Source organism: Lactuca saligna, chromosome 4, assembly GCF_052625555.1.
Source record: "Lactuca saligna cultivar CGN05327 chromosome 4, ASM5262555v1, whole genome shotgun sequence".
Taxonomy (NCBI): domain Eukaryota; kingdom Viridiplantae; phylum Streptophyta; class Magnoliopsida; order Asterales; family Asteraceae; genus Lactuca; species Lactuca saligna.
Genome location: NC_136420.1, coordinates 69,112,359 through 69,184,447, shown reverse-complemented (window position 1 = coordinate 69,184,447; position 72,089 = coordinate 69,112,359). Strand labels below are relative to the sequence as shown.

General features: G+C 36.7%; 5 protein-coding genes across 5 annotated transcripts; 3 read left to right on the top strand and 2 right to left on the bottom strand.

Annotated features, from left to right (window-relative positions):
* Positions 1-50,328: 50,328 nt before the first annotated feature.
* LOC145042094 (3',5'-bisphosphate nucleotidase AHL-like) lies at positions 50,329-53,859 on the top strand. The gene is made up of 3 exons (XM_078990460.1): positions 50,329-50,807; positions 51,576-52,266; positions 53,198-53,859. The coding sequence occupies exons 1-3, from the start codon at positions 50,429-50,431 to the stop codon at positions 53,499-53,501; spliced, it is 1,374 nt and encodes a 457-aa protein (XP_078846586.1). The 5' UTR covers positions 50,329-50,428; the 3' UTR covers positions 53,502-53,859.
* A 113-nt stretch (positions 53,860-53,972) lies between these two features.
* On the bottom strand, positions 53,973-57,460 carry LOC145042095 (secretory carrier-associated membrane protein 3-like). Its single transcript, XM_078990461.1, has 13 exons — positions 57,210-57,460; positions 56,614-56,673; positions 56,405-56,509; positions 56,249-56,311; positions 56,063-56,096; positions 55,839-55,961; positions 55,484-55,546; positions 55,282-55,375; positions 54,912-54,957; positions 54,698-54,765; positions 54,538-54,586; positions 54,401-54,466; positions 53,973-54,280 (listed from the first exon to the last, which is right to left on the bottom strand). The coding sequence occupies exons 1-13, from the start codon at positions 57,267-57,269 to the stop codon at positions 54,218-54,220; spliced, it is 894 nt and encodes a 297-aa protein (XP_078846587.1). The 5' UTR covers positions 57,270-57,460; the 3' UTR covers positions 53,973-54,217.
* A 1,114-nt stretch (positions 57,461-58,574) lies between these two features.
* LOC145042091 (4-hydroxy-tetrahydrodipicolinate synthase, chloroplastic-like) lies at positions 58,575-60,964 on the top strand. Its single transcript, XM_078990457.1, has 4 exons — positions 58,575-58,921; positions 59,491-59,571; positions 59,820-60,054; positions 60,150-60,964. The coding sequence occupies exons 1-4, from the start codon at positions 58,815-58,817 to the stop codon at positions 60,840-60,842; spliced, it is 1,116 nt and encodes a 371-aa protein (XP_078846583.1). The 5' UTR covers positions 58,575-58,814; the 3' UTR covers positions 60,843-60,964.
* Positions 60,965-61,858: 894 nt separating this feature from the next.
* LOC145042092 (oxidoreductase, 2OG-Fe(II) oxygenase family protein) lies at positions 61,859-64,956 on the bottom strand. The gene is made up of 8 exons (XM_078990458.1): positions 64,649-64,956; positions 63,862-63,975; positions 63,615-63,772; positions 63,167-63,504; positions 62,927-63,065; positions 62,618-62,684; positions 62,415-62,536; positions 61,859-62,211 (listed from the first exon to the last, which is right to left on the bottom strand). Exons 2-8 carry the CDS (start codon positions 63,963-63,965, stop codon positions 62,072-62,074), a joined length of 1,068 nt encoding a protein of 355 aa, XP_078846584.1. The 5' UTR covers positions 63,966-63,975; positions 64,649-64,956; the 3' UTR covers positions 61,859-62,071.
* A 157-nt stretch (positions 64,957-65,113) lies between these two features.
* LOC145042093 (uncharacterized) lies at positions 65,114-69,612 on the top strand. Its single transcript, XM_078990459.1, has 5 exons — positions 65,114-65,444; positions 67,667-67,770; positions 68,518-68,631; positions 68,830-68,913; positions 69,381-69,612. Exons 1-5 carry the CDS (start codon positions 65,162-65,164, stop codon positions 69,435-69,437), a joined length of 642 nt encoding a protein of 213 aa, XP_078846585.1. The 5' UTR covers positions 65,114-65,161; the 3' UTR covers positions 69,438-69,612.
* The last annotated feature ends 2,477 nt before the right edge of the window (positions 69,613-72,089 follow it).

Here is a 72,089-nt window from a genome sequence, read left to right as displayed (position 1 = left end):
CCTGAATTCCCCTAGTGAAGATACCTCCTAACTCTGACAGCTGAGCAAATAGTTGGTCCATGTTGTGTTCCATCGCCATGAATAAACAGTTCTTCGCCACTTAGGGTTTGAATTCCCACAAACTGATGCTCATAATCAATCATAGTCCCATTATGGATCAACCAATCTATGCACACAATGATATTTGTCCCTTGCATATGAATAAGGACTAGGTCTATCAAATACTTCTCGCAGAACAACCCGAGAAAGCAATTCCAGTAATCTCTGCCACAATCTTTGTCGCTTGACGTAGGTCCTAAAACTCTCGTGCCAGCTTCTGAACCTGGATGATAGGCATGAACTCAACTCTAAATATGGTAACAAAATTTTCCCAAGCCATAGCCTCCACGACCATTGTTCTAAGAGCATGGCTGACCTCCTCCAGCCTGTCACAAGACCTATCCCATAATAGACTAGTTGCAAACCAGAGTTTCGACCCCTCAGATCAGAAGCTCGTCCAATAAGCACTCTCAATGTCCACGATCCAATGCCTGCTGGAAATAGGGCTCTTCTTCCCGAAGAACTCGGGATCCCCACAAGAACAAAACTCATGAAAGGTGAGAGTACGGGCCCCAAGCTGACCGATGGAAAGATCCACATGAAAGGCCCCCAAATGCTCATCCACCAACTCCAGTATCCACTCCTTGATCAACTCGAACATGATAGGGGCCGCATCAAGGACAACTCACGAAATCTCAGATGTGATAAACTCACGAAGGTCAACATTACTAGCTCCATCGCTCCACCCCAAACCTGAACTAGAACCACAAATCACCAACACCATTCTGAAGAAGAAAACAACATAATTTGAAAACATACTCAAGGAATCTCTCATACTCTACGCTCCTTAGAATCCCCACGACTAACCTTTATTCGAGTACATATTTTATGTTTTCAGTAATACATGCCCAATACTACCTTCCACACCTATCTTTACTTTCCTCCAGATTCATCCCATATTTTCTAAGCCACTTCTCTATAACTGCTCACACATGGCTATACAACGTACACAATCAGACTAAGGTACTTCCTAGGCTCTCCTAGGATTCTCTCTCTCCATATGCTCCACGAAAGTCTTTGTTGACACTGATAATCATCTAATTAATGCAGGTCGTATATAATCGCAATAAAATAGATGTTCGAATAAATAGCTCTACCATAAGGCCTTCATCAAACAAGAACATGCAATAAGGTTGAATCAAACTTTCTAGGGCTATCTAGTCTTAACTATATACCACCTTAGTGCATTCATCAGATAATTTCCAATATCAACACAAACTCAAAGGCACCCTATAACATTACAGACATACAAAGGCATTTCTCCTATCAAGCGTACTATCATCCATCCTAAGCAGATCCTTATCCCTATATGAGCATCAAGTCCCTATGATAACATACTAAAACATAATAATCATGTATGAGTATTTTGGAAATCACTTACTTGAGCTCGCTAATTACATGCATCACACCCTTTTAATATAAAAACCTTTCTAAAAACTATTTCTTTTAAAAGATTTTACTATTCCTCGGTTTGAATCCAAACATACTATGAAGTGTGTATGAATCCCTCAAACCAATGCTCTAATACCAATTTATAATGTCCCAAAAATACTACGTAAAAATTTCATTTTCAACCACCAAAACCCATTCAATCATTTGTTCAAAAGACAATCATAGTATAATGTATTCTGAACATCAAAGTCAAAACCATACATCAATAACGTGGATGTAAAACTCCAAGGGATGCAGTGAGATCAAGTTGGGCCCTTTCCTTTGGGACCGAAGTACCTGAAATGCTAAACATAGAACCGCAAGCATAAAGGTTAGTGAATTCCTTAAAATACCACATAAACATATAAGCCCTTCCCACAAACATAACAAGCCCTACCCAATTAGTATAACAGCCCCCACCCGGCTCATATATTGGGCCCCAACCATCATACACAACGGGCCCACTCAATTCACATAATGGGCCCATGCAACAAACAAAATAGGACCCACCCAACATACATGCAAGAGTCGCAGAGAGAACTATCATGCTACATAGTATAGTGAGAAAACTCACCTCGATCTGAAGACAAGATAACCCACACACTCGAGCTGATGATACCAAGTCTCCTCACTCTAACATACATATAATAAACCCTGATTAGCAATTAAGGTAATAACTAAATTAAAAGAGTCTTTTGTTCAAAATTAATTATCCTTTGGGCAAAAGACCATTTTCCCTTCCAAGACTAAGTCCCAACACAGTTGTAACATCCCAAAAATCTAAGGTAAAAATTTCATTTTTATGATAGTTAAAACACTAATGTAACTTATCCAAACATTTAAAAAAACATTCCAAAATAAAACAATTATTATAGTTCATCCCCAAGGTATCATGTTGCAGAAAACACAGGTGTATGCGCGACGATCAAGCCGGGCCCTTCCCTTTCGAACCGGAAGTAGGTGAAACCATAAAGCATAGTTGTAAGCACCAAGCTTAGTGAGTTCCCCAAATACCACATACCATACATATCAAACAAGCCATACATAACATAACTATCCAATAAATCGATAAGAGTGTTATGTCCCATCCATAGTCTTGTCATTATGCCACGAGCCGCCATGTGGCAGGATCTATCCCTTAGTATTCCATGCAATCATCACAAAGACAACTAGCATAAAACTTTACCATTACTAACCAAATAACTACTAGAGTTCAGACTCTGGTCTTGCATATAGATTGCCAAGGGCCACCCCTTGGTCTTCCTATAATACACAAACCAAATGGGCCAACATTAGTGACTTCTACACATAGAATAGTAAGGAGACTCACCTCGATATGCTTGTAGATAATCACTATAGCAACAAAGAATTCTACCAGCTTCGACTCACTTCCAATCACCTACAAGAAGATGCTTGAGTCAATACCCGATCACAGGTCATGGTCATTTGCAACAATGACCAGCTTACATGAAATGATGATTAGGGTTTCACATAAAATGACGATTAGGGTTTCACATAAAATGAAGATTAGGGTTAAGTAAAACACTTAACCCATTAAGGACTTAATCACTTAAGTGTATAACTGATTAGGGTTTGACTTAGTCGATCTCGGGTGAAATAATAATCCAATTGACAACCCAAAATACACACTCAGTCATTGTCCAATTAGAGCTCTCAGGTTCTACGGTTTTACACATAAAATGATAACTAGGTTTAGTGTTCCACACTTAACCCCTTAAGGACTTTATCTATTATTCCAATATTGCTTTAAGTTAATTGTAGAGAATTATTAAGTATTATTTTAAATTTAACTAATAATTTTAATGTGGGTCCCGACCAACTCCAAGCTAGGGTTTTCTTAACATTAGGCTTTCCAACTCCTTAAGTTAGATGATTAGCGAATTAATTAAATGTGTGTGTGTGTGTGTATATATATTAATAAATCAGGCACCACCCACCGCCACCTCGGGCAGTGGTGGTCGACGGCGATCCATGGCGGCAGGAGGCAGCAACCACCATTCTTATGGTGGGAGTTATTAGTTTTAGGTCCAAACACACACACACACACATCAAGCACACAACCACCCAAGGTAGTGGTTAGTGGCAGCAGAACGACATCTTGAGGTGGCATCCACCGCCTCACGATGGTGGTGGTGGGTTTTTCTTCGGTTCTCCCACCAAGAAACGCTCCTACAGCTACATATCGTTAAAACACGTGCACACAAACAACATATCACATACACAACCACCTTTCACAGTGGTTGGTGGGGGTAGAAGAAGGTAGCATGGCGGCATCCACCATGGTTGGCTGCCATGGTGGTTATTCACGTTTTCGGCCACCTAAACACACCCACACCCATGACATAGATTGAAACAAGCACCTACATATCAGAAAACACACACCAAACGAAACAAAAACTTCACCATCGGAAGAGGAAGACGGTTTGAAGAAACGACGAGAAGGCAGTGGCGGCACAACTGTCGGCGCTAGTGGTGGCGATATAGTAGAAGAAAGAAATTGAGAAGAAGAAGTGAACTAGAACAACAATGACGACAATCACATCATCAATGATAGCTTCGTCTTCAACGAAAGTGGTGCAGCGGTGGTCTCCGATGGCTTATGGAGGCGACGTGGTTGACGACGACGTATGGAGATGAGAGGGGGTATAATGGTGGCGGCTAGAAGTTGAAAGGATAAGGTACCGGTGATCTTAAAGCTAGGGTTAAGGTTTAGGGGAGTCGCATGGAAGAAACAAGGGAGGAGGGGAAGGCACGAGTTTAAGTCCCGTGACTTTTCAAGTAACATTTTCATTTTGACGCTTTAGTCCCTCCCTCCTAGATCTATTTCAGCTTAGGCCCGTAGTTACAAAACAGCCCCCTGCTCTCCAAAAAGCTTTACATTACAAGTCCAAATGTTACAAGGTAATCTCCAATTTCCATAAATTATAACATTTAACTGCTTGTGGCTAGCACTGATAAACTAGTACATATTTAAGGCTAAAATATATAAAATATAAATTACATATCGCGGTTTTAGGGCTATTATTTATTTATTTATTTATTTATTTATTTATTTTTATTTATTTATTTATTTATTAAGTTTCAAACGGAATGTTACAATTATCCCCCACTTAATTTAGATTTCGTCCTCGAAATCAGCTCCCGCTTCTACTTCATGATGCACTCCCCCACAACAACCAAGATGAAGAAAAATCCACAAAATCAATCGGTCTCCGCTTGTCGGCCAATCGCCGACACTCTAATATTGCACCAAAATGGCATCACCGCAATGAAAAATGACTTATCTCATATTGAACCGAGCCACACTCTTACTTTGCTCTGATGTCCCAACTGAGCTATCCACTATCAACACTTGGGATCCTCTCCGATCAAACGATAACAAACAAGCAACCCCTCAAACTGAGCTTTTAACACCTTATACTTAACAAAAGGCTCAGATAATCCTTCGAGTAGAAGGTTCATCCCTACAACGGTTAGACTCAAACGAGAGTTGCGTAACATGTTTAAATCAATTACTCTGAGATTATTTAATCCAAACTAAAAGTGACTTAGCAATTTCGATCCACAAGCTACTCCACACACATGAATCCCCACTACTGCCTGAAGCATCATACTGCCTCCTATCTGCTTTCTCAAGGTAGCCAAGACCTCCCTGGTCCTAGCTTATCTGCCAACTATCTGGAATACCGGATTCCTGCCCGGTTTCTGAGCCAAAGAAAAACTTCACAGTCACCCCACGCAAGTTCCAAAAGAAAACTTTGACCGACAATAATTAACCAAACCATATTGACATTAAACTTGATGCTAAGCTAAATGCTACAAGACCAACTGTAGTCTTACCTCATACTCGGTCTCCCACGACCCACTATTTCCTGATTCCAAACATGTTGTGGCCCTCTCACATCTTTGCGAACAGACTCACCTTGCCCTATATCATCTGAAGAAATCCGTGAGCAAGTCAAAGATTTGCCACAATCTCATCGTTGAACAGGGACCCGTGAATGCTACGGGCCACCCCACAGTCTTACAAAACTTCTACACTAACTGCTAACTAGTGAATGCTATGGGTCACCCTGTAGTCTTACAACATTTCCACTTTACCATAATCTCAGCCTAATGCTTTACCCCTAATCTATCAACTCGAACACTCCTAAAGTCAAGCATACACTCGACCAAACACCCAAGCTAAACTCGGGTCATGACTGGAACCCCAACCTGGGTCCCCCAAAGCCTGCTATCAAACACCAAGAAGATGCAAACCCAACGTTGGGAAGTTTCCTGAACTCCCAACTCACACACTCCTTAATCTAGACAGCCACTTGGGCCGCCTTCCTCCTCAACGGGAATGCGAAACTCATCCTAGTTTCGCACCTGCTTCTGTTGTTGAATACCTGAACGATTCTCCCCCACTTTGGTTCGACTAAGCTCTTACAACACACAATATTGGAAGGATTCCCAATCCTTCTTACCCTCCAATGAATGATCTGCTAACAATCAACACTTACCAATGCTAGTGTTCCATCACTAACCATCCCTGAAAACCAACTTTCACACTTCTCGAATCCCCGCAACATTGCTAACCCCCAGACGCTTAAAATGATATCACACTCAGATCTTGAAGTCCATAGGACGGATATTCCAACCAAAACCTTAGTAATAGACCACTTCCCTCGGCACCCCAAAAGCCAATCCAAAAATCAATCCAAGCTCAAATTCTAAACCACCGAATCCTGGCGACACCGGATAACTAACCCGCTGATTCCTGACCACAAACATTTCACACAATGCCCCTGAACCGATCTCGACTACAAAACAAGATAACACCGAACACTCCAAACCTGATATAAAAGAAACAACCCTTCCCCAAACCACTAAGGATTCATGGCATGCAAATAGCGTATAACATTTCTTAAAGATATCACCCAAACATAAGTAGAGAAATAAACCAGAGGTACACTTATCCAAGAAAATGAAAGATTCCAAACAACAAAATACAATTAAAACCGAAAAGAAAGCAAAACATACATACCCGCAACATCTCCTGTTAGAGTCCTGGTCTCCCCAATCTAACACTGCAAAGCCCGACTCCTCTCTACTGGGGCTCTTGCCCTACCCTCTCATTCATCGGTGATCCTTAAAAAAGTCGAAGCAGACACACTCACTGCTCCTCCCGACAACATCGGACAGTCGGCCTTCTTGTGGCCTACCAGATCGTAGTGAAAACCCAATAGGCTTGCCTCCTGAGGACAATCCTTACTAACGTGACCAACCTTACCACACTTGTAGTAGCCCAAAACCCTGTAACAAAAATGTGACAACCTGGAACTTCTATCCTGTACAATTGGTCAATGAGATCAATATTAAACTCGATTTTATCACCTTTTAACATCGTTCAAGGGTTTGTTAAAGTCTTCTAAGCCTTATACAATCAAATTTTGGGTTCTAGGTCGAGTAATACCAAGTCATAGTACAACATTCGGGCCATACACTCTCTCGAGAGGAGTGTACGGCCGTACACATGGGTGTGTGGCCGCACACCCACCCCTCAACCGTAAACCCACCTCTACATATAGGAGGAGACCCCTTCATTCATTCTTTTCCCCTTTTGGCTGCACATTACTTTCTCTCTCTAGAATCTTCATATAAGGACCCTCCAAAGGCTTCAAAAACGTAAGTATTCCATCATCAAGCTTGTTATACTTGTAAGACTTCTTGATCTAAGCCTTCGATCATCAAGTTTCATCATGTTCTTCATCCTTTGAAGGTGTACGGCCGCACACCTTCATAAGGTGTCCGTACAAACCTTAAAGGCTCTCCAAAGTAAGATTTTGGCCTCCATCTGCTAGTTGGACTTGGTATTAGCCTTGAAGCATCTCAAAATCGACATTTTAGGCATAGATGAAGAGTGTACGGCTGCACACCCCTCTTTACGGCTGCACACACATCCTCATGACCATACACCCACTTTGATGCTCATACTTGGTCTCAAACTTGCAATACCACTCAGTATGGGCCCTAGAATACTCATTGGATGATTGTAGAACCTTGGAAACAACTCAAAAACACTCCCCATAATGAGTATACGGTCGTACTCTCATGTGTCGTACACCCATGGGCGTATACATCCCTCATTTTATCGTATATGGTTCCAACACTTAGTTCTAGTGTTTCCAGGCCCTTAGAGTGGTTCCATGTCATGTTTAGTCATGAAATACTCTAATCTAATATATATATATATATATATATATATATATATATATGTGTGTGTGTGTGTGTGTGTTAATAGGGTCCAGTTAAGTTCGAAACTTCAGTTGACACTCGGAATCCACACCGATCTTATGCTCGAATCCTATGTCAAACGATGAGTTCATACCCCTACGATTTTTTGAGTTTTCATGTTTTCATGGGGGAATACAAGTAAAAGTACAAGGAAACTTGCGCTCAAAATATATTATTTTGTTTAAGATAATTATATTTTCAATATACTTTTAACATAGAAAACAGTTTTTACCAAACGATTAAGAAATCAACTCGTAGAAATAGTTTTCAAAACTAGGGTAACATACTCATGAATCATGTAGTAAAATATACTATTTTATAAGGGATTCATGCAAATCATAAACATGATTTTTGGTATTATTACTTGTAAATTTGTTAATCTAATGTTGGAGACACGTCCTTGGTAACACTCCCCCAAAATCCGAGTGTAGGACTAGCACTTATGACCAGAATGTCTTGTAGGGAGAGTGTGACTGTTGTGTATAGATCTATACGGGACTGACTATCCCACACCTGAACTGCTAGCTACAGTTAGACAAGCATGCTTGGGGTGACAAATTCATAAAGGATACTGGCCCCGATATGAGCCATATCAAGTTAATGTATGGTTATAAAACTCGTAACATAAATAACAGAGATTTACTTTTGTAATAATGAATCAAGTGAGCTAACCTCAAAGTGATAACCGATTTGATTACTAAAGGGTATTAATAATACCTTCAGGAATTATTTCACCACATATTTATTAGTTTTATTTATGTAATAAGGTTAATATACTTCAAGTAACCAGGGTCTTCCAGGGAAACTACGTTAGTCAATATAAGTATGGTAGATACTTGTACACTTCATCTTAGAACGAATGACCAACAAACTACTTTTAGGGAAAATATAGGATTTTCTAGGGATAACTCAGCCTTTCATAAATGGATTGCTTAACAAGTAACTAACTAACTTTCATTATTAATTCCATGATTTCTTAGTTTATGCATCCTAATTATGAATGAGGAATACCTAATAGACTGTGGAATGTATCGTTTCTGCCTCATTCCCTGTTCCTTGTTTGGTTGTGGGTTAAGAACAGATCCACACAATTAACTGTCTATCTGGTATTGGTTTATACATAATTAGTATGAACCAAGAAAATTTTGGATTAATGTCTATGTCCATAACTATAATTGGTAAGACTTGACCCGACCCGGCATGGTCCATTTGGGTTGCATGGCATCATGCACTTGGATAGACTATAATAAGAGAAATAACACTTATGGTTGATTAATATATTATAAGTTCTAATATATTAATAATATTATTTAATTAGTATTGATCAAGAATTAATTAAGTGATCAAAAGAAGACTAATTAAATATATGGGTTGATTGTGTAAATCATCCATACTTGTATAGTAGGCTAATGCTCCATGGATTATCAAGTTGGGCTAAAACCCATATGATGCTCCATGGTGTATTTAAACCCATGGATCCAAGGAAATGGAAGGCCATGACAATTAGGGTTTACCCTAATTGTAATAACTATATAAGATCATATTCTTTGGGAAAAATCGGCCACTAAGTTAGGAAGAGACGGGCTAGCCGATTTTAGAAGTGTTTAAGTTTCTCTCAAGTTATTCCAAGTGTATTTGGTGTTGTGTGAGCCATTTGAGGTGTCACACTTGGGGCACTAGGCACTCAAGCTTCATGAGGACGTTCTACACCAAAGAGGTATGTATTCTATCTTATTATATTCATTGTTTTATATGCTAGATTAGGATAATACCTTGGATGTTCATATTTGCATGTATAATAGAGAAAACATAGATCCAAGGTATTTAGAGTTGCATGTACACTTAGGAGTGTTAGAATTATCAAAACCCAACAGTGGTATCAGAGCCTAGGCTTGTTTTCTTGTTATACTTGCAAAATTAGCTGAAAAATCGAGTTTTGATGCTGTCTGCCCAACAGACTCGCCGAGTCCAAGGAAAAATGCATCCAACTCGCTGAGTTGGTTCGTGCACTCGACGAGTTGGAACCCCAGACAGCATATATTCGATTTTTTTGGCTGGAATTGGACTAGGAACATTACCCTAATATGTTTTTGAACTTATAAACTTGTTTTTGATGTGGTAATGTTCATGCTAATCCAATATCTAAGATAATTGTCATAATTTCAAGATTTGTATTAGTTTGTATGTTCATGCTAATTTCTTGAAGATTTATGATTTAAATTATCTTGTTCTTAGATTAATAGAAAAGTTGTGTGAAATAGTTGATTTCAATCCATTTTAATCTAAGAGATGATTCCAAAGTGTGTTTTTGTAACTTGTCCTCAAGTTATATGAAAGGTCACATTTAAGAATCATAAAACTCATAATAGTTGGCAAAGGTTACAAAATGAAGAGTCTAGTTCTAATTAAATGGTTTTATGACTCCATAACTTGTCCTCAAGTTATGGAGGTTCAAGAATCTCTTCATTAAATAAATAAATAAAAGGAAAAAAAATGTAACCTTAATTAGTTCCATAAGTTACAATAAACAAAATTATTTTTTTTAATTAGTTTAAAGTCTTCCATAACTTGTCCTCAAGTTATGGAACTTGAAGAGTTTTTAATTAAAACTACTTTAAACTCTTAAGTTATGGAATTAATTAGTTTTGAATAGTTTCAAAACTTGCCCTCAAGTTTTGGAAATTGAAAAAGTTTTCTCTTATGAATACTTTAATTCCAAGTTAAGCCCTTAGAATTTTAAAAGTTAAAATTCAACCCTTATACTTTATAATATTATAAGTTAATAATATTTATATATATGTATAAGAATAAAGTTAGTCTTACCGTTAGTAGACCTCACTCACGAAGCTGGTCTATAAGGGGGTATAAGGTTACTGCCTATAAAATGACAGTTTAATGGGTGTCCACTCTCACCCATCGCTTCCTTGACTGGTGGAGGGTCGTTAGCCGAACGGGTAGGACAAAGACTATAATTTCTCCCTTCATTAAAAGTATTAATGATAAATACTAAGTAACTAAACACTTATAATTCCAAATCTTAGTTACTTAGGAAAATGTGAATAAGGTGCTAACCCATGAAATTACACTTAAAACTTTTCTTAAGTCGGTTGGTGGAGCGTGTGTGGTTTACCGGCACACTAGCTTGATTTAACAAGGTAGGCAATGGGTTTCTTAAAGTTTAATCATATGTCGGTGAAGCGTGTGTGGTTTACTGGCACATCGGTAGGGTGATAAACATTTAAGAGTACTAAGTAATTTCCATGGTTATTACACACCTTGTTTTGTGATCCTCGGCATCCCAGTCACAAAACCTGAAGAGAACACTCGAGATTGAAACATGCCATTGAAAAGTTCAATGAATCTCAAAAGATCTAGGAGTTTCAAATCCAATTAAAACTTAATAAATTATTTCGTTTTTCTATGGTGGAAATTGGTGAATCGTCATTCACCTACCTTCAAATATTTTATAGCTTGGATTACGGCATCCCTCTTCCGAGTTATAAAATAGTTTGTAGGGTCCTAGCCATAATATTTCATATTGGGTGTTATATTAAGGACTTTTAATCAACTAAATTTTAATATCTCCCAAAAGATGTCTGGTTTAGACATCTATGATCTTCCCAAATCTCTTAGAACTTCACTTTCTCCACCTCCTCCAATTATTCTCCCTAACCCACAAGTTCAAGGTCACTCAAGCCCTATTGGCCAGGCACGGTCTAGGTGTGATCACATCTTGGAGATGAAGTCACATATTGACAAGTCGGGAGAGTTGGGTGTCAAAGTCTTGAGAAAGTTGGTTGTTCAATCACTTTCTAAGTCACATAGCAAGTTCCTTGGGGACTCCTATGAAACAGACTATGACAAGACCCTTAATGATCTTATCTATTTGCTTGCTACTGCTGAATCAGCAATGATTTGGAAGGCTGGTAAAGCAAATTTGATTAGAAGATCAACTTCCAAAACTTTATGGACAGGGACAATAGTGACACAGGAAATCCAGAAAAGCATTCTCTTCCCAATGGAAAGGGATTGGACATAGTCAACTTGGTTGACAAAATGGTAAAGAGAAAGGCTAAGTCTGAGATAGTCCCATGTACTATTACCTAAGGGTCCATATGTTTCTATTGCCAAAGGAAGGGGCTTTGGTTACGAAGCTACCAAACTTACCTAAGAATGTTAAAGTCAATAAGTTTGACTCTACTTCAGGTAAAGTCCATTATCTAACTATGTTAAGCTCCAATTTGGAGATTCTTATTACATAATGTGACTGAGTCACATGGTGATGTTATAAGAATCAAAGAAAAAAAGAGAAAGCTTAAGGAAGTATATGCTGCTTCTGATTGCGAAGATGGACTTCGATCGCATCAGAATTTTGAAGCTGTTACTTAGGAGTTATGACACATTGCTTAGGAATATATAACAACAAGGTTTTCATATGAATTTTAAGGATAAGTTTTTCCGCAAAGTTTTAAAATAAAAGAAAATTTTTTAATTTTATTTATTTTAAGTATCCTTACAATGGCATTTGTGAAAGAAATTGTTGCTTATATGATTCCATTGATGGCAATAATGGAAAATGGTTTTAATTCTTTCATTTGTGGTAGTGTCTAAATTTACCAAATAAAGGAAATTTCTCATCACCCAAGTTTCAATTGGACTGAAACTTGGAATCATTCAAGTTGTATAGTATGATGAATGAGAACTTTCAAGCATTGGAAAATTAAGACTAATTACTTGTTCACATGGATGTGTGAGTCAAGTAAAGGACTAAGGGATCGAGTACACATTCATGTGCACTTGTCAAAGTCCACCACAAAATATGGATAATACAATTTGTCATGATTTACTAAGGTTTAGTAAATATGGTTATACTTACAGGCTGAAGTGTAATTCTGATACGTTGGAAAATTTCGATGTATGACAGAACGAATGAGAAGAATCAAATTAGGCAGAAGGATAAAAGTTTCTTAAATCTGAAAAGATGTGAGAGTACTTTAGTATCATGTTATATGATCATCTTAATGATTAAGAGACCTTATCACAGTTCATCCTCTAAATGCATTCTGATAGCTAAGAAGAGGAGTTATTTGAAGTGGTCAAATCAAGAAGATGATTCATACTACGTTCCAAAACAATTCTTAGAGTCATACTCCATGATTGTAACTTGAGTGACATATCTTAAAGAAGGTTTATTAACACTAGTCAAATGTAAGAGTAAAAGGTTATCTACTCTTGTACATTTGAAATTGGTAAGTTGTGATGTTTTGGATAAAACAAAGACCAACTAAGGCCAATTATGTGAAGTGTTTGTCTTGATTAGAATCCACACTATCTCTTGAATATCTGACAAGAAAGTCTTATATGTCAAAAGGACAGTGGGAGTCTTAAAGGTCTTGAAATTCTCAAGAACTAATCAGGAATAAAACCTGAGGTTCTTCACTAGCACACGACTTGAGGTTTATAACCTATCGTGTTGACGTATTCTATGCCCATTCCAGTTAAAGTTGGCTTTGCATATGAGTTCTTAAAGTTATCAATTGGATGCATAACAACTTGGAAGCAATGGCAGGCCATGTACTGTCAGGTGGCAAGAAGTTAAAGTTGCATAAGTTCAGTCCATATGTGTTTGGATTTGTCATTATCCTGTCTTATGACTATGGTTTTGACAATTCACATGGATAAGAACACATACACCATTAAATCTAAGTGTCATAAGGTTTCTCTCTGATTCATGAAAATGATGGTGAGGAAACACTTTCACTAAGTAGATTTTTTAAGTAGATGGTAATCTTTGCATTCTCAAAGTCGTTAGTAGTGTACACTAACATGGACTTATGAGAAATAGCAAAGGTCTAACCAATTGATACTATGATTTCAACATTCCTTTTCATAGTTCTGAAATTGTTTAGACACACCTGTGAGCTATCTAAGATAAGGTGTATGCTTTTGATAAAGTCTTATCAAAGAAATCTAGTATCAGAAATCTGAACTTTGGTAAGAAAGTCAATATAGTATTGATTTTTAGAAGTCCAGCTGATTTTTGAATACATGTCAAAGCTAGTGGGAGCATAAGTGTTATGCTAATAATCATCATGTTAGTAGGAGCATGATAATTATGATAAAAGTTGCAAGTTAGCAATGTTAATTATATAAAACAAAAGTTTCAATTGGGAAAGAGTTGTTTTGCTATAATTGAGGGAGAGGAAATTATACTTCATCTCAAATCTAAAGGCTTAGATTGAGGTTTTAATCATATTTAGTCAAGGATATATATATATATATATATATATATATATATATATATATATATATATATATATATATATATATATGAATTTCATGTTGGAATGGCTCAACATAAGGAAATTATGTATATGGGTCCATTATTTGCGTTCTAAAATTTGATTATGATTACAGCATCCCTTTTCATAATTTGAATTATGAGAACTTGGCAAATAGAAATGGAAATATTATAGAAAAAGACTGGTTTAGTCTTTATGTGAGACATCATGAATCGTGTCCCATATGCTTCGGATATAGGATCGATTACATGTGCTATATTCATCATTTCTAAAATTTTCCAAATGCCTGGGGCATTAAGAAGGGAAAAGGTCTAGAATTAGATATGACTAAAAGGATTAAGCAATTGTCGAGGACAATTTAAGGTTTACCAAAGATTGGTTGCTTAGGGACAGTTGGAAGTATAGTGTTAATTGTTGGAAGGACCATATTGACATATTCTGAAAGGAGGCAACTCTTGTTTAGAAGTGATAGTAAAAAAGGGAATGTGGAAATGATCCCATTGGTAGAAGTTGTTCAATAAGTCTGTATAAGATTAGGAAACTTAATGCAAAAAGGATGTTTCCAAGGAGTTGATCTCCTTTGGAATGCTCTGTAATGTTTGTTGTCAAATCTTTGTGACTTTGTGCATAATCATTACAAGAGAATCATTGCATATAAGTTGAGAATCTAACATATTTAGGTAAAATGGCATGAATTTGGAAAACTTGAATTTGCTATAAGAATTCAGAAGTGTGAAATTAGAATCATTGAAAGTTTGGTCAATTGGTTTATTTCACAAAGTAATGGTCATAGAAAAACATAGTATGCATACTTGGTGTATGGCATGACTAGTGTTTAGAAAACATAGTGTACATGCTTGGAGCATGGGACAACTATTGTTTTAAATTCAAAGATAAAGTTGATAGCTGAAACAGTATACAATGAATAATGTGCAATCATATGGTGATAAATAAAATGTGTTTTATTTATATTCATAAGTTCTGAGACCATATTAGATTCATTTATTCTTGTGTTTCACTTTGCATGTTTTGACTTCTATAATAACTAGGTTATTCTTCCGGAATGCTTAAGTTATTTAAACCATCCACACTCGGTCATATGTTGGAAGTAGATATGAATCAAGATTGTCATGGGTTGGCTTGTAGAGGTCCAAGTTGGTGGACAAAGTTGTGCTACAACACTCATGAGTGCTCATAAGTTCTGAGTATTGGATTCAACCTGCGCTTATGTGAATCACTTCATGGATTTTATCACGAGTGATCATGAGACGATAATATCTTATATTTTTCAAACCTAGAGACATGAGTTGTTACTATGAGTTGGTTATACATTGATTGCACGAAACCGCATTGGTAACTCGATGTTATAAAACATGTCTTTGTGTATGATTCAACAAGTAGCAGAACAAGCCATATGAGTGGAAGTTTATCCATTCCTTCTACCTTCAGGATAAAAGCGATATCTGTGGGCCCCTCGTGATTTAGCGATGACACATGTAAATGCTTGGCCAAGCCAGGACTGATTTGATTTGTTCAATCAGTCAGTTGTCATAAATCGGAAATCGGGAAACAACAAATGGACAGAGAGAATGATTTATAATCCATTTCTCAGTCCATATGATATCTAGAATGGAGGAATATATGATCCCTTATCTAATGGACAAGTCATTGAAAAAGATCAGAGATCATCGGCAAGGTCAGAGTTCGACGGAAGCTTTTGAGAGCTACGATTGCCAGTTGGTTCTTGAAGTCATGCGCAATAATAGTTTTAGACTTATCCAAGTGGGAGACTATTGGATTAATGTCTAAGCCCATAACTATAATTGGTAAAACTTGACCCGACCCAGCATGGTCCATTTGGGATGCATGGCATCATGCACTTGGATAGACTATAATGAGAGAAATAACACTTAAGGTTGATTAATATATTATAAGTTCGAATATATTAATAAGATTATTTAATTAGTATTGATCAAGAATTAATCTAGAATTAATTAAGTGATCAAAACAAGACTAATTAAATATATCGGTTGATTATGTAAATGATCCATACTTGTATAGTGGGCTAATGCTCCATGGATTATCAAGTTAGGATAAAACCCATATGATGCTCCATGGTGTATTTGAACCCATGGATCCAAGGAAATGGAAGGCCATGACAATTAGGGTTTACCCTAATTGTAACAACTATATAAGATCATATTCTTTGGGAAAAATTGGCCACTAAGTTAGGAAGAGAAGGGCTAGCCGATTTTAGAAGTGTTCAAGTTTCTCTCAAGTTATTCCAAGTGTATTTGGTGTTGTGTGAGCCATTCGAGGTGTCACACTTGGAGCACTAGGCACTCAAGCTTCATGAGGACATTCTACACCAAAGAGGTATGTATTCTATCTTGTTATATTCATTGTTTTGTATGCTAGATTAGGATAATACCTTGGATGTTCATATTTTCATGTATAATAGAGAAAACATAAATCCAAGGTATTTAGGGTTGCATATACACTTAGGAGTGTTAGAATGCTCAAAACCCAACAGAAATCATAGAGGAAATGGGTTTAATCATGCTCTTCATAAGAAATTGTGGGATTTTCTTGAGAAACACTTTTAACTGATATCAACAAGAACTGTTTTTCCTAAAAATGCTTATAAACTCACCAGCTTTATGCTGATACTCTTTCAAAACTTACTTGTATTCTCAGGGCTTTAGTAGACAGGTACACTCGCCATATTTTGAGAATACGGAGCACTTCGTAGACTCGTCTTTTAACTTTTGTTTCATTTTGGTGTAAATAAACTATGTTTCCAAGCTGATGTAAATATTCATATTATAATGTGATGGTTATGTTTACCTTGATTACTATGATGCAATTGTTGTGATACTATGCATGACGTCATCCACCCCCAGATGTTTCCGCCGTCTGTTCTGATGGTTCGGGGGTGTGACAGAAAAACTCTATCGTTCAGTTTCCCACATGTGATGCACTAACCCTGGCCCTGAGGGCCTCTCAAATGTTGATCATACGTCTTGGGATTCTTCCCGGGACCCTCCACTATATGCACCTGATTTGACCCCCTCTTCATGAGGTGCTCCAAATCGATCTCCTGCTCTAGTGCTCTAGAAATCATTTCATTCAGGGTCTCACACCCTGAAATACTCACAAACTCCCCGATGTTATCCCACAACATATCATGATATCTAACCTTCTTCATTTTCTCATCTGATGCGTACTGCGGTACCAATAAAGCCCTCTCCCAGAACTTGGCAGTGATCTCTGCCATGGCTGCACCTCAATCGTTGGAGCAAACTAAACTCGGAACCTGGTCGAGAAGTGATCCCATGACATAGCATCAACAACATCATCACCCAACTCACTACCAACCTTTTCCCACCAATCTTGTTCCCGGTCCTTCAACAGGTAGGAAGCATATCTGATCCTCGCCTCCTCAGGGCATAAACTCGTCCTGAACGCGCTAGCCATATCCACTAGCCACCTCCTACTAACTATGGGATCCCTCTCCCCATGGAACGCAGGAGCTCCGTATGCACGAAACTCATGGAAGGAAAGAGTTTGAGCTCTGATGATAGTCATAACCTTAGCATGGAACGCACCCATGCGCTCATCTAAAATCTCCGAAACTTTGCGAGAAATCTCTGATCAGATAAACTCCCTCATTTTCTCGTTGAGTGACTCAGTACCCACACATGAACCGGAACAAAAAAACAGAACTAGAACCAGAACCACCTCCCCGAGTGCTCATCTCCAAACTGAAATACAACATGCCAAAGATCAAAACATTAGCAAAAATTATCCTTTCATAAGCTTCTTAGATTCTACAGGACTCTCACCGATTCGAGTATAGATCCTGTGCTTTCAGTAGTACGAGCTGAGGATTTCCGTCCACACCTATCCATACCTTCCTTAACAATCATCACGATTCCTCTAAGTCACTTCCTCAACCAATGAATCAAAACTCACTAAACTGCACCACTAAACTCACTGAAGCCTCTCCTAGGCTATCCTAGGTTCCCGAAATCACCCAACCCTTAGCTGTTGAAGGACTCCCACCAATGTCAACTAGCTTCTTCATTAATATAGTCACATGCAAAAAAGATCAGATAATCCTTCAATTAAAGACTCAACCCTAGAATAGTTTGACTCAAACAAGAGCTGCACAATAGGTTCAAATCCATCAGTCTAAGATTATTTAACCTGTGCCGCATGTGACTCAGCGTATTCACTTAGCAGTCAATTCACCTCACTAAGATTCCCACAAAGCACACAGAAAGTAGCATTGAGGCAACGGAAAATCTAACCAACATACACTAATCAAGCCATTCTATCTGATAGGTTTTGAGCATTACAACTTCCCTATGGTGCACATAAAACCCTAATGCTTTGGATCTAAGTTTTCTCTAGCTATACATGCAATTTTCATTTTCCAAAGCATGAAGCCTAACTAGTATACAACATTGATAATTGAAACATAAAAAACAAGTAAGATGATTGCCTCTTTGTTGTAGCTTGTAGAACTTGACCTTTCAAGAGATTAGCACCTTAAATATGATGCCTCTAATGGAGTCACAAAACACCAAAATCAAATGGAGGATAATGAGAAAGAGAGAGAGAGAGAGAGAGAGAGAGAGAGAGAGAGAGAGAGAGAAAGATAGAGAGATAGATAGACAGACAGAGAGACAGAGAGAGGCTAGTAGCCACCAAAACGGCTAGGGTTCATCTTGGAACTCTTTGGGGGGGGGGGGGGGTTGGTGATGCTAAGGGTTACATTTATATTGTGGAATTCCTAGGGTTTCACTTGTAAACCCTAATTCACTTCCTTGGGCCTTTAGTGCAATAATCCATATGATAAGCCCTTTAAACAAACTCTTCATGGACTCATACATAAAATAAGTCCATCCTAATCAACATGGATCAATAACCCCAAACTATATGTATTACTGGTTTACTTAATTAGTCCCTGTTAATTTAATCAGTCTCTTTTGATCACTAAATTAATTCCAAATTAATTCTTGACCAATACCAATTAAATAATATGATTTCTCAATTAATATATTATTCTTATAATATATTAATAAATCACAAATAACCTCTTTCTTAAATATCCATCCTATCAAATTGCTCTGGTGAATGCAACCCAAAAGGACCATGCTACTATCGGGTCAAGTACATACCAATTATATTTATGGGCTTAGACACCTAATCCAACAGTCTCCCACTTAGATAAGTCTAATAACTATAACTACAAGTACAACTTTAAATACTGACTAGCAATCGTAGCTCTTAAAAGTCACTGTCAAATATGATCAATAACGCATCCTTTAGATAAGGGATCAAATTTTCCTCCATTCTACAAGATATCGTATGGACTGAGACATGGATTATAATCATTCTATTTGTCCATGTGTTGTTTCCCAACTTCTGATTTATAACAACTGGCAACAGACTACATTGAACACATCAACTTAGTCCAGGCTATGCCAAACACTTAGCGTGTAATCACTAAATCATCGAGGGGCCCACAGATATCGCTTTTATCCCACATTGGGTAAAAGGAATGATTAAACATCGACTCATATGCTTGCTCGATTTACTCATCAAATCACACACAACAATACGTTTTATAACAACAAGTTACTGGTGCGTTAATGAATCATCAATGTGCAACCGACTTGCAAACTACAACTCATATGTCTCTGTTTTGAAGAATATAAGATATTATCGTCTCACAATTACTTGTGATAAAATCCATGAAGTGATTCAGATGAGCGTGGGTTTAATATAATACGCAAATCTTATTACAGGAGTACTCATGAACACTGTAGCAAACTTGTGTTATGTCTAAACTCTTAGACAATCTACAATCGAATTAATGATAGTCTTACCTCATTACTTACTTCCAAAGTATGATTGACTGTGGTTGTTTGAAAAATCTTATTATTCGGGATTTCAAAACATGCAAAGTGAAACACAAGAATAATCCAATCCAATATGGTATCAACCATATTAATTACACATTATTCATTGTATAATGTTTCAATTAAACAACTTAATACTTGAATTAAAACAACAATTATCCCATGCTCCAAGCATGCATACTATGTTCGCCTATGGTCCTTACCTTGTGAAATAGATCAATTGAACACATTTCCAATGATGCTCATTTCACAATTCTATAATCCTTATTATAAGTGTAAGAATACCAGATTCTTGCCACTACTAGAATCTTTTCGAGTCTAAACTTACATGCAATGATCCTTTTGTAATGTCTAGGCACAAAAGTCACAGAGACTTGGCCAATAATATTACAAAATATTCCATTTGAGAATGTTACAAGACAATTCCCTAGAATTTTAGTCTCATGTTCAAAGAGCATTCCTTGAACACCCTTCTTGCATTAAATTTTCTAACTCACACAAAAATTCTTAATATCCAACTCCCATTATGGAAACATTTCCATAATTACCATATAACTATCCATTCTAAATAGAATCTTATCTGTTCAGAATCACATCAATATGTTCCATCTATTACTATACTTCCAACTATCCACAAGTAACCAATCTTCAGTAATCCTTATATTGTCCTTGACAGTTGTTTAACAATTTTAGTCATATCAAATTCTGGTCCTTTTTTCCTCTTAATGCCCTAGGCATATGCAAGCGATCATATACTCGAAGCATATAGGATACGATTTATAATTTCTTACATAAAGACATGATACTTGACCAGTCCTTTGCTATAATGTTTCCAAATACAGAATTTCCTTGTGTTAAAACATTTCAACATAACATTCATGTTTGTACATGTATAGATTTTATTAAAATCTCAATCTAAGCTTTTAGATTCAAAATGAAGTATTAGTTCCTCTCCCTTAAAACCTACTATAGCGAAACAAATTTTCAAACTCTGCAACCTTGCAAATTAAAACTTTGTTTCCTATAATTAGTATAGCTAACTCGCAACACTTAACGTAATAATTCTGCTCCCACTAGCATAATAATTACATTCTTTCTAGCATAACACTTATGCTCCCACTAGCTTTAACATGTAACTAAAAATTAGTTGGACTTCTAGAAAACAATACTTATTGACTTTCTTACCAAAGTTCAGATTTCTGATACAAGATGCTTCAATAAGAATTTATCTAGGCTTCTCAAACTTATACACCTTTCCTTAGACAGCTCATATGTGTGTCTAAACTATTTCATAACTTACAATAGCAAGTCCCGAATGTTCAGACTATTTTCCATTTCTCATAATTCGAACTATGAAGAGGGATGACGTAATCATAATCGGATTTGAGAATGCAATTAACACAACCGTTATCTTGTCAAATCTACTTAGTGAAAATGTTTCCTTACAGTCCTTTTATGAAGTGGAGAGAAACCTTTGCCACTTAGATTTTATGATAATGTATTCCTATCCATGTGAGTTTGTCATAACCATAATCACAAGACAAGGTTTGTGACAAATCCTAACTCATATATATTGAACTTGTTCAATCTTAATTTCTAGCACAATGGCCTACCATTGCTTCCAAGTTATTTAGTAGCTCACCCACACAGATCAATGTACTTTCACTGATCAATTTGCTATGCCTTATATGATCAAATAAGGACTCATAGAACTCGCATGCATAGTCAACTTAACTCGAATGGCACAAAAACAAGAATGTGTCAACACGATAGGTTACGAACCTCAATTCGCGTGCCAGCGATTAACAATATGTTTACTTTTGATTAGTTCTTGAAACTCTTCAAGATATTTAAGACTCCTACCTACCTCTTGACATATAAGACTCTCTTGTCAAGAAACATTCTTTGACAAACAAATATCCAAGAGTTAGTGCGAGCTCTTATCAAGAAAAATGCTTCATTTAATTGGTCTTAGCTGGTCTTTGTTTTAGCCAAAACATCACAACTACCAATTCGAAATGTGCATGAGTAAGAAAACATTTCTACTCTACATTTCATGATGTGTTATAAACCTACTTAGGATATGTCACTCAAGACACAATCTTGGAGTATAACTCTAAGACTTGATTTTGTAACGAAGTATGACTCACCTTCTTAATTTAACCATTTCAACAATTCACGATCCCTCTTCTTAGCCATACAAATGCACTAAGATGTCCTTAGAGGATAAATTGTGACATTGTTCCATAATCATAAGGATGATCATAAAACACGATACTCAAGTACTCTTCTTTCCTTTCAGATTGGAGAAAATTTTATCTTTATGCCTAATTGATTCTTTTTACTCGTTCTGCTATACTTTGAAACTTTTCAAGGTATTAGAATTGTACTTAACCTTGTAAGCATAACCATATTTACTGAAAACTTAGTAAATCATGATGAATAGACTTTATCGTCCTTTGTGGTGGATCTGACCAATGCACATCAATGTGTACTAGATCCTTTATTCCTTCACTCGACTCACATACATATGTGAACAAGGAATTTGTCCAAATTTTTTCAAGTACCAAGATTTTCATACATCATATAATTCAAATCACATGATTCCAAGTTTCTATCCAATTGAAACTTGGACGATGAGAATCTTTCCTTACTTAGAAAATTATGACACTACCACAATCGATATGACTAAGAATCAAACCATTTTCAACATTGCCAATAATAGAAACATACAAACAACAATTTTCACAAATGTCATTGCAAGGAAACATAAATAAGATCAAATCAAAAATTTTATTTATATATAAAATGAGAAAAACCTTATCCTTACAATGCAAATACAAATGAAACCATGTTACTAAATATTTCTAAGCAATCTATCATAACTCCTAAGTAGCAACAAAAAAATCTGATCATCGAACCATGCGATCGAAATCCCTCTCTTCGCGACCAGACTCAGCTCACTCTTTCTTTTAAGCTTCCTTTCTTTTCTTCGATCCTATAAAACATCAAAATGCAATTTTATCACATCATGTATTAAGAATCTATAAATAGGAACTTAATAGAGTTATATAGTGTACTTACCTGAAGTAGAACCATACAATTTGATTTTACCATCTCTTAGATCTCTCATGTAGTCAGGGCAGTTTCGCTTCTAACGTCCATTTAAATGGAAATAGAAACAAGTGGACTCTTTGGCATTCGCACATGAAACTATCTCAAAACTGGATTTTCTCTTATGTTTAAATCTTTTGACCATGGCCAATTCCTTTCCATTAGGAGAGGGAATCATTTCTGTGATATCTATGTCATTGCCTATGTCCATGGAAATTTGGGATGTAGATCTTCCAATAAAATTCGCTTAACCAGTGCGCCAAATCATTGTCGATTCAACAACAATTAGCAAATATGTAAGATCAATAAGGGCCACGTCGTGATCTATCAAATAGTAGTCTTTAAAAAACTAACCATATGACTCGGAAAGTGACTAAAGAACCAAGTCAACAGCCAACTTCCTCGGGAAGCGACACCCAACATTCCCAGCCTGTTAATATTCAACTTCATCTCCAAGACGCGAGCACATACAAAAATTCCATTTCGTGTTTACTGGCCAATAGGGCTTAAGTAACCTTGAACTTTTCAAGTCGACAAACATGTGTGTCAGTGAGAATTGTTTGAGGAGGTGGAGGAAGTGAAGAATGATGTCTTGTTCCTCGATCGAAACATGGAACATCATCTTCATGAGGAAAGCTTTTTACAAAAGGATAAGGTAGATCATAGTTGTCAGAACTAGACATCTACAAGGGGAGAAATTCAAGTTAGTTGATTCAATCCTTAATATAACACCCAAATGAAATATTAAGGCTAGGACCCGACACAATAATTCACAATTCAGAAGAGGGATGTCGTAATCCATATGCAAACTATTTATCGGTAGGTAAATGATGATTTACCAATTCCACCACGAAAACAAATTTTTTTAAATGAATTAGGTTTTAAATGAAACTCCCAGGTCTCTTGAGATTCATTGAACTTTTCAATGGTGTGTTTAATCTCGGTTATGCCCTTCAAGTTTGTGACTGGGATACCGAGCATCACAAACAAGGTGTGAATAACCATGCAAATTAGCATGGTACTCTTGAAGTCATTTATCACCTAATCAATGTGCTGGTTAACCACACACACTTCATTGATCTATGAAAAACTATGAGCTACCCATTGCCATCCTTCATTAGTCCCATATTAGTGTGTCGGTTAACCACACACGCTCCACTAACGACCAACAAGGTACAATGTGCAATTTCATGGATTAACACCAAATTCACATTTTTCCTAAATAACTAAGATTGAGAATTTATAAATCATTTAGTTACTTGGTATTTCATTATGCTTATAATGGAAGTTTGTGTCCTATCTCACCCGTTTGGATAACGACCATCCACTAGTCAAGGGTGTGGTGGGTAAGAGTGGATACCCAATGGTGGTCATTTTACAGGTCTCTTCCTTAAACATCACTTATAGACCAGCTTCGTGAATGAGGCCTACTAACAGTAAGACTAACTTTTAACTTATATATAATATATTAGACTTTTAATTATATATAGTATAAGGGTGTATTTTACACATTTAAAATACTTGGTGGTTTAATCTATTAATGAATTAGACTTTTAATTTAATTAAATTTAAACTATATGATTATTGATTTATTAATTTTCTCTTTTAATTAAACATTTAATTAATTTACAAAAAATACATAAAGGTGTAATTTGAACTAATCAAAAGCATCAAGGTTCTAAATATAAAAATTCAAGATTAAAACTATTTAATTAATTTTTAAGTTATGAAACCAATAGTTGCACCTTTTGAAACCTTTTTAATTACTAGGGTTCTGGAATATAATGTTTCATAACTAAAACTATTCAAATTCCAAAACTTGAGGGAAAGTTTTGAAACTCTTCAAAACCTTTTGAATTTTAGAATTTTAATGTTTCATATATCAGACCTTTTAAATTCCTAAACTTGAGGGCAAGTTTTGAAACTCTTCAAAACCTTTTGGATTCCAAAACTTGATGGCAAGTTTTGTAGCTCTTCAAGGTCATTTAGATTAAATTTTAAACAAGTAAAATAGTCACATATTTTTTTTATCATTTACCAATTTGATCTAATTCAACTCATATAGCAAGATAATTTCAAATCAAATAATACAAATAATTAGCTTATCATATCAACTAGCAATTATCTTAAAATTTTGACAATTATCTATTAATTTGGATGAAGATAATCATTAAATTATCATAATGTAACGCCTCGATTATAAGAGATTTATTTTTTGGCTATAGATTTTCATGATTCCAAGGTCTACTCGACTAGTTAGTTGCCCTGACTCGTCGAGTAGCAGCGGGTTGGTCCACGTGTTTAAGTGACCTACTCGCCGAGTCCAAGAAGGAACTCGACGAGTAGGAGCTGGAAGATGAAACTCTATTTTCCGTGGTTTTACACCCTATTTAAGGGATCATTTTCCTCCTTTGGCCTCCTTGCACTCCCTTGAGAGCTTAACAAACCCTAATTCGATTGTGTGCGCTCTATTTGTGTGTTTTAAGCTTTGGAAGAGGATTCTTGGTGAGAAGAGCTTGGAGAAACAAGTGACTAGAAGCAAGGAACGAGTAGGGATCGGAAATCTACCTCAGTTAGCATCTATTGAAGGTATCAAGTCATTATCTTGGCCTCTTTTCCTTCTAAATCTCATTTTGGTGAAGTTTAGGGCTTTTCTAGCATATTAGGAAGCTTTTCTTGTGTATGAGCTAAGATCTGAAGTTACAAATTCAGATCTGAGCTCTCTTGGGTCTCTAAGTCCATAAAACTTCTAGCTTTTGCAAGTATGAGACTCTCCTTAGGTGTAAAACTCCATTGCAAGCTTGGATTGTCATTTAGAGTCTTTAGAGCCTTGCATGCATGTAAAGTTTGCAACTTTACATGATAAACATGCCTTGGGGATTCAGATCTACAATATGGAACCTTATCATGGCTTAAAAAGCATCTGAATGGATGAAGGACGGAAGGGACTCGACGAGTTGCATGGTTAACTCGACCAGTCCAATGAAGATTGTTGTGGGCTCGGCGAGTCAGTAGAGTGACTCGACGAGTCAACTAGGGTTTTCCCAACCTTTGGACACACATGAACTTGGAGAGTTGTAGGGGAACTTGACGAGTTGGTCAAGGATTTTATGGCTGCAAACGTTAGGAACTCAACTAGTCACTCAAGTGACTAGGCGAGTTGATGAGTTAGGTAAGGAACTCGGTGAATGGTTGGTTGTACTCGACGAGTTAAGGTCAACATGAACTGTTGACCATGACCATTGACTTTAACTTTGACCAAGGATTGACTAGTTGACTTCTGGGTGCATTTTGGGAAATTAGAAGTTTATGGATATGGTTCTATGATGAATATAGGTGGTGGAGTTTGTGATAATGATCCGAGAGTTGAGCTTATCACTTCAGCGTGCTATTTGTGAGGTTAGTTATCCTTACTATACTCAAGGGTCTATGGCACCAAGGCCGACCCTTTGGATTGTTATTTTGATATGTTATGCTAGTATGATCTATTAGATCATTATCCTGGTAGATAGGATGGTATTATGAGTTACATAGTATGATCTGTTAGATCGGTTTGTTTGTCTATAGACTGTTATGTGATTATATGTTATATGTGCACATGTTGTTTGGCGGTTGAGGTTTACCTGCTTTGTGCGGAGACCAATGGACTTGGGCATTCCAACCTGTTGGTTGTGGGTCGTGAGTATTCCATCCCGAGGATGATTGGACTCATAAGTATGTGAGCATTCCAACCTGTTAGTTGTGGTCCTGGGGTATTCCATCCCAAAGATGATTGGACTCATAATATGTTGGCATTCCAACCTGATGGTTGAGGGCCTGGGGTATTCCAACCCAATGGTTGACTGGACCCATAGTATGATGTTTATGATTATATGTGTATTGTTGTGGGTATGGGTATTTTCGGGGAACTCCCTAAGCTTTCGGGCTTATAGTTTCGATTTATTGTTTCAGCTACATCAGGGGACCGCGGCAAGGCGAAGGCGTGATCGTATAACTCCTCTCTCTCTCTCTCTCTCTCTCTCTTTTTATGTTTCCGGGAAAACTCTGATATGTTACATTTTGAAAACAAACTTTGTAATGATAAATGGTTCTTGGTGTTTTGAAAAAGTTTAAATCTGGCATGATTTTTTTATGGGTGTTACAAGTTGGTATCAGAGCCCTAGTCTGAGTGAATTGGAGGAACACTCGTGTGACTCCAGTCTCAAATCAAGGAAAAGATTTTCAAAATGATTTTTCAAATGGTTTCAAAATAAGTAAAGGAGGATGCAGGCTGTACGATCAATCGCAGCCAGTAAGTAGACCCCAAAATACCATACAGTTATTTGATTATGTGATATATTAGAACAACATGCTAGTGCTACGCTTGGGATCTTCGAGAATTGCACGATAGAATTGTCTAATTACATGATGCCTGCTAGCCTAAGGTTTCCTCTATATGAAATTGACATCATTACTGTGGTTGTTTAGTATATTCATCACGGTTATACATAATTAAGATCTTATAGCCTAAGAATGTTTGATTTAGCCTTATGTTATGTTCTTGTTTGACTGGGGACTTAGGGTAGGATTGGATATTCGAAAGTCTACAGGGTCTAGCGTTATGTATGGATAGCATAAACTAGTGCTATAGGGTTGGTGGAATTTTCATGGATGAGTGGGTTGTGTGAGGCCGGTAGGTCAGTTGTGAGACAGTTAGCATTCCTCTAGGGGTGAGGTTGAGTGACCACCATGTGCATGTATAGTGTTAGGGTGTTGTGGTGATACTTGAGATAAATATGGGTAGGTGTGGAAGGTAGTATGGGCCCGTACTACTGAAAGCACAAGACCCATATGCGTAGAAAGGAAGTCACAACCCCTAGGGTTTAGTATGGAGTTGGTTCCTAGTTATTTATGCGGATTATCTGATATCTTCCTGTTATATTTTCAATATGGTGGTTACGAGGCATTTCGTGACAGGATCCGGATCAGGATCTGGACAGGGTGATCAGGAGACCCCAACAGCGCATGAGGTTATCAGCCAGGAGGGGCCAGTGTTGACAGAGGATCGAGTCAGCGAGATCATCCGCGAGGAGATGGTAGAGATTGTCCGGGTTCAAATTCCAGAGTTCGCTATGACGGAGTACTTTGATGACGGATACGCAACCCTTGCTGAGACGGCTGCCACTATAGCTACCACGACTATAACAGCAGCAGGGGGAGGAGTTGGCCGAGTATTCCAGTACCGGAACTTCGATAACACGAAGCCCCCAACTTCTGATGGTACTCAGGATCTTATTGTAGCCATGAGGTGGTTGTCGGACGTGGAGGGGTGTTTCTTCTGTAACGCCCCATTTCTGGTACGTAATTCAATTAAGGTATTTTCTTTTCTGAAGGGGTACTCGATGAGTTTGTAGCCCGACTCGTCGAGTAGAGGCAAGACAATCACGCATTTTGAGTTGGCTACTCGACGAGTCCGCATGTTGGACTCGACGAGTCCGCATGTTGGACTCGACGAGTCCGGCTGTCAGGATGGAGCCCTAATTTTAAGGGTTTGCACCCTATTTAAACACACTTATGTGACCCCAAACTCGCCTCTATCACTCTCAGAGCATTTCCACTTTAAACCCTAGCCCCATGGTTGATTTTGAGTGTGTTTGTGATAGCTTGGAAGCTTTGGTAAGGAAAGAAGGTCCACTGAAGGGAAGGAAGATCCATGAGTTAGCTTACATCTGTTCTTCATTCAGGTAATGAAGTTATGACCTTGTGCTTTCCCCCATTATAGCCTCCTTTATGCTTGTTATGCCTCTTTGGAGCCTTTTATGATTCAAAACGTGAAATATGGACTCTCCTTGGATAAAAACTTCAGATCTGGATTCTTATTGTATTCTAGAAGTGTAAAGTTTTAGTTAAAGTTGTGATTGAAGTCCCCCTTGAGCTTGGAACCCCATTAAGAACTTAGGGTTGGCATTGGAAGCCTTTAAAGCCATTCATGCACGTAAAGTTTGTAACTTTACGTGATAAGCATGCCCTAGAAGCATGGATCTGTGACTTAGAGCCGCTGCATGGCTTAAATCAGGCCTGTATAGAAAAGAGACTGAATGGACTCGGCGAGTCACAAGCTTGACTCGGCGAGTCATATGAAGAAATCCTTGGACTCAGCAAGTTAGATGATCAACTCGGTGAGTCCGATGAAGATTGCCTTAGACTCGACGGGTTGTTCTACAACTCGGCGAATCAGATGAGTTTTCCCGAGAAAAGAAGTGTTCGAAGGAAATGGCTTCATCCCTTCGTAGCTACACGTAAAGTCAACAATTTTCACGTGTTCAGATGGTCCCAAGGGCTCAGATCTGCGAGTTAGAAGCCATGGAATGGATTAGAATTCGATTGCATGGAATCTGTGTTGGACTGGGCGAGTTGTTCTTCGGACTCGATGATTCGAGTCATGAGTCCCCGTTTTTCGTTCGAGTTGTGAGTTCCGAGTGAATTAGTGAGTAGAAAAGGGGCTCGGTGAGTTAAAGTCATAATTAGTAAAGTAAGGACTCGGCGAGTCTACGCCCTGACTCGGCGAGTCCGATCAACTGGAAGTTGACTTTGACCATGGTAAAATAGTCATTTTACCCTCAGTATAGTATCAGTAGCTGATTGAGTGTGTTTGTGGGAATTGTAGCCGGGAGAGATCAGAGCAGCAGTAGACAGTTCCCGAGTAGAGTTTTAGCAGCCAGCTATCAAGGTGAGTTTTCCTTCTAGTAGGAACGGGTCTAAGGCCACAATGTCAGCCCGTTTAGTTAGCAATAGTTCCGGACCTCGGTCCGATGCAGTAGCTAAATTGCTTGATGTCTTTGTGATTCAAGCATGTTTTGTGTTATGTGTTCCAGACTTCGGTCTGATGCAGTATCAAATATATGTGCATATGCTAGTTGATATGTTTTTGATATGCTATGTTATGCTCAGTCAGTTTCCGGACTTCGGTCCGATGTAGGGGAGAAGGTCCCAGTCAGTTCCGGATTTCGGTCCGATGCAGTTAGTTCCGGACTTCGGTCCGATGCAGTTTCCGGACTTTGGTCCGATGTAGAGGGCAAGGCCCTGGTTAGTTCCAGACTTCGGTCCGATGCAGTTTCCAGATTTCGGTCCGATGCAGTGGGCAAGGCCCAGTATGTGCTTTATATGTTATTATATGGTATGGGGTGGTTTGGGGGAGCTCACTAAGCTTCGTGCTTACAGTTTCAGGTTTGGTTTCAGGTACTTCCGCAAGTAAAGGGAAGAGCTCGGGATGATGGCATCGCACGCACCACAACTTCAGTTTAATCCTGGGAGTTTGTTTAGTTTTCTTAGACATGACTTGACACAGTTTGATACAGTTTTTATCATGATACTTTATTATGGTTTTGAGATGTTAACATACGATATTATTTTATGAAATTCGATGTTATGGTTTTAGTACTATAAGGTCGAACCTTATAATATGATGATGTTTGAAACTGATCCATCAGCATCAGCGTTAGCATCAGCATCAGTGTCAACATAAAAGTTGTTCAGTATATATATTGTCTTATATGTAACAGATTTAGTATTTATCTTGTTTCCATAGTTATCATATATTAGTTAGCTGGAACATTATCCCTAATTTGTAGGGATTGTCTATAATAGTTCTATATAATCTTTTGTACGGGTTTGTGAAGGGGTTGTCTTTCACAAACCCTAATAGCCGCTTTGTGCAAACAATAATCTCTTTGTGAGATTATCATTCTTAGTGAAAGCTCTTTGTGATATTTTGTTGTTCTATTCTTATTATTAGTCATTGTTTGATAAATCGATTGATCTAAGGTCCTTTCAATTGGTATCAGAGCAGGTTTCTTTTATCAAACAAATGGCTTCATCCTCTTCTTCTTCAAACTCATCAAATCATCCTTCTGCTAAAATTCCTCCGTTTGATAAAACAAATTTTGCTATGTGGAAAATAAAGGCTCTCTATGCATTAGAGTCGGTAGATGAAGACATGTTGGACATCATCGAAAAGGGTCCATATGTTCCGATGTATCAGCCCCTGAAAAACAATGTTCTTGATGGTGCCATGAAGAAAACACCTAGAGAAAACTGGACGGCAGATGACAAAAGAAAGAATGGTTTAGATGTTCGTGCTCGGGCTGCAATCAGCTATGCTTTTCCATACAATATCTTTGGTCTGGTTCATAATTGCATCTCAGCAAAAGAGATGATGGATACGCTGACTGTATCTTTTGAAGGCACTGAAGAAGTCAAGGCTACTCAAATAAATGATCTAAACAGAAGGTATGAACACTTTTTTGCAAAGAAAGGTGAAACCCTAACTCAAACCTTTAACAGGTTTAATACTCTTGTTAATGATCTGCGGAGACTAGATAAGTTGAAGCATCGAACTGTTCTAGTACAAAAGTTTTTGGATTCTCTGGGTGCAGGTTGGGAGAACTATGTTGATGTGCTGAAAAATAGTGAGAAGATCAACACTATGGACTTACAAAGTCTCTATGGAAACATACGATACTATGAGGAATCCAAGCTTCAGAGAAAGGAGCTGATGAAGGATTCTCAGCGTGAGTCATCAGTAGCTTTATTCTCAAACAAAAAAGCTAGTGTCAGAATCAGACACTGAAAACCATTCAGACACTGATTCTTCTAAAAGTGACACTAATGATCTCGAAAAGGTTGTGGCTAGTGCGGCTTTTATTGTGAAGACTTTTGAGAAATCAGGCCGAAATTTCTCAAAGTTTCAGAAGAAGATGAGTGGGAAATCGTCAAAAAGATCAGACGCTGATAAAAAGCATGGTACTGAAAGGAAAGGGAAAGCTCAGTGCTTTAACTATGGGAGAACTGATCATTTTGCAAAAGAATGCAAACAAAGAACCCAAGGTTTGGATGAATACTGGAAGCAGAAGTACAACAAGCTGGTTGAGAAACTGAAAGCAGAGAACTTGGAACATAAAGTTCTTGTCGCTGAAGAAGAAAAATGGAAGACTGATGAGGAGTCATCAGATGATGAAGTTAAGTGTCTGATGGTCAAGATAGAAGACACTGATGAATGTAAAGTCAACAACAGTTCATTTGATGCTAATATGTCTGATGCAGTGGAAAATTCCAGGAAGCACAACACTAATTCTCCTTCAATGTATCAGGTTCAAAACTTTGTTTCATATTCAATGAATGAAAAAATCAAAATATTTGAGTATTTGGGTGTTCTTAATTCTAAGAAGAATCAAACCATAAGAGATATGCAAAATCAAATTGAACTTCTTAAAACTGAACTATCCTTAAAAAATAACATTATTGACATTACTCAGGAAAATCTAAGAGTTACTAGTTTATCAAATTCCTCACTATCTGCTGAAATTGATAAAGTTAAAGACCTCTTGAACAAAGAACAAACTGTTTTAAAACTTTGGGCTAAATCTCACAAAAATGTTGATTATGTTATTTCTGCTCAAATACCTCACTCATGTGAGAAAATCCTAGGGGGAATTTTGTTGAAGCAGAAAATGTTTTTAAATCTCAAGAAAAGGAATCTGAATTTTATTCCATAAATGAATTAAAACATAGTTTCAAAAACACATTTATCAGCAACACCTTTATTAATTAGAGTCTCGTTGATGAACACTGTGTTACTGACTCTAATGGTGTTACTGAGTGTAATATTGAAATTACTAGAATTGATCCTACTTCTTATCCTGCACATCTTGTGAGACCAACTCCTCTCACTAAAAATATTATCGTATTTCCTATCTCAAACTGAGTGTTTCATGCTGTTCATGAACAACTTGAACAATATCCTGATTGCAGTGTTTCAGTACATAAGTCTAAATCTGATACTGATGTCAGCTCCTCATCCATCACTGATTGTAGTTCTTCTAACACTGAATTCTTTAGTAATTCAATGTTAAATAAAAGGACTCAAAGTTCACTTGGTGAATCTTTCAAATATAAATGTGTTAAATCTAAAAATGTGTTTACCAAGAAAAACTTTGGTACTAGAATTTGCTACAGGTGTGGTGATTCGACTCACAAAATCAGTGAATGCAAGTTTGATAAAACATCATTAAGAGCTGATAACATCAAAGTTAGAAATGAAAAATAGACTATTAAATCAAATTCTTTAAACTGTCTTCCTAAAGAGTGCTATAATATATTGTCAAATAACTTTGTGAATGACCCATCTTCCAATGGGTCAGTGTGTTCTAACTAGTTTCTCAGCACTACAGGGTCAGGAGCATCTTTGGTACTTAGATAGTGGTTGCTCAAGATATATGACAGGATCCAAGTCTCTCCTGGAAGACTATGTCAAGAAAACTGGTCCTGCAGTAACATACTGAGATAATGGAAAGGGGTTCACTAAAGGATATGGAAATATCAAGTGCAATAACGTGGTGTTTCAGAACGTTTCATATGTAAAGGGTCTCAAACACAATCTTATCTCAATCAGCCAATTGTGTGATGTTGATTATGAAGTTCACTTTACAAAGAAGGAAGGAAGAGTTGTTAACACTGACAAGAACATCGTACTTTCAGCAAGTAGAAAAGATGATATATATGTTCTTGACATCTTCTCAAGGGACAATGCGCTGATGCAATGTTCCTTTACAAAGTCTCAAACCAATCTCAGCTGGATTTGGTACAAAAGGTTCTCTCATTTGAACTTTAAGAATCTATCCAAAATATCCAATCAAGATCAAGTTAGAGGTCTCCCAAAACTCAGCATTGTCAAAGACAAGATGTGCTCAGCGTGTGAACAAGGAAAACAAACCAAGTCATCATTCAAACCCAAGTCATGTTCTAGCATATTTGTTCCTCTTCATTTACTACACATGGACTTGTTTGGACCAATTCTTGTTCGTTCCCAAGGAGGAAACAAGTATAGTCTAGTGGTTGTGGATTAGTTTACTCGATTTACATGGGTTGTTTTCTTGAAGAATAAAAGTCATGCTGCACAGGAAATTATCTCGTTGATTCGTAAAAATAAGACACTGACTGGTCTCAAAGTTAAGGAGCTAAGGAGTAATCATGGCACTAAGTTCCTGAATTCAACTCTTGAAGAATTTTGTGATTATAAAGGCATTGGGCAAAACTTTTCAGCTCCTCGCACTCCTCAACAAAATGGAGTTGCTGAACGAAGAAATCGAACATTGATTCAGGCAGGAAGGACCTTAATGATTCATGCTGGTCTTCCTATGTCGTTTTGGGCTAAAGCTGTTAATACAGCATGCTATACTCAAAATCGATCTCTAATTCACAGGATTCACAAGAAGACACCATATGAGATGCTGAAAGGTCGAAAGCCAGACGTATCCTTCTTTCACGTGTTTGGATGCAATTGTTATATTCTTAATCAGCGTGATCCAAGATCAAAATTTGAGCCTAAGGCTGACAAAGGTATTTTTGTTGGGTACTCATCTATTTCAAAAGCTTTTCGTGTTTTTCATGTGAACATGCAGTGCATTGAAGAATCCATTCATGTGAAGTTTGATGAGGAATCATACACTGATGAAAAAGTAGCTCATTCTTCCTCTATTTTTCAAGAGCTTCTCTCTTGCCCATATGATGAAGTTTCTCATGCTGAAGAAGAAGCTACTATTCCTGATCCTATCGTTCCAGATCCAAGTTCCTTGAATCAAGATACTGCAGTTAGCTTGACAACTCATTTGTCTGATACTGATGAAATTCTTGAGAATGAAGACCCTCCTGCAACTGATGTTCCCTTCAACAATAACACTTCAGCGTCAAATCTAGTGGAATCAACTTCTGGACATCGAGATCACCCTGTTGATCAAATTATTGGGAATCTTCATGATGGTGTCCAAACAAGATCTCGTGTATCTAATATTTTTTGCATGTATGTTAATTTTGTTTCAATGATTTTACCTGACAAGATACACACAGCTCTTCAAGATGCTAACTGGATTAAAGCCATGCAAGACGAGCTGAACGAGTTCGAAAGGCACAAGGTTTGGACCTTTGTTCCCAAACCATCAGGAAAGACCATCACCGGAACACGCTGGGTCTACCGCAACAAGGTTGATAAAGATGGCATCATTACTCGCAACAAAGCAAGGCTTGTTGCTCAGGGGTTCACTCAAATTGAATCCATCGATAATGGGGAGACTTTTGCTCCAGTTGCTTGCATTGAAGAAATCAGACTGTTTCTCGCATATGCATCATACATGAACTTCATTGTCTACCAAATGGATGTCAAAACGACATTTCTTCATGGTGAGTTACAAGAAGAAGTATTTCTCAAACAGCCCCCAGGCTTTGAAGACAAAGAGCACCCTGACTATGTGTACCGACTAGATAAAGCTGTATATGGACTGAAGCAAGCTCCCAGGGCCTGGTATGAGACACTGACATCATATCTTCTTGAAAATGGCTATAGAAGAGGAGAAATTGACAATACTCTCTTCATCAAACAGAAAGGCTCAGAAATGATTCTTGTTCAAATCTATGTCGATGACATCATCTTTGGATCTCCAAATGAAAAGCTGAGCAAAGAATTCGTTGAGATCATGTCTCAAAGGTTCGAAATGAGCGTGATGGGGAATATGACTTTCTTCTTAGGTCTTGAGGTTCAGCAACAAAAATCAGGTATCTCAATTTGTCAAAGTAAATACATTGCTGACATGCTAGTTAAGTATTCTCTCAGCGACTGCAAACCGGCTTCTACTCTGGTGTCCAAGACTGATAAGCTACACGCTGATCCCACCGGCGCTGATGTTAATCACTCTCTTTATCGAGGAATGATTGGATCTCTTCTCTACCTCACTGCAAGTCACCCTGATATCATGTTTGGAACCATTCTCTGTGCTAGATTCCAAGCTAATCCCAAGGAGTCTCATCTCATTGCAGTCAAACTCATCTTTCGATACTTAAAGGCTACTCAGAACTTGGCACTGTGGTACCCTCCTGACTTAGCGCTTGAACTCTTTGGATACACTGATTCCGACTATGCAGGTTGCAACTTAGACAAGAAGAGCACGTCAGGTGGATGTCACTTCCTTGGAAAACGACTAATCAGCTGGTCCAGCAAGAAACAAACCTCAGTAGCTATCTCCACTGCAGAAGCTGAGTATGTTGCAGCTGGGAGATGTTGTGCTCAAATCCTATGGATTCAAAATCAACTTTTAGACTATGGGCTTAAATTCACAAAGATTCCTATATTCTGTGACAACACTAGTGCCATTCAGATCATACAGAATCCGGTTCAGCACTCAAAGACAAACCATATAGAGATCAGACATCACTTCATCAGAGACAATGTTGAGAAGGGCAAGGTTGTTTTACAGCATGTCAAGACTTCCGATCAACTAGCTGACATTTTCACCAAGGACCTGGATACTCAAACTAATGCTCACATCATTGGCAAACTTGGAATGATCAATCTCGATTGAAAATTTGTTTTACTAATGTTTGTTATTGTCTTATACACTAATATTTTTTTTTGTACTGATGATGATGCGCTGATGATGTTTAGCATGCTGAGTACATTGTATGATCTCTTATCTCTTTCTCTTCTACAAATCTTCTAAACTAAAGTTGAATGATTCACTGTATTAAACCATACACTGATAACAACTTGAAACTCTTTGTCGATGGTTAGACAAAACACCAAGTTCTATCATTCGCAACTATCCACTCTTACCAATCTTACACTGATTCTGTGATTCGGTGTGACAAAACACATGTTGATGAGAATCTAACAGTCTTTGCCAATGGTTAGAAAAAACACCAAGTTCTATCACACACAACTATCCACTCTTACCAATCTTACACTGATTCTGTGATTCGGTGTGACAAAACACATGCTGATGAAAATCTAACAATCTGTGTCAATGGTTAGACCAAAACACCAGTATCTATCACACGCAACAATCCTCTCTTCACCTTCTTCTCACTCAGTGTCTAATGATTCAGTAAGAAATACCACTCATTGATAAAGACTCGACACTCTGTGCCGATGGTTAGATAATTAAACTAGTATCTATCACACGCACCAATCACCTTGCTAACCCTAAACAAGCAAGTTGTACCTTGAATTGCCGACAAACTATCTTTCAGCATGTAACTTTCCGTGATAGCAATCTCAGCGCTTCCGCAGTCACTGATTGTCGTTTCCTCTTTGGTCCAACGGCTCTATTTACCCAACGGCTATTTTTTTGATTTGACAGTCTGGCAAGATACGCAGTTATTTTCGCTAAAGATAATCATTACTTTTTACCGTTTCATTCCCTATTTAAACCTTTTCACCTCTTCCCCAAACCTTTTTACCTTCCTCCAATCTTCTCTCTCTCTTTAAAAAAAAGAAGGAAAACCCTAGAATCCTAAACTTTTTCAATGGCGACATCACTGTTCACCTTCTCCTCCACTTCAAGAAGAGTCGTCCCAGCTCCAAACTCTCCTCCTCTTCCCATATACATCAAAGCCACCAACGTAGTTTTCAACCCTGATATTCCAGATGTTCATTGAGGTCTTGGACTAGATGATTTTGTTAATTTTTTAGTCTCCTTCCGACTCCGATACGCAATCAGTGACGTTCCATCAGAGTTCTTTCCCGAACAAGTATGTGAGTTCTACTACACTACAACAATTAATGATGAAAACAACGCCATCTCCGGGACTATTGGACGTGGAAGACACTCAGTCTTTATTACCGCTGACCTCCTCAGTGCTGCGCTCAGGTTACCAATCCTTGAACCCTTCTCTGAGCTTCCACCAATTGAACGTTGTCGATGTCACTTAGATCAACTGGGATATGATCACTCAAAGGCTGACACTCGATCAGCTCTCATTATGCGTCAATGTATGACTCCAGGATGGAAGTTCTTCACCGGTGCTCTGTGCAAATGTGTGGGTCACAAATCTCGCAGTGGTGATCAACTGAGCACTTATGAGCAACAAGTCGTATGTTCCCTTCTTCTCAACAAACGACTTGATTATGGGGCTTTCTTCTTTGATCAGCTTGTTCAACTTCTTTGTGCAACTGTACGCGCTGATCATGTCCCCTTTCCACCGCTGGATTGCTCTTGTGCTAGATAAATTTTTCGCTGAAGCTTACTACTCACACTCTGGAAACCCCATCCAATTCCCATGCATGTCAGTACGAATGTATCAGGATGATCCGTTGGAAACTGACATTGGCATCTCTAATCGGATGAGAGAATGGATTGCAAATCCATATGTTGTTCCTTCACTAACCGTTGATACTGATGAAGGAGCTGATGGTAACAACGAAGATCATGCTGATCAAGAAGCTGAATCACAGGATGGTGGTCATCTCTCCCCTTAACTTTCTCATCATACTCTTTCTGTCGCTGAGAGAGTTCACTCAGATCATGGGGAGTAACCATCTCAGGGGGAGCAACCATCCCAGGGGGAGCACCCTTCTCCGGGGGAGCAACCATTTCAGGGGGAGCAACCATCCCAGGGGGAGCAACCATCCCAGGGGGAGCACCCTTCTCCGGGGGAGCAACATTTCTCCCAACAAGTTCCAGGTACTCAATTCCTTCATATACCGGCCTCAACATTCAATGAGCTACTTACACTGACTCGAGATATGAGTTAGCGTCTTTTACGAATTGAGGCGGATGTACATCAGCTGAAGGGAGTTCTCTTGCCAACTCCTTCCCCTGGCCCACAAAATGATGATGATCAAAAATAGGGAGAAACTGATGATGATCCAAAAGAGGGAGACACTGAATCTGTTGAGTTTGTATCTGCGGACAACACTTTAGTCTAGACTGAGCCACCTCAACCGATGCACGAGTCTGATAGACCAGTTGCTGACGAGTCAGATAGACCAGCACATACTGAACAGATTGCTGAAGATAGTGAGCATGATGATGAACATGATGATGAGTGTCAGATGCTGGACATGAACTTCATTGATCCCACTATTCCAGCTCAAGGAGAAGCCTCAGAGGATAATGAAGATGAACATGATGATGAATGCTAGATATGAAATTCATTGATCCCATTATGCTAGTCCAAAGAGAAGATTCAGATGTAGCTAGTTAGGATACTCAACCTCTATCTCGCAAGCGCAAGGTAGCAGACACTGAATTGGCTTCTTCTCACACTGATACTTCTCTGCCTAGCAAGAAACCTAAGTCCATCATCAGCATATCCAACTTGGCAACTGAATGGAACATGTCTCCTGATCAAGTTAAGCAAATTCTTGATGAAGCCAATTAAGCTCAGCTTCTAAAGAATATTGCTCAAGCTGATGAATCTCTCATTCAGCATCAACTTCAGGCCAAAGGATCCTTTGAAGCTCAGATGCAGAAGTTCTTATAATATCAGTCCAAATCCAAATCTTCCCAGCCTCTTCCCAGTAGCAGCAAGTCAAGGACTGAAAATGTTCTAGACAGGATTGATCGAAAGAGGTTTCAAGATGTTCTTAAACGACGAGTGAGCAGTGATAAAATCATCAAAGTTAAAGCTTCTAAACCTCGTAATCAGAAAATTCTTACATTGTTGATCACTCGTCAAGGTCCTCAACATCCATACACTGAAGTTGTCAGCATCAGCATCAGTGTCAGCATAAAAGTTATTCAGTATATATATTGTCTTCTATGTAACAGATTTAGTGTTTATCTTATTTCCATAGTTATCATATATTAGTTAGCTGGAACATCCTTGATTTGTAGGGATTGTCTATAATAGTTCTATATAATCTTTTGTACGGGTTTGTGAAGGGGTTGTCTTTCACAAACCCTAATAGCCGCTTTGTGCGAACAATAATCTCTTTGTGAGATTATCATTCTTAGTGAAAGCTCTCTGTGATATTTCGTTGTTATGTTCTTATTATTAGTCATTGTTTGATAAATCGATTGATCTAAGGTCCTTTCAAGTACTATTCAAACAAAAAAATTTGGGTCGTATTTTGGGATGTTACATCTTCACATGTTCATGTCCTACAGACCAGAAGGTCAGGTGTGCCCTGAACTTGTTACAGACTAGGGAAAAGGATTGGTGGAGATTGGTTACTAGGTCATATGCGGATGACTAGAGAGCTTCCGTTACTTGGGAGCAGTTCAGGGATTTGTTCTACGCTCGCTACATTCCTTGGGTCGAGCACAAGTGGTTGTCTCAGGAGTTCTTGGACCTGAAGCAGGGTACAAAGTCGATGATGAAGATCACCCGTATGTTTACCGAGAGGGCGATGTTTTGCTCGGAGTTTGCCTCGGAGCAGGCTCATATGACACATTATCTGAGAATGCTCAAGACTGACATATGTCTGTTTGTTGCCACTCATATATGTGATACACTGTTGGACCTACAGGAGCATGTTAGGCAGTGCGAGTTAGAGATTGAGTTGCAGTTGAGGGAGCACCGACAAGCCCCGACACAGTCACAGCTAGCACAGAAGTGGTCTAAGACTGCTGATACCAAATTGGGGGACAGCCAAACCGCACTTATAGGAAGTGCGGAAAGGTTCATTCAGGGACGTGCCGAGCAGGGAGTGGGTGCCATCGATGTGGAAATCAGGGCCATCTGGCCAGGGATTGCAGGCAATAGAATCCGACTTTCAGAGTCAGACTTTGCTATCATTGTGAGCAGGTGGGCCATATGAAGGCCCAGTGTCCTCTACTAGCCGCCAAGCCGGTGCAGGTTCCTGCGCCGGCTACTTTGAGGATAACGGATGGGAGACCAGTTCGGGTGGAGCCTTCGAAGGCTCAGGTTTGAGCCTTCTAGCTTACAATTGAGGAGGCCAGGGCAGCACCGGATGTGGTTGCTGGTATGTTTCTATCCTTTATCTCATTTATTATATATATGTTTTATGCTTATCTGTTGTACCTGTTATTAGGTACGTTTGTAGTGAACTCCTTGCATACATTGGTCTTATTTGACTTGGGGGCAATTCAGTCTTTCGTATCTCCGACATTTAGTAGGGAGTTCAGTGTGCCAGTAGGCAAGCTAGAGTGTCCGTTGCGAGTCTCTATCACCAACAAACACGTAGTTTCTGCTTCTTCAGTCTACCGAGTATGCGAGTTGCAGATCTTTGGAGTGTCCTTTCCAATCGATTTGATACCGATTCCCATGGGGGAGGTTTGCATGATCGTAGGGATGGATTGGCTTAGTTGATTTGGTGTCGTGATAGATTGCAAGGACCAGTGGGTAGTAGTTTGAACCCCAAGTGGGGGAGAACTGATTGTATATAGTGGGGGGGACCAGAGTTGGATCATGGATTTGTTCAACTGCCAGGGCTCGGCAGTATATTCAGCACGAGTGTGCGGGTTATCTAGCATATGTGGTAGATACATGGGTCAGAGATCAGACTTCAGTTTCAGAGGTTCCAGTGGTTAGAGAGTTTGTTGACGTGTTCCCAAAGGAGTTGCCAGGAGTACCTCCAGAGAGGCAGGTCGAGTTCCAAATTGACCTGGTGTCGGGTGCGGCTCCTATTGCCAAGGCACCGTACCAGTTGGTGTCACCCAAGATGCAGGAGCTGTCATTGCAGCTGCAGGAACTACTAGGCAAGCAGTTCATTCGACCTAGCAGTTCTCCATGGGGAGCACCGATCCTCTTCGTCAGGAAGAAGGATGGGTCGCACCGGATGTGCATTGATTATAGGGAGTTGAACAAGTTGACGATGAAGAACCATTATCCACTCGATAGCATAGATGATTTCCTTGATCAGTTATAGGGTGCATCTTGGTTCTCCAAGATTGATTTGAGGTCGGGGTATCATCAGCTCCACGTCAGATAGGAGGACGTGGAGAAGACCGCGTTTCGGACTCGTTATGGTCATTACAAGTTCGTGGTGATGCCGTTTGGGCTCACCAACGTGCCAACATTATTCATGGACCTGATAAATTGGGTCTACAGACAGATGCTTGATCACTCGGTCATAGTGTTTATTGATTATATCTTAGTGTATTCCAAGACTCGAGAATAGCACGAGGAGCACCTCAGGGAGTTTTTGAGAGTTTTGAGACGAGAACGGTTGTATGCCAAGTTCTTGAAGTGCGAATTTTGGTTGCGAGAGGTCAAGTTCCTCAGACATCTAGTTAACCAGGAAGGGATTTTGGTCGACCCTGCCAAAATTGAGGCAGTCATGCAGTGGGGGTGCCGATGTCTCCTTCGGACATCAGGAGTTTTCTAGGATTAGCAGGGTACTACCAGAGATTTATATGGGATATATCCAAGATTACAGTACCCCTCACTCGTCTAACGAGGAAGGGGTGGATTTCCAGTGGGGCTCTGAGCAGTAGAGGGCATTTAAGACCCTTTGATAGTGGTTGTGCGAGGCTATAGTATTGACTCTTACAGAGGGATTTGACGATTTTGTGGTGTTCTGTGATGCCTCCATCAAAGGACTGGGGGCGGTCCTCATGCAGAGAGGACGGGTGATAGCCTACGTATTGCGGTAGTTGAAGCCACATGAGACGAGATGTCCTACACATGATTGAGAGCTGGGAGCGGTGGTGTTCGCTCTCAAGATATGGAGACATTACCTATATGGGGTCCGTTGTACCATATACACGGATCAAAAGAGCTTGAGACACATCATGGATCAGTCAAACCTAAACATGAGGCAGCGCATGTAGCTGGATGTAGTCAAGGACTACGATTGCGAGATCCTTTACCACCCCGGTAAAGCGAATGTGGTGGCGGACACTTTGAGCTGCAAGTCAGCTAGGTCTTCCACCCCAACGATATGTATGAGGATAATGGTGGATTATCCTCTTGTGAGCTTGATCAGGGATGCTCAGGTTAAGGGCATGCGCCCGGAGAATTGGAATTTGGGGAGGATCAGGGGCGAGAACACCTGGTTTGTGTAGGATAGTCGGGGATTATTGACCCGATGCAGTCGAGTATGGGTCCTGATGTCATCTGTAGTCTTGCTATTATTCCTCGAGCCTCCTTGTGGTCTTCCTTGCTAGGCCGGGGGGTACAACCCTAGCTCTTACAGACAAGTTCCATGAGACACCTCCTGGTCTTCCATGCAAGCATCACAAAGAGAACTAGCATACAATTCTACCATTACTAACCAATTAACTACTAGAGTTCAAACTCTGGTCTTGCATACAGATTGACAAGGGCCACCCCTTGGTCTTCCTACAATCCACAAACAAAATGAGTCGGCATTGGTGCCTTCAACCCATAGAAACAGTGAAGAGACTCACCTCGATATGCGTGTAGATAATCACTATAGCAATGAACAACTCTAACAGCTTCAACTCACTTCCAATGACCTACAAGAAGATGCTTGAGTCAATACCCGATCACAGGTCATGGTCACTTGCAACAGTGACCACCTCATATGAATTGACGATTAAGGTTTCACATAAAGTGACGATTAGGGTTTCACATAAAATAACAATTAGGGTTTCGCATAAAATGATGATTAGGGTTAAGCAAAACACTTAACCCATTAGAGAGTTAATCACTTAAGGGTATGACTGACTAAGGTTTGAGTTAGTCGTTCTCTGGTGAAATAATAATCCAATCGACAACCCAAAATACGTACCCGATCATTATCAAATTAGAGCTTCCCGATTCTAGGGGTTTTAACATAAAATGATAACTAGGGTTAGTGTTCCACACTTAACCCCTTAAGGACTTTATCCATTAATTCCAATATTGCATTAAGTTAATTGTAGAGAATTATTAAGTATTATTTTAAATTTAACTAATAGTTTTAATGTGGATCCCGACCAACTCCAAACTAGGGTTTTCTTAACATTAGGCTTTCCAACTCCTTAAGTTAGATGATTAGCGAATTAATTAAATGTGTGCGTGTACACAACCACCCAAGGTGGTGGCTGGTGGCGGCAGAATGACATCATGAGGTGGCAACCACTACCTCATGGTGGTGGTGGTGGGTTTTTCTTCGGTTCTCCGACCAAGAAACGCTCCTACAACCCCATAGCATTAAAACACGTGTACACAAACACCATATCACACACACATCCACCTTTCACGGTGGTTGGTAGGGGCAGAAGAAGGTTGCATGGCGGCAGCCACCATGGTTGAAACAAGCACCTACACATCGCAAAACACACACCAAATGAAATAGCAACCTCACCATCGGAGGAGGACGGCAGTATGAAAGAACGATGAGAAGGCAGTGGCGGCACAACTGTCGATGCTAGTAGTGGCGGCACAACTGTCGACGCTAGCAGTGGCGATATAGTAGAAGAAAGAAATTGAGAAGAATATTTGAATTGGAAAAACAATGACGATAGTCATATTGTCAACGATGGCTTCGTATTCAGCGGAAGTGGTGCAGTGACGGTCTCTGATGGATCACAACGGCGACGTGGTTGACGACGACGTTTGGAGATGAGATGGGGGTATAAGGGTGGCTACTGGAAGTTGAAAGGATAAGGTGGCGGTGATCTTAAATCTGGGGTTAGGGTTTAGGGGAGTTGCGTGGAAGAAACAAAGGAGGAGGGGAAGGCATGGGTTTAAGTCCTGTGACTTTTCAAACAACATTTCCATTTTGATGATTTAGTCCCTCCCACCTAGATTTATTTCAACTTAGGTCCGTAGTTACCAAACAGCCCCTACTCTCCAAAAATCTTTACATTACAAGTCCAAATGTTACAAGGTAATCCCCAATTTCCATAAATTATAACATTTAACTCCTTGTGGCTAGCACTGATAAATTAGTATGAATTTAGGGTTAATAAATAAAAATATAAATTATATCTCGGGATTTTAGGGCTATTATTTATTTATTTATTTAATTTTATTTATTTATTAAGTTTTAACCGGAATGTTACATAAGTTGACTAAAAGTCAAACTAGACAAAAAGTCAACGATGAACCCTCAATTGACTTATGCTCAGCATAGCGTACTGCTCTATGCTTGGCGTAGAGCTTCTGGTGAACACGGGAAATTCCGAGGCTACACTCAGCGTACAGAAAACTATGTTCGGTGTAGCTCCACTAATGACAATTTTTCCATTAAGCTCTTAATACACAAGGTCAACCACTCAATCCTTTAAATCTAAATCAAATGGACGTCTTAGTGGATAAAGTCTCTGAATTTATCCATTTTCATGGATAAAAATAGCACAAAGTCAAACCCTAAGTCCACAATGTCCTCAAATGCTCAAGAGCCCATGCATGGGAGAATAAGGGTGTCCAAGCTCTTTTTTTTTTTTACTTCACAACCCCAAAAACATCATAAAAGTGACATACAACGGTTTCGAGTAATCCATACTCACAAGGACCAAGATTTTGGGACAAAAGCATAAAATCCTATGACTAAACTAGATCTAACATGAACAAGCATCGATATGGAAACTTTATACCTTTTGGAGATAAATGATGGGTCGAAAATTCTAGATCTACACAACTTGAGCTCCCAAATGGTTCCACAAAACACCTTCTTCCTTCTAGAGAGCACACAAGTCACTCCAAGAGTTTAGATCTCATAAAAGGTGGCTAGGGTTTCAAGGTTGCTGATGAAGAAGGTGGAGGTTGACTATGGAAGGATCCCAAGGAGTTAGAGCCTTTAAATAGGCCTCACAACCCTAGGTTTAGGGTTTTGGTCCAACACAGCTATGCTCAGTGTAGCCTTACCTACACTTAGTGTAGGTCATTAAACATGCGTCCACATTCCAACACCTATGCTCAGCGTAGGGGACTATCCTACGCTCAACGTAAGGTGTACATCTCAACACTTCAGCATAAAAATTCAAAGAATCATACCAAAAAATTATAGATGTTACATTGGACACCTATTTCCAACAATCATATTAGCTACAATCAATACATGTAGTTTTCTCAAAAGGTTCCAAATAACCTATAACAATGTTCTCTTACCGAGGTCTCCTATTTTTGTGATACTTAAAACTTAGAATTTGAAGAATCTAGTGATGAACTCGCTGCTATTGGAACTGAACAAACAATCAAGGACCACAAACATGTTGTTAAGAAGACACACGATTTTACAAATTGCCAAAAGTCAAAGAAATGGTTGGAAAAGGAAGAGATTCCTTTTACTAAGGTGTATGTTGATGTTTTTAAGATAAGGCACATAGAAATGAACAAAGGTCGGAGACATTTTGAGAGCGGGTTCTAGATCATTTTAATGTTCAAGTGGGATGTTCGGATCGTACAACCCACTAAGTAAATTCAAAATTGAAAGATCTTCAAAAGAACTGTAAGAATTTCAACAACATCTATAATAATAAGCTAGAAAATCTAGCTAACGAGAGATCCAAAGTCAATGTTTTAAAATCGACACAAAGAGAATATCATAGGCTTAGTAATCATAAAGCTATTCCCCACGAATAAACTTGAGAATTTCTATAAAAAAAAAAACCATGCGAAATGGTAATGCGTAAAAAGTTGGTGAAGAATCTCTAGCTCCTTCATCAAACGAACAAAAGCATCTTCATCCAATGCCTACAAATTATCTTCAGATGCACATTTTCCACACAGATTTGGCCAACAAGAGGAAACGTTTTTCATGTTGTTGACTCATCGTCTCAGAGACAATTAAAATGAAACAAAATGACATCGGCGAATGAAATAGTTGATCTTGTTAACGAAATTGCCGATATCTACACTCTAAACAAAATCAGAGGCAGAAGAAAGAAGATGATGTAACACCTGTCCCAGGTATTATTTGATTTTTTTTCCAAGTTTTAGGGATTTGATGATGGGACTCGACGAGTTGTATCGCCGACTCGACAAGTTGTATCACCGACTTGTCGAGTAGAGGACTTTTCAAGGATGCGGGATCTACACCCTACTTGATGAGTTGGAAGGCCAACTCGACGAGTAGGCGCTGTAAGGGAAAAACCCTAATTTTAGGGTCTTCACCCTATATAATCTCCTTAAGAGCCTTGAGGCTGACCTTCCATCAACCTCCAAACCCTAACAACATCTGTGTTTAACCCTAATCCCCATTCTCTTTAATTTTGTGAGCTAGAATGACTTTTGAAGCTTAAGAAGAAGGAGATAATGAGAAGAAGGATAAGATCCAACAAACCAAGCCCTCACTCTTGAGCTTGACCATCTTGTGGACTGCTGTAAGTCTTTAAGATTCGATTTTTATCTTAGAATATGGCTAGATCTTGAGTTTACTCTTCGTTTCCTATCCTTCTTGTTGATTGCGTGCATGGGTTTCATAAAGTTTGCAACTTTATGGATCTCTAGGGCAAAATGGTCCCAAGGTGGGCTAGATCTAGCCTTTGGTCAAGCAAGGAATCCATGCAAGGGTGTTTAGGGCATATTTCCCTCTTTTTGGCTATTTGACCTAAGGACATGCATTGGACATGCATGTCTATAAAGTCTCCATCTTTGGAACGTTTTGAGGACTAGAAACTCTTCTGGAAAGGAGGGATTTCAGATCCCTAGAGTTTTGGACCTTATGGTAAATCTTTGGAGCTTTCTAACCTTTGATAAGGGACGTAGAGCATTTTTAATGGTTCTAGAGGGTAAAGTTGGAAACTTTATCCTTCTAGACACCTTAGGGCTTCAGATCTCATGTCGTGGAGTCCCTGCATTCGGTGTATCATCATAACAAGCAAACAGGAAGGGGGGCTCAACAAGTTCTCCTAGCAACTCGACGAGTCGGATTGGGTTTTCCCCGCCTTCTGGATAGTAAGTGAACTCGTCGAGTTGATGAAACAACTCGGCGAGTTGGCTAGGGTTTGACCAGGTTTTCTGGACTCGATAGGAACTCGACGAGTCGTTAGATGCACTCAATAAGTTGAGGTCAACATGGACTGTTGACCTTGACTTTGACCAAGATTGACCAAGGTTGACTCTGAGGGTAATTTTGGGATGATGACAAGTCTATCTTATGATGCTAATAGGCAGTTGAGTTGGAGCAGCACGTGGGACGTATCTGATTCTAGCTTGTTAGTTAAACATTCGTGAGAGGTGAGTCTTCTCACCATACCAATGGGTCTAAGGCACCAATGGCAACCTATTATATGTTATGTGATACACTAGCTGTAGTAGACATATGTGGTATGATAGTTAGCTTTATGCTAAGTGGTATGCTAGTAATTATATGATATTTGTATGGAAGACCCCGAGGGGAGCCCATGGTAGTTGGATATAAGACCATGTTGGGGAGCCCATGACATTCCTAAGTAAAGACCATGCAGGGGAGCCCATGACATGATGGTATAAGACCCTCAGGGGAGGCCACGACATCCTTATATGTTTATGTATGTGTTATGTAGTATGATAGATACTTCTGTGATATATGATATGCTAGTTGTTTATATATGTTATTGCATGGAAGACCCCGGGGAGCCTATGGTAGTTGGATATAAGACCATGTGGGGGAGCCCATGACATTCCTAGGTAAAGACCATGTGGGGGAGCCCATGACATGAAGATATAAGACCCTGGGGAGCCCACAACATCCTTATATGTTAGTATGCATGACTTATGTAGTATATGTAGCTTTTATAGCTAATATGATATGTCTTATGTGGATTGTGTGTGGGGTATGCTCTGGGGGACTCACTAAGCATTAACTTACATTTTGTGGATTTGTTTCAGGTACATCCGAGCCCAAGGGCAAGGGCAAGGCTTGATGGCGTGGCGTGCACTCTCTCAGGCGTTTTATGGGACACTCTGATGTTTTGAAATAAAAGTTGTAATTGATATGAGTTTTGAAAACAATTATATTTGGATTTCGTGATTTATGGAGATGTGTTTGGTTAATCAAAAAATAAAAATTTTCTTTTGAAAAATTTGGTCATTACAAATGATACCAAGAAGAAAATTTGTGTCATATAGGAGAAATCAAAGAATGAAAAGTTCAACTATTAGAGAAGGAGATAGAGTCTCAAGATATGCTACATTTTCTTAATCTGCAAGATCATTTAATTGGAGGTAGGGGTGTCAATTTATGACATAACACAACAAAAATACACGAGACAAAACTAATTTGGGATGAAATCAAAATTCGAATTCGTGTTTGTTTCGTGTTTGTGTCAAATGTAAAAAACACGACTTTGCGTCGTGTTTGTGTTTAAATTTGGCACGAAATTGATACGATTTAGCATGTGTTTATCGAGTTTTCGTGTTTTTTGTCTTATATGTGATTAAGTATGAATTATATAAACTAATAATTGTATTATTTTATGTTTGTCGTGTTATGTCGTGTTTGTTGTGTTTTAATCGACCCATTTTTCATGTTAATGAAAATAAACACGATATCGTGTCGTGTCATGTTCGTATTATATAAAAAATTATCGTGTCGTGTCGTGTCAGACAAAAAGACGACACGATTGTCCAATTTGACATCCCTAACTGGAGGTGTTCTATGAACATTGATTGATCGAGAGGAAACAACAAATTGCACCAAATATCGTGTTTTTTTAATTATTGTGTTTTTTTTCGTACTTTTAATTAAAAATATTATATTTTATTTTTTTTAGTTTTAGATTATTAATAAAAAATTAATTTAACAAACATAAAAATTGAATATGAATTTTCCATATGTTGAGATGAAAAAAAAAAAAAAAAAAAAAAAAAAAAAAACTGATTTTGAGAATGATATGACAAGCGGATTGGAAGTTATGAGAAAAATATAAATCTTTCACGAAAAAATGTCTTAGCTTTTTATGATTAAAAAAAAAGATAAAATAAAGTTTAAAGTTAGAATAAAAAGTCCATGGTTTTAATGGGGTTCGACGATCAGCTATTTAAAACTTTATGGTAAATATATATAGACGATTTGACTCAAAATGTTTGACAACTTAAAAAAAGATCACATAAAAATCAGAAAACCACATATGTTGAGAAATGCTACTTCACTGACTATGTGACTCACAATTGTTTTGTCACAAATTTTAGTCACTTTATGATAAAAAGTTGGTAACATCTAAACTGGATTTTTCAATATCACGTCTGAATCAACAGGATATTTATTACAACATCTAAACAATCTCTAAACATATCAAAACCCTTAAAATTATCCGAACCATTAAAATGTTTGAAAGCATTCATTACAATTTACCAAACAACTCCTAAACATGTTGTCATCTACATGGCTTTTATTTTTTATTTTTTTATTTTTTTATTTTTTTTTTGTGATTTTAATGTACAGCTCGGATTTAACTTTTAACGATTCAATTATTAGAACATTGGGTTAAAAAGAGGCTTGCTCTACAATCTCCGAAATCTCAAGGGGCTTAAATGCAATATTCCACATTACCTTTTTCTAAGCAAACCAACACAACACCGTGTGCCTTTCTCGGCCAAATACATCAAAATCACTGGAAACTTTGAAAAATCTGGATACAGTCGAGTGTGAGAGAGCTATTTATAATGACTGCTTTTCCTTCAAAATTGGGAACCAAAATCCCACAAACTTTGTTCTTTGCCAACAAGAACAACGATTCTTTAAAACCCCATGTAAAATTCTGGGTTTCCTTTCATAGTCGCAATTACCCAAAATCCAGAACCTCCATTTGCTGTCTAAATACATCTGATCGAAAACCCCACGTTTCTGACGAAATGGAGAAGAACGGCAATTGGGTGTCGACTGAAGCACACCCAGATGAGAAATACGGTAAAGAATTGGAAATTGCTGTGAAAGCCGTTCATGTTGCTTGTTTGTTATGCCAGAAAGTTCAAGAAAATTTGATCTTCAATGGAAATGGAGATGTTCAAGCCAAAGACGATAATTCCCCTGTCACAATTGCTGGTAATCTTTGATTCTCAATTTCACTTTTGATTTTCAAATTCATTGTCTTGGTTGTGTGGTAATTGCTTGAAGATTAGTGAAACTGATTTTATGCGGGTAGCAAGAACAATTGTGTCTTAATTCTTTATTTCAGAACTCATTATTTCTATGTCTACTGGTTAATGAATTGCAAGAGCTATTTTTCACTTATGGAGGTCAAATATAGAAGTTTCAAACTCACTAGTATTATTTAGTATGTAAGCATTATACAGTATATATATTTTTTTTAAGAAAAATTGATGATTATGAGTGAACTTCCAACAAGTACTACAAAGAGAATCATGTTTGTAACAAAGTTAATTCTCCCACATTGATTCGAAAAAGTACTACGTTTGACCTAAAAACTAAAAGTAAGGCAACTTCACAAGTGCCAATGGGATTCATTAATTTGTGGAAAGATTTTCTTTACACAAAGTAAGTGCCTATAATGGACTTATAAGTGACAATCCTACTCATTTTCGATTTTGCTTTCAAGCTATGGACTAGCAACATGTAAAGTTACTATGATCGTAAAGTTCCATGATGAATTCATGAAAAGAGTATCTTTCTCAAAAGCAATTAGAACATTATTTTGGAATATGAAGTTTAAAATGTTGTTTTTTATTACTTGATAAAGACTTGCACTTACTCCAGTTAGTCATACACTCCAAACACAGTATAACCTGTTTTGTCATGTCATGTCCGGTGTGATTATGAATCGTAACAATCATATCACAAATTTATTAACAGATTGGAGTGTGCAAGCAACCGTTAGCTGGATATTATCCCAAGCATTCGGACCGGAAAACGTATCAATCGTTGCAGAAGAAGACATCGAAGCCCTCTCAAAACCTAACGCCGCCAGCCTCCTCTCATCCATAGTAACAACCGTCAACGACTCCCTATCCACCGCCGCCACTTTCAACCTCCAACCGCCACCCACACCTCTCAAAACCACCCAAGTTCTCGAAGCAATTAGCCGCTGCAACTCCACGGGCGGGCCCACCGGTCGATTCTGGGTACTCGACCCGGTCGACGGGACCCTAGGCTTTGTACGCGGAGACCAGTACGCGATTGCTCTAGCCTTAATTGAAAACGGGCAGGTGGTGCTCGGGGTTCTTGGGTGCCCGAACTACCCTTTGAATAAGGAGTGGTTAAATTACCAAAATGGGTATCGGAGGATGCTTTCGAGATTAACTAAAACAGGGTTGGATAGTTGGGATGGGAAAGGGTGCGTGCTTTATGCAAAGAAAGGGAGTAAGAAAGCGTGGATGCAACCGTTGGTGAGTGGAGATAAAAGTTTTGTGTGGCCGAATTCTGCAAGGCCGGTCACAGTGTCGAGTATTGATAATCCGGTTTTGGCTACGTTTTGTGAGCCCGTGGAGAAGGCGAACTCGAGCCACTCGTTTACTCAAGGGTTGGCTCATAGTGTCGGGCTTAGGTACTTGTTCTTTCTCTTTTCAAGTCTTTCAATTTTGATCCGAGTGAAATGTCTTAAATACCAATATAGGAAACTTACTTTATTCTAGATATCAATATAGATAGGCAAAGCACTTTATTTTTTACCAAATAATAGCAAGGGATTACATACTTACATTTAACTACCAATATGGGTAATGTAATCTATTTGGTACATTTTGCTATTGCTATTATTGGTAAAAAAAAAAATGTAAGTATGTTGTTATTATGGGTTATCCATAAAATTTTAAGTGCTTTGTTATTATTGATAAAGAAATATGAATACAGCAAATTTCGAGGAATAGCAACGTGCTTTACTCTTCGCTGCCAATGGATTCAATGTACTTTATTTTTAACGCATGATAGGCTACGTACTTTTTTTTTTTTTTTTTTTTTACCAATAATGAACAATTTTACTTTATTGTTTTACCCAAAATAGTAACGTACTCACATTTCACTACCAGGTAATGTACTCAATTTGTTATATTTTATTTTGCTATCATAAGTAAAGAAATATAAGTATGTTATTCATATTCTGTTGTATGTAAATATATATTATTTGTAAAAAAAAATATAGATAGATTGCTATCATGGTTACAAAAAAAAAAAAAAAAAAAAAAAAAACATTTATCATATTAGTAAAAATATGAAGTGTTCTGTTATTTTCTGCAATTTGCTTTTTTCAATACCAAGAATCAAAAAATCGATCATTTGTAATGGTCACAGATATAAACTATACAATGAAAATAAGGGTAAATATGCAAAATTACTTGGATATCCATGACTGCTGCAAACACACTGCGAGTTGAGAACTTGAGACATACACAAATTTACTAATCTACCCTTATCCCGAAATTCAGGGATAAATCGGGAAAATCACATGAAATTTTTTAATTTTCACCCTCGTACTGTAGGAACCAACCATTACGAGTATACAGTATGGTGAAATACGCCGCCATCGCTCGTGGAGACGCAGAGATTTTCATGAAGTTCGCAAGAGCCGGTTATAAGGAGAAGATATGGGACCATGCCGCCGGAGTTGTCATCATCGAAGAAGCCGGCGGTGTCGTCACCGACGCCGGTGGCCAGCGACTCGACTTCTCTAAAGGTATGTACTTGCAAGGATTAGATCGAGGTATAATCGCATGTGCTGGCGCCTCCCTACATGAGAAAATCATGAGAGCAGTTGATGCCAGCTGGAACTCTTCTAGCCTTTGATCCATCACATGATATCTTAATATCCGCCGTTGGATTTTGTATGATATGTTTTTAGAGTACAGAAGGGGAGAAAATATTTGTTCTAGTAAAATAAATTTTCTTCACGATATTATTACTCAAGCAGCTTATTTGACCAAATAAAGAAAAGTAGGAAACGAAAAAAAATGGTTGGATTTAAGATATATAATGGTCAAATAAATAACTTTTGTAATACAGCTTAGATGGTTTGGTACCAAAATAATATTGTTTTGTCAAATGCATGATTTTTTTTTGTGGGTTTCCTTTGTATTATATATCATGTAATTATATTGGGTTATTTTGATTAATTTGCCATGAGCTTTTTCATTTTTGATTTCAAGTTTTCAATCTTTTATCTGTATTTAATATGCTTTTAAACATGTAATATAGTCACATTCAATGGAGCCAAAGTTTGTTCATTTGTTGAATCATATAATCCACAACTCAAAATCATTCAAAAACAAGAATCACCAATCTCTTCTCTTATTATAGTTTATAATCAAATATAAATATAAAATATAACAGATTTATAAACAAAGTTAAAAACTATCAGTTCCTCTCCTTCTCCTGCCATCTTTCTATACTTTTTTACAACTCAAATCCATTCATGAAATTAAAGTCAGCAAATATAATCTCACCATTAAAAAAATAAAAATAAAAACATAACTCATGGCTCAGGTTGGTGCTCATACTACACCTCAAGCACCCCCACTTCTCATCTCTGCTGCTCTGCCACTCCCTCGGAAATACATGTATACTTGCTGCATGATTTGAAATAATATTAAAAAAATATACTTAATATTTTTAATAATAGTTTTATTAAAACATAATAATTAACCAATGTGGATAAAAGGGTTGTTTATTTGTGAAAGAGAATAAACCTGAATAACCCAAATGCTGAGCAGAGCCTCAAGACAGAATAACCCGAAACCAAGAAAGTAGAAGATCTATGAAAAATAATCATAATTAATACAAAAATAACAGACTTTATATTAATAAAAGCTGCACAAAAACTCACCCCAACTAAAGCTTGATCTCCTACAAGATCAACTGCTGGTAGGATTCCTCTGTTCAATGGAAAGCAAAATTGTTACAAAAAAAAAAAATGAAAAAGGGCAAATTTGGTAACTGAGCCTAAAAGTGATGAATATATTTATAAAAAATGGGGAGGAACTCACGTGAGAGATTTTCCTTTGAAGACAATGGGAGGAGCAACAGCCGCAAAGATTACAAAGCATATGTGTAACTGTAAGCAGAAAAATAACAATACACAATCAGAAAACGATAATGTTTGGTTTTCATTATATTTTGGATTTTCATTCCCATAATTTGTCCAAATTGCTTCTTTGGAAACCATAGTAAAAAATCAACTACAATTGTTAAGGCTTTTACCAAGTAAAATAGGAAGAACCAACCAAACCCGAATGCACTTTCCTTCCTGCAAACACAATTTGTAATGTTAATGAAAAGGATGAGAAGATGACACTTTGTTAAGCAAAATGCAAGAAAACAGCAACATGCTTTTATTTATTTATTTATCGTAGCATTCTGTTTTCAGGGTTGTACTTTAAAAAAATACACCCGAAAATAGAAATATCACCCAAATACAAAGCAATCTCTGCTATAATTTGGGTAAAAATTTCAAAGTAAAATTTCCTCATAAGAAAGCAATTGTAATTACAATGCTATATTGTGTAAGTAAATAATTGGAAAACAATGCTGTAATAAAAAGAAATGAAAGTAGGATGTAATAAAGCATTACCTAAAAACACGATAAAGTGGCCGATACCACAGAACATAGCCAAGTGGAACCCCTGATAGGAAGTAGATAACAGCAAGAAACCAGATCGTCACGTCTGTAGCACAAGGAATAAAAAACATATTAGAATAATTTAATGACAAAGTTTAATCCATAGTGACAGGTTTTAATAAAATTTAAAAAGAAAAAGAAAATAAACACGCACCTTCTCCTTTAATCCATGCAGTTGTTGTGGCTATAATATTCCAAAAAAGACAAAATACCAACCCTGTTTGCAATAATAATAATTGTACGCTATTAGAAAAACTTTATAAAAGTGTTTGATTTTTTAATCAAATGCCTTTATTCCCCTTGAGTAATGATCTTGCGAATCAAAAGCATCGGATAGTTATAACAATCACAACGGACAAATAGGTCATTTCATCTTTTGGATTTTATCTTACGAAATGTTGCAAATCTCCTAAATTGTTGACTATTAGTCAAATGACCTAAATGCCCTCCATAATGAAAATAATAAAGAAATTTGATAACCAAAACTAATAAGCCAATAAACTACATACCTAAGTACGTCATGAATGCAACATACTGCAATTTCTGTAGATGAATCGGTATCTCATTTGCAATATCGTGATGAATGATTGGGAAAAATGGTGGCCAATTTTTCTCCTCAAGAACAATTCCAGCTGAAATGCAAAAAGATGAATTAGTTTATAAAAAAATTGAAATCTCTTCTATATAATAGAAAAAAAAAAAAAAAATCGGGAAAAATATGAAGATGAACTACCTCGAGCAGCTGCCTCCTCTTTTCGTCTTACTATCTGCAAAAAACTCAATCAAAGAATAACGAGGTTGGTGTAAATAAAGATGCAATAGATAGCAGTGAAAATTGTTTTGTATTTGAATGAAATTGCTATAATAGGAAGAAATGAGAATATGATGCTACAATAAACAAATAAATAGAACAATTTACCTCTTCCCTCTTCTTCAGATCAGCTTCCCTAGCTTTAAGATCCCTCTCTCTCTTCTTCAGATCCTTCAATAAATTTCCATTGACACCAACATTTGTCAACAACATTCATGTAAAGAATAAATTAATAAACTAATAAGATCTAATAGTCAACCCTACCGAAGCAGAATCAAGAGGGATGTCAACTGAGGCATTTCGATCATAATAATTTGCTGGTTCATGAGGAAGAAGTGAGATCTTAGAACTTGGAGCAGAAGGAACACCCTGAAAAAACCCATCCAATTAATATAAATAACATCTGGAAAATTATATAATTCATATATAAACTTTATGGGAACAAAAAAAAAAAAAAGGAAACAAGGCCTTACTGTAGTGTAAAATGAACCCCCACTATAATTTGTTTTCTTGCCGTTTCCTGCTGCTCCTTCCTGATTTGTTAAAAAAAATATTAATATCAAAATGAGTTTGCAAAATGAGAACAATTAATCACTTAAAATCACTCAAATTCATATATCATTATTCAAAGACTTTTAATGCGTGGATTACATTGATCATTAGGCCACACTTTGTATGGATGTTTTAAAAACAAAAATGTAATAACATAGAAGCATAATTATGTTTGAAATGAACAGTCTATGATCTCATTAGCTTTACAATAAAACGCAAAAGCATCGGCACTTTTTGATCATGTGAGCAGCGGAATCGTTAGTAAGAACTGCTTAAAAATTAAAGATCACAATTCAGTTCCATAATCAGTAAGTACATGTATTATGCTGCAAATAAGTAGAAGATCGATTGAAATCGAAATTCAAACAAAATCGGATTCAGCAATTCAGGGCAGAAAAACAAGTTCAATCCCGAATCATAATTGGCGTCGATCAAGTAAAAGTTCAGAGGGAAAACCATGATCAAAACATTTAGATAAGACGTTACAAGCAAATTGGAAGCAGAACTGATAACTTACAGCGAAGGGGTTGACTTCCTCCCCATCGTCAAAGGGATTAGGATCATAACGACCAGCCATCAGCACCAAATTCAGGCGGGAGAAGATCCAAGTTAACACAACGATGAAAAACAAGTTGAGAGAGAGAGAGAGAGAGAGAGAGAGAGAGAGAGAGAGAGAGAGAGAGAGAGAGAGAGAGAGAGAGAGAGAGAGAGAATTCAAAGAAGTTTTCAAAAGCTTAGGCGTGTAATAAGTTCACAGTTTTCTCTCGTTGAAATACAAGAAGAAGATTTAAAAAAAAAAAAAAAAAAAAGGAGAGAGACAAACGGTATGGTCAGCAGACAACATCAAGATGAACTTTCAAACATCCTTCATTTTCGTTGATATATATTTATTATATAAAAGAAAAGAAAATGATTAAAAAAACTTTTGAAACTTTCTAAACAAGTTACAAACTTTGTTTTTATTAAATAACTTGAGTCCCGAAATACTTTAATAAAATTGTCAAATTATCCGATTCAATATGAAAAAAAAAATTAGAATCTGATTTATAATCATTAAAGTTAATATTTTGTGATATAATTTTTAATATTTTATGATATAATATTCAATGTTTTATGATATAATATTCAAATACTGCCTGCTGTAAAAGTCAATTTATTAGTATTTTGATTTAATTTAATCGCTATTATATTGGTTCTAGAAGCATATCAAGCGTGGAAAAGCAAAAATGTGTTCAAATTTAGTTATAGTATTGGTTATAGTCTTGCTTGGTTGGCCATTTAGTGGTTTGGGTACATGAAAAAAATAATCATAGTTTTATTTGAGATTATATTTAATAATCTAAGTTTTGATTTTTCTTTTTGAATAGCTAACACCTAGTTTTCTAAAATCTATTTCTAGTCTACATCTTCATCCTAGGTAGGATGTGAACCTTCAATCAATTGGGGCATTTCATCTACAAACAATTCTCTTTTGTATTAAAGTATATAAATTTTAAATTTATACTTTATAGGATAAGGAATTGAGGAAAAGATGCGACTAAAGATTGAAGGTTGAAGTCGCGAGAAGAAAAAAAATATATAGATTTTGTACTAAGATTCCAAAAAAAAAGTATAAATTCTAAATTAATATATTTAAATAAAATGAGCAGTTCACTGTTCACCATATATATAAACTCGAAATTAATAAAAAGATCAGAACTCTGGTTAAATCATATGAAGTAATTTGAATCTCATATAGAATATCAAATTAACTCATATAATGGACGAATTTTATATACCATATGAACGACTCACAATTGACTTAATTATTTAATAATGTTACACGTATCATTCTTGAACATGTGATTGTTATACTTTTATTAAATTTAGTGTCATAACAAAATCCACGGCTATAAACTCTAGGGTTCCAGTTTCACTCATCATCATCTATAGTAAACCCCACTGCAATGTTCCACCACCTCGCCGTCCACTTCCTACGCGACCCAACCACCACCGCCACCACCACCATTACCACAGCATTTACACTTATAATCACCACGCCAATCATCACTATTTTCATCTGAGGAAAGGAGCAGATAAGTAAATCCTCCTTCTGTTTCAAATCTTCTCTGTATACTCAAACATGTCTGTAGCGTATCAGCAAATGTCTGCTTTCAAGAGCTCTACTACGTGGGGGAATGACTCTCCTTTCCGGCTTGTGCGCTCGAATTCGACGAATACTCGCAATAGGTATTCACTACCAACCCTAATTTGTTTGTTGTGGTTGCTTTTGAATGTCCTGTTTTATTACAATGCAGAGCAGCGGGGATAACCGATAATGTTTTTTTTTTTGCTCAGAATGATTTTTGAACACCTAAAGCGCTACATCTTTCAACGTGATTCCAGCTGTTTTATATACAAATTTCACATTATATGTGCTATGGAAAAATTATCCATCGTGTATGTTATGATAGGATATCAAATCTTCCTTTTCAACCAGAAAGTGACTACTAATCTTTTTATACTGCTTCTAAAATAACCACTGGAAATTTTCTGAAATTACAGTCTATTTTCTGAAATCTACCACATTGGTTCTTAGCATTAGATGTGAGGCTGATTATGGAGAGAACATAACCCACCATGGATTTAGTTGGTCTACTGATTAGTGAGAGAAATTGTAGATTTGATCATGACATCAGGTGTTACACGTCATCATTGTCATATCCAAAGAAACCTTGAATTTTATAAGTGCTTCTTCCACATTACCATGCTTGTCTTACCAACAGTAATTCCTTTCTTTGTTTGTTATGATTAAGCAGGAGTTCAAGATGGGTATCCCCAAAAGCAGCTGTAATCCCCAATTTTCATCTACCAATGCGCAGTTTTGAAGTGAAGAATCGGTATCCATGCTATCTCCTCTTTACACCCCCACACACAGACAATGAAAAGTATTCCTAAATGAATACCCCTTCCTTGTATGTTTCTTAAAGTTGTACTATAATTGTTATGGTTATAAGTAGGAAACACCATGATTCATTATGGCAGTGAAAATTTGCTTCGTATTTGGAAATTTAGGATGACATAGACAAATCAATGAAAGTAAATATCTGTTATAGTCTGCTAATACATTGTTTTGGTGTCTTATCAGGACTTCTACAGATGAGATAAAGTCATTGAGGTTGATAACTGCAATTAAAACTCCATACTTACCTGATGGGAGATTCGATCTGGAGGCTTATGATGCCTTGGTGAATATGCAGATTGAAAATGGAGCTGATGGTGTGATTGTTGGTGGAACCACTGGTGAAGGCCAGTTGATGAGTTGGGATGAACACATTATGCTCATTGGCCACACCATCAATTGCTTTGGCACATCAATCAAGGTTCCAACTTGTCTCATTATTGTCCTTTTCAATAATACTTCAGTAGCAATAAAATTCTGTATTTTGCTTCTTCTTAAACATGAGTTTGGTTTCAGGTGATAGGAAACACGGGAAGCAATTCGACTCGAGAAGCAATCCACGCAACCGAACAAGGGTTTGCAGTGGGAATGCACGCAGCCCTTCACATCAACCCATACTACGGAAAAACCTCACTGGAAGGCCTTGTCTCACATTTCAAATGCGTGCTCCCAATGGGCCCCACAATCATCTACAACGTCCCCACCCGAACCGGCCAAGACATCCCCCCAACCGTCATCCACTCTCTCTCCTCCAACCCAAACCTAGCTGGCATCAAGGAATGCATGGGTCACAACCGAATCCAAACCTACACCCAAACCAACATCACGACATGGAGTGGGAATGATGACGAGTGTCATGACTCACGGTGGGACCATGGTGCCATGGGGGTGATATCTGTGGCTAGCAATTTGGTTCCGGGGTTGATGCGGGAGCTTATGTTTGAAGGTAAGAATTTATCGCTTAATTTGAAGTTGTTGCCTTTGATGAAATGGTTGTTTTGTGAGCCGAATCCGATTGGGTTGAATACGGCTCTTGCTCAACTTGGAGTTGTGAGGCCGATTTTTCGGCTTCCGTATGTGCCGCTTCCTTTGGAAAAGAGGGTGGAGTTTGTTGAGATTGTTAAAGGGATTGGAAGGGAGAATTTTATTGGGGAGAAAGATGTTCAAGTTCTTGATGATGATGAGTTTATCTTGGTGGGTAGGTATTAGTTACTTTTTTTTTTGTTGAGTTAGAAAGTTGTGTTTGGTTTAGGCTGTGTATTATGTGCGGATTTTGTTGTTTCGGCTGAAATCGTACCTTATTCAATAAAGCTTTCAACTTTGTGATGGAACTCAAATATAAGGTGATAGAATGATTACTAAGGCGTTGTCTGGTGATGCTTTCGTTGATACGATTTTGTAAGTTGATTTTGTTTTCTAAAAGTTTGAATAAATGTTTTTTCTGAAGTTGTAAACTTAGAACTACATAAGGAAACAAAGGTTGTTAATTAACATGTCTTTTACGTTGAAGTTAGAGGTTCAATTCTTTTTTAAACTATTTTTTATATTTATTGATTTATTTTTAATAATTGAATTGACGTTCAGTTGACAGTCAAATGAGGGGATTACAACCCCAAAGTTCAAACCTAGGATCTTACGTTGCATTTTACATAAATTTAAATCAATTGATTTAGAAAGGACAAACAATATCACACTTAAAGTCAAACCTTTTGAGTGTATATATGCACTAAAGGAAATAACCTTGGGGCTGTTTTAAAATCGATTTCAATTCGGGCTTGTAACAAATCTATGTAAAGTAGCTTTGCTCGTTTACAATATAGAAATGAATTTTAGTTCTTCCATAGTGGCTAAAAAAAACCTTTAGGAACAAATATTTGTTTCTATAGAATTTTAAAAATATATTAAAAAACATCTTCCGAAAAGCATTAAAATAAAGAAAAGTAAATAAGCTAATATTTGTATAGAAACAAAACATATAAAAAAAAAAAAAAAAAAAAAAAAAAAAAAAAAAAAAAAAGGCAGTTGAAGTAACTTTTTTTGTGTACAGTCGATCTATTTGTCATAATGATACACTGAACAAATTAAGCATCAAATGAGTTGTACAAGTTTTTCTTTTCACACCAAAGACTAGGGACACATGCTCAATGCAAATGTAAAAAGATTTTTGTTCTCATTTCCATTGACTTCTATGATTATTATGCAAACTAACGAACAATAGAGACAAGTAAAAAGAAACAACCGTGTATTGTACAAACGAACTCAAGAGTCAAGAAGAAACAATCATCGATTGTTGTACAGTTTAGCTTAAGTGCTTAACCCATTAAAGTTCATCAAGTCTAAAAAAAGTAAGCCCTTAGTGTTGGTAGAAAATTGAGAGAACAGGAAATCCACACATTAGTGTTGAATCAAATTTCAGGAAAAATATACTAAGAAATAATTCAGTACACTTGTCTGATATTAATGTTAATTCTTGAGGTTTTAATGTATTCCAAATAACAAGTATCATCTTCACCTGAGAAATGGTTTTCTAAACAATCGATCTCTGCATTTTCTGTATCGGTAAAAATCCGAGGTATCCCTGCAAAACAATCACAAATTATCACTCAAGAAGATAAATGGTATGTTTGGTTGGATGGGATGGAATGGAATGGAACACAATAAAACCCAAACAGATTTATAATAAAACATAGATTTTCCATTTATATCTTTTGAGGATAAAAAAATTAATTTTTCATGCCATTCCATCAGAGAAAATAAAAATAGTTCAGTTTATGTAGTGACCATGAAAACGCTCCCTTGCTTCTCCAGCCATAAGAACAATATCACCACTGCGCAGAAACATAGCTAACGGTTCATCATTTCTGGACTTCCCTCCAAGAAGAAAAATTGCTTTGCATCCCAAACTTCATTAATAAATCAAACTGTCCATGTCAGCTCCTATTATATATTTAAATAAAATTATGATGCAATGTACATATACCTACCTCATGCTTACTATAGGTTTGCTCCAATCTGCCTCCATGTCATCAAGGTGACCACCCAACATATCACCTATAAAATCACTAAGTTAATATATATATATATATATATATATATATATATATATATATATATCCTTTTTGCTCCATTCTTCTGAAAAAAAGTGACCTAATTGAAAGTGGTATGAAACTTTTTACTATTTAGTGACATTTCCACTTGATCTAACTAAAGACTTTCGACATTAAGAATCTTCAAAAATTAAAATGTATAAAGATATTAGTATGCAAATTGCAAATAGCAAATAGAATTAGTACCTGAAGCAAAGTAATTAACAATAGCAGCTTCTGGTTGAAATTCTTCTCCAACTGGCATAGCAGGAGAAGCCATTTTCTTAGCAACTTCACAAAGAGCATCCGGGATCTTGTTGTGAGGGAGTGAAACATTATAACTCCTCTACATGAAAACATAAAATTTTTTTACCATAAATTATCAATGTATACTATAGAGTCTGCTCTACAAGTAAATAGTCTGTATGTTGTGAATAAAAGGCAGACCTTTGACCAGTCAAATTGGAGACCAAGAGTACTCCATCTCAGTTTCCTTAGCAAGACAGATGCTGATATTGATTTACTAGTATTTGTATTTCCACTTGGTTCATCACAAGTAGCCCATTCCCATTTATGAGTATGAGCATCTTCTTCACCAGGTAATATTATCTTTTCCTCTTCAACCAACACTTTGCTATCTTTTGCAGCATTGAACAGATCATGTATGGCTCCATGAACAGCATTGTGATTAGTTCTGTTTGGAGGTTCAGGAAAACTCACTAAGCTCTCCTTAATCCATCTGCATTGTTCCTCAATACTCAATGCTTCAGGAATGAAATAGAAACCTGCAGTTGAGAACACACATCATTATCAACTATCAACTATATGTACTATAAACAAATTAAATTAACCACATAACATAACCATAAGAGATAAATAAATAATGATTGCATACCAGGGCATTTATCCAAACTGAAAACTGGCCTAGCAAACTGACATTCAAGCTTTGAAACTCCAATAGGAAGATGAACATCATTGTTTCTAGTAAAGGACTCTGAAACAGACTTAAAATCGATAACCTCTGACAAATCTACAGGCCTCGCTTTCTTCTTCCTGAAATTAAACAAACCATTTACTTTACAACTTCAAACGTCAAACTTCAAATCAACTATACAATACAAATTAATGAATGAATTTCTTACTTTTTGGAAGATTTGTTATTATCATAATATAGTTTGTACTTTTTCTCAGTTTTTCGAAAGGCAGTTCTCTCTGAATCTTCGTTTACGCCATCAGATCCATACATTTGATGTATCCTAAGAGTTTGAATCAACCACAAATAATATATTTTTAAAAAAATCATTAAAACAACTTCAAAACAAAGTTGCAATTCTTTTAGCAAAGAAAAGGCAACTAATATACATTATTAGTTATGATATATAACATAATATATAACATAATAACATAATGGTTGATAAATAGATCAAACCATATTTGTACAAGTTTAAAACAGCTAAAATCAATTTTCTAAATGGTCCAAGAATCATTCATCACACAAATTTCACATATTATACCAAAAAAAAAAAAAAAACAGATATAACTCGTTCGCTATGTATTTCAATGAACTACGAAATATATGAATTAAAGCACTAAAACATCAGATGTGAATACTATTCCAGCAACAATAACTAGTTTCAGTAAAAAAAAAAAAAAAAAAAAAAGATTTCCAGCAACAATAACAACTAATTTCAACAAATTGAGCAACATTTTTCATATTTCAGCAAAGTATATACATTTTCAGCAAACAAATCTGATTTCCAGCACCTATGAACATCTGATTTCAGCAAACAAATACGATTTTCAGCAAATGTACATATGATTTTCGTGTTTCAGCAAACTAATCTGATTTCACCAAAAATAACATCTGATTACCAGCAACTATAACAAACCCTAAAAGATAACATCTTTTTTTAGGAAAACTGTTCTTACCGTTGGCAGCAGAGGTCGGTGACGATGGTGAAGATGTGGTGAGCGAAGGAGACAACGAAAGCGGGCGTAACAGGCGGAGACGGCGACGGTGGGCGTGACAGGCGGCGACGACGGGCGTGAGCGATTGCAGAGCAGAGGAGAAATCTGGTGACGTTGCTGAGCAGAGGAGAAGTCCAGCGAAGTATGCGAGCGGTGGTCGGCGTCAAGGTTCTCACCTGAGTCGAAGCATTCACCGGTGAGAGATGTTATGGCGATCGACAAGGGTTTTGGGGAAGAAAGTTTTATTTGAAGAGGAAAAAAAAAAAGACGCGTTCATAGCTGCTGATAACTTCAACTGCATATTTCCAATTTTACCCCGGCAACGTAAAGGGTAATTTTGTCATATCACAACTGTTGATTACACAAAAACAAACTTCCTGCAAAGTCTCTCCTCCGGTCTTTGGCGCGGAAATTAGCATAACATGTTGGAAAAACTTCGATTAGAATTCAGATTTTTAGAAAAATCGATAGAAAATGGCGCATAGAGCAGTAATCCATGGTGTGGTTCTGAAGGGGCTATGGCCAACATCCGTTAATCGTACTTCCTTTCGCCAGCAGAATTATCAAACACCCATTTTGCGTTCGAGATGTGAGTGTAAGATCATTACGAACATTAAAGATTTCTGCTCAGAAAGACGTATTGATCTTGATCGCCATTTTAATTGTTTAAATAATGAAAATATATCGTCGTCGTCGTCAATGGTTAGTGAGAATACTCAGGAACCGCCTCAAGAAACTGATCTCGAGATTATTTCAGGTCTTTATCCCTAATTTTATCATTTCAACATATCAATCATATTCTTCAATTCGTGTTCGAATTACATGTTTTTTGGCTGTGAGATTATGAACCTAACAATATCAAGTGAATAATTATATGCCTGTTATTTATAATTTGCAAGGAAACATATGCTTTAGAAGCTTAATAAATTTGGTAGTTGTAGTTTTGAGAAGGGAAAAGTTACATTTTAAGATTTTTTTTTTTTTTTTTTTTTTTTTTTTTTTTTTTATGAATGAAAAAATCTTGAAAACCGGTAAAAATTTGCATTTTAATATTTTTCCACTTGTTGAAACCGATACCAAATAAATTTGGGACTATTTCGTAAACTAATCTAAAATATTAGGGCTTTTCTGTAAACAAAAATATTATTACTTTTCTGCAAACAAAACCCTTATTATTATTATAATTATAATAATAATAATAATAATAATTATTATTATTATTATTATTATTATTATTATTATTATTATTATTAAAAATATAAATATGAAGACTATTTTTAAAACTTGTTATTATTAATATAGTTAATAATACATATAAATGCATTTAAATGAAAGAATAATATTTAATGACATTGTTTATGGATAGAGGTGGAGGAGATGGTGATGTGTTTAATATTTTTACTTTGTATATGGTCAATTCAGAATATTAATACTTAACCATTTAAAAGAAGTTGCATATTTGTAAAATTGTTTATAAATAGTTTAAGGTAGAAAGATTTTTCACTTTGTATATAAAATTGTTTTAAGATAGAAAAATTGTTTTTTAAATCCAACAAATCCACAACACACATCTACATAGGTAGCTCATATCAAAATTCAAAAATATTAATTACAATATCTTGTTTAATAAAAAGTAATAAAATATTAATTATAATATCTTGTTTAATAAAAATTAAAAAGTATTTATTTTTTATTAAACAAGATATTGTAATTAATATTTTTGAATTTTGATATGTGCTACCTATGTAGATGTTTGTAGTGGATTTGTTGGATTTGGAAAGTAATCCTTCTACCTTAAATAATTCTATATACAAAGTGAGAAATCCTTATATCTTAAACTATTTATAAACAATTTTACAAATATGCAAATTCTTTTAAATTGTTAAGTATTAATGTTCTAAATTGAAAAAAATTATAACAAATGTGAAATGACGATATACAAAGTAAAAAATATACAAGCACATATTCATGATTTCAATGTTAAAAACATCACCATCTCCTCCAACTTCACCCTTAAATAATGTTACTGATATTATTTCTTCAGTTAAATACATTTATATGTATTATTAACAATATTAATAATAACAAGTTCAAAAAATAGTATTCTTATTTATATTTTAATAATAATAATAATAATAATAATAATAATAATAATAATAATAATAGTTTTGTTTGCAGAAAAGTCATAATATTTTTGTTTATAGAAAAATCTCAATATTTTGAGTTGGTTTACGAAATAGTCCCAAATTAATTTGGTATCGCTTTCAACCAGTCAAAAAAAGTCAAAATGCAAACTTTTGCCGGTTTTCAGGCTTTTTCATTTAAAAAAAAAAATTAGGATTAATGTGTAACTTTTTCGTAAATATTAAGATTTTTCTGACAATTTCACTTTAAGAAATGGGTAAACTAATTTGGTGGTTCATTGTTAATTACCTACAATCTTAATCGGTACCTACATGCCGAGAATCACATACCATAGAAATGCTTCTTTTTAAATGAACTCAATTGGGGCGCGGATTAAGATAGTTGTTTTGTATGACACTATTAGGTTTTTCTTTAAACTTATTTAGATTTTCTATGTTTGATGTTGGTTACATTAAAAAAATAATTTATAAACTAACTTTAAAAAAATGTATAGACTAAAATGATATATATATATATATATATATATATATATATATATATATATATATATATATATATATATATATATATATATATGTTTTATTAATTATTATTAAAAAAAACTTAATCTTTTACTTACATTTCTCTATCATTTTACATATTTAAACTAGCTAAATTATTGGTTTTACCAAACATCACTTTAGCTAACTTTTTAACTATCATATAGTTTTTCAAATAATCCATCAAACATAACCTAAATGAAAATAAACAAGATCATGTTAATTCTATCAAATGCAATAGTATTCCATGTTAGGTAAGAGTTACTAAGTACATATAACTATTGACTTGATTTAGACCGTTCGCGGACCAAAGGTAGAGCTGGACAAACCACAAATATGATTTTTGGAGATACGGTAATTGATGGCTCGAGCGGTGAGTGGCTCACTCTTAGCCAAAAGGTATTGATTGTTACTGTTTTTTCACTAACGGTTTGTCCTTTTTGGAGTTCCACTTCAGCTACATACATCTTATAAGCATGTTGACTTTTCCCCTAATATATGTGATATGTAATAGGTACGTAATAGGTACGTCGTCCTCTGCATCCTTTTGTTATGGATCATAGACCCCAAGTTATAACTCTCCTTTGGGTTTAAGAGCAAGACTTGCTCCCCAATGCAAACTTCTACTCCCTTGTCATTGCACTCCTCGCTGAAATTGCACTAGATATATTTATTTTGGTTTAACGCGTAACGCTTTTTATTCCAACATTGTCCTATACATATCCAACATAACATCCAGTTCTACCACCAAAAAAATTTCATCAACAAAAAGCATACACGAAAATGTGGCTCATTCAGATGATGTACTATTGCTTTTGTATATAGCATATTATCAAGTCGTATGCACATTTCCATTTAGGTGTTCTCATAATTTTAAATTCCGTAGGTTCTCATAACATGAGAAAAAGTGGATACTTTTCAACTTCTTTTGTCAATTGTCACCCAAGTCATCATGACGATCCAAATATGATGGGTCTATATTAACTCGTATGGGTCAAAATCTAAGTGTAACATTTGAAAAGAAGCCATAATATGTTTGCATCAAGAAAATCATCGAGTAAACGGCCAATTTTCACTTCCCATTTGGTGTATTGAATGACGTTTAAAAGATTTAACGTATGTGGTTTTTATGTATTAACATGACAGTTAGACACTTACCCAAGTGTCCGACGGTTTACAGCAATTGGTATTGGAGGCAATGATTTTGTGCAATCTATGATACTTGCTGTGGAGTCGGTCATTCAACATCCAGTTCAACAGGTAAACAAGATAAAAACTTGTTATAATTTTGATTTTCTGATTTCTTAGAGTCAAAGTAGTTATATTTGAAGAAACATGTAAGAAGTGGATGAAACAAAATTTGATTATTGAGATAAATTTAAGTTGCCCATGAGTCTACTAATTTGGTTATATAATTTTGATTCAAGTTACAATAATCACAAGAAACTTATCCAACAGGAGCATGTGAAGCAGAGAGTGTCATCAGGAGGAAAATATGTTTCAGTTAGTATTGGACCCATTCAAGTCGTTTCTAGAGAACAGGTTCAATTTTTTTTATTTCTGTATATATTTTTTGGTTGAAACACATACCAAACTTCAAATACTTATAACAAGGTAATGCAATATGTCATTATATTCGATAATCATTCCTATTTTCTAGAGATAGAATGAATCTTCTAGAATCTATGCAAGTATGATTTTAACTCTAATTTATTTTAAAAAATAAAGTTTTAATTTAATTCGTCATGAAAAATTATATAAATGAAAGTGGATTATATTACAATTTTACATTCAATTCCATTAAACTAAAATAAATAAATAAAACCTCTTTGCTAAGCAATAAAAATTAAAAAAACAAAAACAAAATTCATTTAGGAGTGGTTTGTTTATTCCATCAAAGAAAACAATAAGCTTTTTTCATTCGAATGGAACGAGCATTCTATTCTTCCTCTGATTCCAATCATATTTAATTGAATAGAAACACTAACTAAAATTCATATTGTTTCCAGGTTCGAGCGGTATACAATGCTATGAGGGGTGATGACCGGATTAAATTCTTTTTGTAGCTTAAAAATCTTAAAAATAATGTATGTATAAAACTATTTAAAATTATATACAAATAAAGATAAACTCTAAAACTACAAAATACGAAACGATGGAGAATGGATGTCATATATAAGACGGATAAGAGATTGCGGCAAAGTTTTCCTTGTATTTTCACCCAAAATGTTAACATTTCCATATTTGTCATAAAATGCTACAAAGACTTAAATTGCTTGATTATGAGGCAAAACTAGCATTTTGCATGTGTCCAAAGGCTTACTTCATTCGGCATCAAGTGTTCTTAATGTCCTTATAATTAGATGATTTTGACTTGTGTCTATTTTTTTTACTTGACCAGTTGAGTTTGTCATTCACATCATTTTCAAGTTTGAATATTTTTTTAGGAAAATTTTCAATAAAGTTCTAATATTTTGGATATTTACAGTTTCTGATTATTTTATATTTTGTTCAAATTAACGAAAGAGTTATTTTTTCAATAGATTGTTTTATAAAATAGATAATCTATACTTTTCTATTAAACAAAAATGGGAGAATTTCATATATACCCCTCCTAAACTTCAAAATATCATATTTACCCAGCTTAATTTCTCAATATCATATTTACCCTTCACAAACCTTCAAAATATCATATTTGCCCAAATCCTTTTTATAATGTTTTTAATATTTTATAATTGTTCTTTATACCTTACAATTATTATAATAATTAAAAATATTAACCATATGATCCTTACGTCTATGATAATGGAATGTGGACTTCTAAATTATTGGAATGTCGCCCTCTGGACAAACAAAAAAAATTCATCTTCAACCCTCTATATAGAATATATATTTTGATTGTCTAGTTTTTGTTGTTGTTGATTATTATCATGTTGTAAATAGAGGTTATTTTAGATATTATCATTGATATTTTGATGTTTAAAATGTACATATACGATATTTTGATATTTAAGAAGGGTATATATGATATTTTGATGTTTAAAAAGGACCTATATGATATTTTGAAATTTTATGAAGGATAAATATGATATTTAGAAATTTTATAAAGGGTAAATATGATATTTAGAAATTAAGTTGGGTAAATATGATATTTTGATGTTTAGGAAGGGCATATATGAAATTCTCCCAAAAAAAATGTTGAGATTAAACCGTAAACTGACCCATTAAGCTTTATTGGAGATTTCTCTATTTTCTATTCATAAAACATTGGATGGTATTTCCAAAGTTTCTGAACAATATGTCTAAATAGAACAGCTTGTATTTACTTATGGTATAATTCAACCGATTCAGGACCAACAGAGTATAACTAAACTATCATCCGATTGGTCATTCTGTTGTACTTTTTGGATGAAGATATGTATTATTATATATGACATAATAAAATTGTAACATCCGGAAAATTCAGGTATTATATTTATTGTTTTATTTTGAGTTTTGAGGAAGAACTCGGCGAGTTGGTGCGTAGACTCGCCGAGTAGAGAAGCGATTTCTCATCCGGATTAATGATCGGACTCGACGAGTCGCAATGGTGGACTCGGCGAGTCAACGCTGTTTAATGAAACCCTAATTTCTCGAGTTTGGGGCCTATTTAAAGGGCCTTATGGCCGTCATTTGTGCTCACCAGCCCCCAGAGCAAAACCCTAGTGCATTTGAGCGTGTGGAGTGAGAGAAGGAGCCATTATCAACCATTGGAGGTGTTATTTAGCAAGGGAAAGGAAGTTTTAGCCAAGAGGAACAACTTCCTGAAGATTTGAGGTCCAGAACATCACATTTGAGGTACCATTTTCGAACCCTTTTCTGTTGAGGTGATGTTCATGTTGATTTAGGGTTTGTTGAGCCCTTTTGTGGCTAGATCTAGTGCCCATTTGGTCCCATAAACGAGTTAGGTTCTGGATCTGGACCCTTGGAGGTCCAAAGTGTCCCTTTGTCCAAGCTTTTTATGAATCCATGGAGGTTTTGGTTTGGGATCGTTGTGTTTAAGGTCAAAACACCATTTATGAGTCATTAGGTGTGATATGAGAGCTAAGACATGAACTTTACGTGGTAAATAAGCTTGGAAGGACTGGATATATGAGTTAGTGGAACAGATCTGACCTCAGAAGGTCGTTTGGGGTTGTGCATGGAATGCACTCGTCGAGTCCATTGGCAGACTCGACGAGTTGGTGCAGGTTGTTCATAGATTTCGAACCAGGGGTTGAGTAACCGAGTTAGGTGAGTGACTCGGTGAGTCGGAAGGGACTCAGAGGTTATGGGGTCCTCGTAGGGACTCGGCGAGTCCACGCCAGACTCGGTGAGTCGAGGTTGACCATTGACCATTGACCAGAGTTGACCGGTGTTGACTTGATAGAGTTAGTCAACCTTAATTAGGAAGTGTTAATTAGAGATGTATTGTGTTATAGGAGGACTATAGCTCGGGAGATCGAGCACTAGTGATTTCAGGGATTTACGAGTTACCGAGATACGCGAGGTGAGTCTTCTCACTATACTTTACCTTGAGTAGGTAAATAGAGTTATGTGATACAATGCTTTATATATATTGTTTGTTGTACTGCATTCTTCTATGTGATTTATGTTGTGCATGCTTGCAGAGTTAGAACCTGAGGGTTCACAGAGTTTGGGTGCACGGACCTACAGAGTTATAGCCTCGAGTGGCTAAT

Bases quoted from the DNA above. Each gene is read 5' to 3' on its own strand.
- LOC145042094 (XM_078990460.1), top strand. From the start codon at position 50,429: ATGACTGCTTTTCCTTCAAAATTGGGAACCAAAATCCCACAAACTTTG. The intron at 50,808-51,575 runs GTAATCTTTGAT...ATTTATTAACAG, and splicing joins TTCCCCTGTCACAATTGCTG to ATTGGAGTGTGCAAGCAACC. The intron at 52,267-53,197 runs GTACTTGTTCTT...CTCGTACTGTAG, and splicing joins GCTCATAGTGTCGGGCTTAG to GAACCAACCATTACGAGTAT.
- LOC145042095 (XM_078990461.1), bottom strand. From the start codon at position 57,269: ATGGCTGGTCGTTATGATCCTAATCCCTTTGACGATGGGGAGGAAGTC. The intron at 56,510-56,613 runs GTAAGGCCTTGT...GGGTTTTTTCAG, and splicing joins GGGGTTCATTTTACACTACA to GGTGTTCCTTCTGCTCCAAG. The intron at 54,958-55,281 runs GTAATGCTTTAT...TTGTGTTTGCAG, and splicing joins CCACTTTATCGTGTTTTTAG to GAAGGAAAGTGCATTCGGGT.
- LOC145042091 (XM_078990457.1), top strand. From the start codon at position 58,815: ATGTCTGTAGCGTATCAGCAAATGTCTGCTTTCAAGAGCTCTACTACG. The intron at 59,572-59,819 runs GTATCCATGCTA...GTGTCTTATCAG, and splicing joins AGTTTTGAAGTGAAGAATCG to GACTTCTACAGATGAGATAA. The intron at 60,055-60,149 runs GTTCCAACTTGT...GTTTGGTTTCAG, and splicing joins GCTTTGGCACATCAATCAAG to GTGATAGGAAACACGGGAAG.
- LOC145042092 (XM_078990458.1), bottom strand. From the start codon at position 63,965: ATGTATGGATCTGATGGCGTAAACGAAGATTCAGAGAGAACTGCCTTT. The intron at 63,505-63,614 runs GTATGCAATCAT...TCTCAACTGCAG, and splicing joins CAGTTTGGATAAATGCCCTG to GTTTCTATTTCATTCCTGAA. The intron at 62,685-62,926 runs GTACTAATTCTA...GTGATTTTATAG, and splicing joins TGTTAATTACTTTGCTTCAG to GTGATATGTTGGGTGGTCAC.
- LOC145042093 (XM_078990459.1), top strand. From the start codon at position 65,162: ATGGCGCATAGAGCAGTAATCCATGGTGTGGTTCTGAAGGGGCTATGG. The intron at 68,632-68,829 runs GTAAACAAGATA...CTTATCCAACAG, and splicing joins TTCAACATCCAGTTCAACAG to GAGCATGTGAAGCAGAGAGT. The intron at 68,914-69,380 runs GTTCAATTTTTT...TATTGTTTCCAG, and splicing joins AAGTCGTTTCTAGAGAACAG to GTTCGAGCGGTATACAATGC.